Consider the following 71,708-nt stretch of genomic DNA (forward strand, 5'->3'; position numbering starts at 1 on the left):
AGTGTCACAACGAACATCAGGCTGCATTCGAATGACTGTGGGGTTCTGTCCATATGAAATTGTCATGGGCTTATGAGATGTCCAGGTCACACTCCAACAATTTTCTTCCACCACTAGAAGACACTTGACTTTCAAGGACTCTCCTTTCATCCTAAACTCCTTCACTCCTTGGTCAAGGCAGCCAGACCAAGATGAGGCTCTTGTCAATACATGTGTTCTTCCTGGGGAACTGATTTTACGTAAAGTGATTCCTGAGGGAGAACTGCCTTGAACCAAGGAAAGCCACAGTCTAACAACTTTCCTTAACCATCCCCACAGTCAGTTAGGTTTGCTGGAGAATCCTGGGGGTACACGCTCCTCATTGCAAGTTGGCCCCACATGCGAGCAAGACACTTGTGGATAGCATGTTCACAACCTCATCAAAGGTACCTGCCACACAGGGGGAGTTTGAGTCCTCTGCAAACACTTAGGTCAGTGGCACCCAGGTGCTACTTAGGATAATGAAAATAAACAGATTTCTCCATCTGAAGATGGCCTAGGGAGGAAAGTATTTACCCTGTGGCATCAGCAACAGGTTTATGTTTATGGATTCTGGAGGAACTGCATGAAACAGGCCAAATAATCTCAGGACTTGTGAGATGGACCTGGAAGCTACTGAGCTAACATTCACTGTTGGATTTTCAAGACTGTTGATTTAAGTTAAGTTTGTTTGCCATGCTGTGAGCAACAAACTACCAGCTATTAACTCTTCTAAGCATCAGACAAATGGCCTCCAACTGCCTGAAAATAGGAAGAAGAGTCTGTAGATTACAGTCACTGTGCCAGGGAGGGTCTATATTTTCTTAGATACAGAGTTGCCTTGTCCTACTCAACTCTTTATTGCTGGGAGTGAAGGTCTGTGAGTTATATATCCCAGACTCTCTTGCCAGTTGCCTCTTGTTACGTTCTCCAATGGGAGTTTGAAGGTGGGAAGAGGGCAGAAGTCATGATCCTCAGCCTTTGACATCATCTCTTGCAGTGGTTGTGGCAGCAGTGTGTATACACCCACAACAGCCCATCAACAGCAGTGTCTGTAGTGGTGTCTCAGGTATGGGCTCCTGGGTTCTTGCTCAGGCTGCTTGGTTCCAAAAACAGCAGCCTCAGCATCACCTGCAGTCATGGGATCAGTGCAACACCCTTTTGCTTTTTCTCTTCCAATTGTAGGGGTGGTAATGTCTTCTTGCAATTTTCAATCAATGGGCAGCCTTTGCATTTCCCTTTTTTTTCCTTCTCCAGACCTTTAAACACCTTTATTACCAATTCATGGATGAAATTCTCCCTGATTGAGAATAGGATGTTGTTTGCAAGGGGCGATGGGGTGGGGGAAGTGGGGAGATGCTGGTCAAAGGGTACAAACTACTGGTTATAAAGTGAATAATGTCTGGTGATCTAAGGCACAACATGGTGACTATAGCATATATACATTAAAATTGCTGAGATGGTAAATCTTAAATGTTCTCTGCACACTCACAAAGGTAATTATGTGAGGTGATAGAGATTTTAACTTACTGTATTGTTGTAATCGTTTCACAACATATACATGTATCAAATATTATGTTGTACATCTTAAACTTACACAATGTTATATGTCAATTATATCTCAATAAAGCTGAAATAAGTAAAGAGGAGAAAAGAAAAAAAAGAAAATTCTCTCTGTTCAATAAACCTGGAGTATTTTCTATTTCCTTTATTGGATACTAACTGATAAACACTGCAAAAGACTATTTATAGCTAAAACGATTATATGCATGAAAACGCATAGCTTGCAGAATTACAAAGGGAAGAGAGAAGCCCCATCATGGACAGGACTCTGGGTCACATTGACTGCTAGTTAGAGAAGAAGTTCAAGTGTCAACAAACTGTAAGGCTCCCATGTTTTACATTTTCTAAACAAATACTCTGACATCTTCAAATCGTGTGATCAACTGCATTACCAATACTTCAGAAATTTTGCTAATCTATGACTCATTTGATAATTGATACTACATAATATTTTGTGATGTTGTATCATTTTAGCCTCATCAGCTGACCTCATCCCTTGATATACCTAAAGAAAATCAATTGTATAATGTTTACTTCTGTCTTCTATGGTGAAACACCACATGTTGAGCAAAGGCAGAGGGAATTGGGGTGAAGTAACAGTCCAGTTCTGGTTATGTGTTTCTCCTCTCATCTTTTCCTATTTTCAGCTTAAATAATTATTCAAATCCTGCCCTAAACCTTCATTCCTCTTTTGCGCAAGAAGCTCCTCACTCTAAAGGAGTTTTCTCCAGCACGTGCTTGGACTTCAGTTTCCTCTGGATTTATTTCTCAGTAGATTTCATCGGGTCTGCTCTCTATCTATCAGAAAACCTTCAACAGTTCTAATCAAAGGTTGCCACTTTCCTTTTTCCACCATACTGTTGAGTTTACTGCTTTGTTGTTTGAACATCACACATCACTTTTGCTATTTGGGAGCATTTCAAAGGAAGAAGAACAGAGACTAAACTCGTGCTCAGTCTGTGTTCTTGATCCAATCTCAGGTGACAGATTTGATTTCCATTGTGGTCAGGTGCTTTGACTGACAGATAACCAGGATGATCATGGGTTGTAGTGGTGAATAGAATTTTTTTAAAGCTAATATAACTCCCTTTAAATCTCCTTTTGTTTCTGTACCAAGAAACTCTAATTTCCTATATTTGATGGTAGTGACAGAGATGATAATTCCACGGAAGGGAGTTGTAGCAACAGCAAGGAAATGGTTCCAGTATTGTTGAAAGGAGAACACAAGTGTAGATTTGCATATCCCAGTTTTGAATTTCTCTCTCCATAGGATACCACAGCTTGGGTGTCCTGATGCCCTACCAAGATTAACGGGGAAGAGGCAGGGGAACTCTGGCCCTATGGACTATGTCAGCTTGGGAGATTAATTTAATCTTTCTAAGTTTCATAAATGGAGACTACCCTTTCTTTACAAGAAAATCATAGAAATTAAATATCAGTATATATCTAAAACACTCAACCCTGTGCCTGCTTCCAATTATCACTTTAACAGGAACCATAAACCCAGTCTCATTCCTCTCCAAATAAGCTACTTTGAGTCATCTTCACTTCCTCTCTAGGTTCATCCTCTAAATCGTCCTCCCTTTTCCTTCCACACACCACCAATATGATCATTTGCCCCCACCCTATTACCCCCATCCTCAATAGTCAACCCTTAACTCTGCTACGTTTGAGTCTCATAATTTCATCACGAATGTTTCCCTCAGTTTCTCATCTTCTGCTCTGTGCATGTGAAACCTGAGGAGGCAATCATTAAATGCACCCGGCATGATCATGCAGAGCCGTATTTTGCCAAGAAGAGAAGAGCTTGTCAGTTGTTTTGAACTAGTACAAATCTGAGAAACTTTCATTTCATTTCAGTCATTGGCCATTGCATCCAGGAATGGAACTTAAAGACTCTGCCTAGTGGCCAATAGTATATTGCAAGTGTTCAGGGAGATTCCAGATTCTATGTGAAATGGTGCCACATGGGGGTTCAAACCTTCCAGTCGTACTCAGTTTAAGAAAATCTTACTGGACATTTCCTATTATATGCCAGTCCCATCGGTTGACCTGATTGTGCCACTCCTTGTTCTACGATAAATTTAAAAAGTCTAACATGTGAATGATTAGAATCCACAAAGGGAATAAGTGAAATAATGGGATAATAAATATTTGAGTAATAATCCCCGAGAAAATTCCAAAATTATGAAGGACGTCAAGTGCCAGGAAAAAAAAAAAATCCTACAAACTTCTACCTCTGCCTATGATGGTATAAGTTATATTAAGACCAACACTTCCTCCAAGAACAAGTAGAAAATCAGGATAAAATACGAAAATCAGATGTTTGAAAGTGTTGGTGAGCAAGTAAGGCAGTATGATCTCGGGAGGTCAAGAGTCTAGAAAAAGGAGAGCTACAGAGAAACGAACATAGCATTCTGTACCACTTTTCCCCTTCAAGCTTTTGGCAGTTCCCGGGAAGACATGGGAGAGGATGTTGAAAAGCCAAGCAACACGGGGTGAGGAAAACCACTTTGAAGGTAAGAGTAACATTGGTGATTTCCACTGAGTGGATTTACAGAATCAAACCATGTGGTGAGTTAAAACGTTTAGGGAGATTTACACTGAAACCTTATTAGTAAAATTGTGTTGGCTTCTGCTTGAAGATTCATTAATTCTATGCCCTTTCTGTATTTACTTGAGACCAGGTCTTAGAACAGATCATCTGCTTCCTCTGCAGCAGGGTGTAGTCAAGTTTTTTCAATTCCATATACCATTAATCATCAATCCTAATCAAAAAGTTGAGTAGGTCTTTTTTTTTTTTTTTTTAACCAGCTTGCCAGTGTGCTGTTCCTCCATTTTTCTCATTCGCTAAAGGTGAATACCTACCTACAAATTGAGTGGTCAAATGACCAAAAGGTTAGCATCTGGAAATGTGAATGGTAATATAGCACGTAAGATGGTAAATGTTGGCTGTAGCTAATTTTAGAACAGTGTACTATCCACTGATAAAGATGTCCCAGGGACAAGTCAACTTTTTAGTGTAGTAGAAATGCAGACCATTTTTTTGTCCAGGTTCTGGTTGTCACACTCTCAAACACCTGTTGGTTTTGCATCTAACCTCTAAGACATTGTTCCTATAATCAAGCTCTGAAGTGCACTGAAACATCATTCAGTGTTCCAACTAAAACTTAACATGTATTTTTTTGAAAGCCAAGAACAAGGAGCAACTGGAGGCTAAATACCTAAAAGAATCCATAGCATTCTCATAGTGTTGGTGGATAAATGGTTGAGTTCGGTTTCCTCAAAGGAGGAGAGGATCTGAAAAAGTCAACTCTCAGCTGAGACCCACACATTCCCAAGGCATTCTGAGCATCACAGCAAGTGCTATGGGAATACCTGTGTAGACTGTTTGAGATGTCCCAGGCCAATCTGAAGAAGAAAAACTGTAAATACCAGTTATATGCTCTGAAAGTATGAATTCATGCATTTTCCAAGCCCTCTGGGTCACTGACTAGGGCATTTGGTGCCCCAGTAATAACTGGCAGCATGGCGTACCTGCAGTGCACCTTACAATATTAAAGCAAGGTTTTTATGCTAAGACAGAATAAAACTGTTCAATAAAAAAAAAAAAAAAAAATGAATGGCCATGGCATTGGAGTGAAGAGAGAGACCAGCAATAACAAAGCCTGAAGCCCAGGAATCATTGTGGGAAAGCTGAGGTAGGGTTCCATCCTTGCAGTAATGGAGGATAGGTGCTTCCCTAAGGGCAAGGAAATTATTGTCTTGTTCTTAATTATCATGCACTATCTGTGCATCAGGTCACATGTAGAAATCTCAACTAACTGGTAGGTGTATCTCAGTAAATTCATTGTAAAAAAGTTCTTGGTAAATCTACTTTTGTCTGAAAGTGGGCTTGTCTGAGTAATCTGGAGATGACAATGGGTCAGAAGTGTACAAATCAATGGTTGCTGTTATATAAAAAAAAAATACCATCTAATTTGTGTTTAGTTCTGTGCTGGGAACCTTGAGAGCTGTCTATCTGGGAGGAATAGCAAGGAGAGAAAAAGCAAAGAAACTAACAATTCCCATGACCATGCACATGTGTTAGGAACTTCCCAATATATTTTTCCATTGACCCTCACAAGAAATAAGTATCAATGTGGGCAAAGGACTTGTCCAGATCATAGAGGATGGCAATGGCATGATCAGGATTCTGACCCAGACACGTCTGATTTCAATCCCAGAGTGAATTCCCCCAAGCTTGGCTGGTGAAGATTCTGGCCTCCTGACAACAGTGTCAAGCTTTTGGACATGAAGTGGAGAAGGAGGGACATGTTTCAGACTCAACCTGGCCAGGGGTTGGGGGTTAGGAGTAGAATGAGCATGTTCTGAGGCCCTGACATCCTAAAGACCAGACCCTCCTGGCGCTTTAACAGTGTTGTTTGATGTTTTGCTAGAACAGACATAGAGAACATAGAGACATAGAGATCTGAGCCTTCACCTAAGTCCTTACCTGGGTCCGAGCTTGGTAACTCCCAGTTGGAAAGAGAAATATACCTGGCCTCCTCTGAACCAGGGGAGGGGTTCAGAGAACCCAGTTTCCCAATCTCACAACCCCACTCTCCAGACTGAAAATATGAGAGGAAACAGATCCATCTGATTCCCCCTCCTATCCAACCTTCCCTAATTAAAGAGGAAGAAAACAGAACCTACCAGATGGACGCTAAATCTCTTGTTCTCATCTTATGAGAAGCCCTCCACAGCACCTGCAGCCAGAGCAGGGCACTTGTCAGGGTCTCATCAGGCAGAAAATGATTGAGGAACTTCAACATCAGGTTGGACGAGTCCAGAGCAAATGAGCTGGCGAAGGGCAGCAGGTGGCCACACCTTGTCCCTTCTGAAAAGAAATCTGAGAGTAGACTGAGCCAAAGATTAGCTAGAAGCACCCTCTCTACACACACACAGTCACCTTCATGCATTTAGTTGAGAGAGGAATCAGGGCTCTCTAGAGTTTAGATTTGGAAAAGCCGCTACAGACCATCTCATTCCACACCCTGGGTTAGCGGATGAGAAGTAGAGAAGAGACTTGCCAAGACCAAATGACCTCTTGGTCATAGAGGCTGGACTAGGAGGAGGATTCCTGGTTCCTGGTTCTATGCCCTTTCTACAACTACCTCCCATGGTGGGTGTTGTCCCAGAAGCCCTGAGCCAGGACACACTCTCTGCCTGTGTCCTCATCTCCCACCAGCCCCAGTGCACACCAGATCTCATGGTTCCCCATGAGCATGGCCCTGCCATGAGGCCTCTGCACTGCTGCAGCACAGACTCGCCCTGAGAAGGCGCCTGCAGTGGCATGGGTGGGCATGCATTCCATTCAGAGGAGGTGTGAGGAACAGGATTTACCAACAGAGCTGCCAGAAGCCAGCAGAGAAGCCAGCACCAGAGCCACAGTCACCTTCATCAGCAGGTGCATGGCAGATTCTCCAGGCTTCCTAGACCAGGTGAAATGGGACACTGAACTGGAAATGTAGACTCAGACTGAACTAAACTCTTGAAGCTTCCCTGGGGCTACTCCCGGAGGAGCAGACTAAGGGGCCATCCCTGAGAGGGGCTAGGTACCAAGTCCTGTTCCTGTTCCATGTGAGGAGCCTGAGTGTGTGTGTATGTGTTTATGTGTGTTTATGTGTGTGTGTGTATGTCTATGTCTACATGTGTGTCTGTGTCTAGGTTTGTGTCTATGTGTGGGTGTGTGTCTGTCTGTCTTATATGTCTGTGTGTGTAGCTCTGTGTCTGTCTGTCTAATGTGTCTCTCTATGTGTCTCTGTGTCTGTGGCTACATGTGTGTCTGTGTGTTTCTCTGTGTGTCTGAATATATGTCTGTGTTTTTCTGGGTGTGTGTGTGTACTCACATAGGAGAGGGGAGCTCTCAAGTGACACGCGAACAGGGTGTGGTTTAAGAAGATCAATAGGATGAGTGCCCTGCAGGCAGAGGGTGAAAACTGGGGGGGATTGGTCAGAGATGATAACAACAGCAACCCATGTGCTCACAGGCTGCTACACGCCATGGGTGCAGGATTTTGAGGTTTTTCTCAGGCTCAGCCCCAGACTCTGAGCTGACACCACTCCCCCCAGCAAATCAGACCCATCCTGAGCCAGGTCCCTCTCCCATACTGAAGCAGGAACATGGTATAGTTCATCAGAAGCTGAAGCCCGAAGGACCCAGAAAGCAGGAAATGGTGGAAAATAAATGCTAGGAAGAACACGCCTTCCAAGTCCTGACCGCCAAGAGTCTTGTGGTTCTGGGGAAGGTGGCCGGGGTCAGCTAGGGCAGCTCTGCTGAGGGTCCTCTGGGCTGATGGCTGTCCTCACGGGTGATTTCTTTGTGAGTGCTGGGCGCCCCACAGAGGCCTAAGAATTTTGGGTTCTTGGGCAAGCTTTTGCAGAGGTGGCCAAGCCCAAGCAGCTTCCTCAGTTCCCCATCCCTTGGACTCAAGAGGAGCTGACACAGATGCCGTCCTGCTTCTCTAAACAGACTTCCCCTGGGTTCTGTAACCCAGAGCACACAACCAGGACAGAGGGAGTTCATCGGCTCCATCTCTCCGTGTCTCTGCTGCTTTCTCGGCACTGGTTCATTCTCTCATGGTGTCCCCTGACCCTGGGAGATGCCTGCAGTGCCTGCTTCACCTGTGGCAGCTTTATGTCACACTGGAAAGACTTTTCCAGGAGCTGAAACAAAATGCCACAAATGAGTCCCATCGACTCTGACTGTCCCAACTATATCATGCGTAGTTCCAAGTGACAGTGTGATGCTCTGATCTGCCAGGCCTGGGCCAGGCGCCTCCGCCTCCACCCAGGAGCCAGTGTTGGAGCTAGTTCCAGGAGAACCATATGGGCCAAGAGTCAGGGATGCGCCAGGGGTTACGGATCCCCAGGGGCACGGGGTTAGTGAATGGTGTGACTTGTCTCAATGCAGCAGCATCTTTGGATGGCCTCTTGCCTGATGTCTCATCCCACTCTGATCCATTCTGTGCCTGTATTCTTTGATTCATCCAGGAGGTATACCTGAGAACTTTCCTTGGGCCAGCCCCAGTGGGGGTCCTGAGGATACAGAGATGAACAAACCAGACTTGATCTTCATCAAACCCATATACCTCCACCTAGCCTTCAGACCACCCATAAACCACAGATACCACGTGTGACCACATTGCTCACTCCCTCCAGCCCCTCAGCCAGTCCACCCTCCTCACTGCCCCCCATTTTATGCCCACACCACCTCTATGCCCTTGCTTATCCCACTCACCCATCCTAAATGCCTCATTTCTGCCACAGACACTCCTATCCCAGCAACCCTGCCAATATTGGCACATTATAGAGAGTAGGAGCCAGAGTTCAGATCCAGCCCATACAAGCTGTGTGACTTTGGCATGTTATTTAACTTTTCTGGGCCTCGGTTTTCTCACCTCTAAAACAGAGATTATGCCAGAATCTACCTGAGAGGAGTAACTGCGGTCATGTGGTGTATTATGGTCTGAATTGTGTCCCTCGAAAAAGAAATGTCAGAGTCCTAATCTCCAGTACCTCAGAATGCAACCTTATTTGGAGAGAACGTCTTTACAGAGGTTAAAGGTTAAAATGAGGCCATTAGGGGGCCCTAATCCCTATCCTTGCAGTCCTTATAAAAGAGGGAAAATTGAACACATACACACAGGGAAAATGTCATGGGCAGATGGCAGATGGAAGCAGAGATTGGAGTGCTGCAGCAGAAGCCAGGGAATGTCAAAGATTCTCAGCAAGCCATCAGAAGCCAAGAGAGAGGCTGGAGCAGATCCTTCCTCACAGCCTCGGAGGAACCAACCCTGCTGACACCTTGATTTCAGACTTCTGGCCTCCAGAACTGTGTGACAAGAAATTACCGTTGTTTAAGCCACCCAGTTAGGCGTACTTTGTTACAGCAGCCCCAGAAAATTAATACGTGTATCACAGCACAAGGTACATGCTGAGAAAGTGTGTGCTCAATAAACACCTGTGTTGTTATTAACATCAGAGAACCCAGAACTCACTGTGTCCAGGGCTGTGACATAATCAACATTTGCCCACAAATCCAACTCATGTGCGATTCAAAGTTCAAAGTCATGTTGATAATCCGTTGGAAATTGGAAGTTAAGCAAGCCTCAGAGTTGAAGCAAGAATTGCCCAGGAATTGCGGTTTGGAGAATTAAAGTAAGGGCAAGCTCATGGGTCAAAACTATTTCCTAAATAATACTAAGATGTGATTTACATTTTTCACTGCGTTGACAGTTGCACTGTGGTGCAAAAGCAATGATGGATATAACTACTGGTGCCTTCAATTCCAGGTTTCAACTAACCTTTAAGAAACTACTAGTCACATCTGAGTGAAGTACCAAAGAAGAATATCTACAATTGCCTGGAAAAGGCTATTAAAGTACTCCTCCTCGTTCCAGCTGAATATCTGTGTGCGTACAGATGTTCCCCATACATGTGATCAAAACAATGTATCGCAACAGATTGCAGAAGCAGATATAAGCCTCCAGCTGCTGTCATTAAGTCGTAAATTTAAAAGATTTGCAAAAATGTAAAGCAATGCCACCCTTCTCAATATTTATTGTTTTGGAAAATATATTATTTTTCGTGAAATTGTTTTTATGTTAACATGTCATGGTTAACTTGCTTTTCTAATGAATTAATAAGTAGATATTTAATTTCTAATGTGGTAAATATTGATAACTATAACCCACATAATGCTCTTTGGGGCTCACTGTAAATTTTAAGAAGATAGAGTCTTGAGACCAAAAGTTTGAGAATTACTGAGTTAGAATCCGACAACTCACCCTGAGGTCCTTGTCTTTCATATGGAGAAAGGGAAGCCCAGAGTGACACCAGTCCCTGTGTGCTGCCCACAACCTGGGGAATCCTGACACCAGTCCTGGGACCTTCACGTCAACGTTGCACAGGATGGTTCAGAGCCGTGAAACTAACTAGGACTGTCTGCCCAGACCCAAGGACCTCTCCACAAAGATCCATCTCCTGATACTTTGTCTCCTGCCCATCCATCTTCATTTTCCCTGCCTCTGCCACCAGCTCCTCCATCCAGAACAGCTGATAGCAACCCCTACCTGACTGCGAGCTCAATTCATGTCACACCCTGGGCTGGTCTCTCCCAAGGCAGGAAATCGACCTGCAGCCTCCATCCCCAACATCAGTTCAACCTTAAAACCTGACACTGTCGTGCGTGTGGTGCCTCCCGGTCTCCATCCCTAGTAGAGGGGAGTTCTGGGCACAGGTTGGTTGATGTTTCCAGGATCCTCAGGAAGTCTTTTTGCTGTAAGAACCTCAGGCTGATTCACAACACACACATCCTCATGTCAGGGACCCACCTGTGTTCCTCTAATTCTGTGCCCCTCACACGACTGCAGCATTTCAAAGAAACGGCTACATCCTGATGTCATCCCTCCCTTCCCAAGCTTTGTCTATTGCCAAGTCTGTGCTCCCGCTGTGAGCAGGCTGAGGCACCCCCAACCTATGTCAGGCCCCCCAGTTTTCTCTCTGCTGAGCATGATGTGAGGGGCTGTGTGGATTCAGTTTCCCCCAATGCAAAGGGAGAAGGATGAGACTTGCTGGGAAGTGGATGGGGATTGTTACCTTCGGCAGGTCCCCAGGACTGAGATGCTGGTACAGCCAGTGCCCTCAATAGGGCTGGGGAGCTTCCACCACCACCAGTCAGACATTAACAGGAAATAAAGGCTCTATTCTCAAATGTTTCCTGTGGTCTCTCAGACTGAATTCATGATGCCAGGGGAAGCCATATGTTTATACCAAGAAATAGTGAGACCAGAATCCCATCTTTGATGCCCTGGAGACAGAACCAAACCACACTTCTCTGTGCACAGGAGCTTGGTAAGTGTTTGTTGACTGCCAGAAATAACTTCAATATCCCTCAAGGGGATTATGTGATATTTACAGACCTTTCTTCGTACTTGATATACCTGTCAGGGTACTTGATTACACACAAGAGAAATCAACTCCAGCTAACATAGACCAAAATGAGATTAACTGGAGGGACAGAAGAGTGTCCAAGACATTATGATGATGTAAGGAACTGTTACAGTGCAATGCTAAAAGGCCAAATAACCAACTAGAAAATGAGGATCTGAGTAGCAAAGGATCTGAATAGACATTTCTCCAAAGACGATACACAAATGACAAAAAAACACATGAAAAGATGCTCAACATCATTAGTCATCAGGGAAATGCAAATCAAAACCACAAGGAGATTCTACCTCAAAAACACTAGGATAGCTATAACCAAAACTACAGAAAATATCAAGTTTTGGTAAAGATATGGAGAAATTGGAACCCTCATACATTGCCGGTGGGAATGTAAAATGGTGCAACCTCTTTGGAAAACAGTCTGGCAGCTCCTCATAAGGTTAAACATACAGTTACCATATGACCCAGCAATTCTACTCCTAGGTATTTACTCAAGAGAATTGAAAACACATGTCCACACAAAAACTTGTACACAAACGTGCATAGCAGCATTATTCACAATAGCCCCAAAGTGGAAACAACACAATTGTCCATCAACTGATGAACAGATTAAAAATATGCTATGTCCATACAGTGGTATATTATTCTTCCATTAAAGAAATGAAATACTGAAAAATGCTATGTCACAGATGAACCTTGAAAACATCATGCTAAGTGAAAAAAGTTGGACCCAAGAGGCCACATATTGTATGATTCCACTTATATGAAATGTCCAGAATAGGCAAATTCATACAGCCAGAAAGCAAATTAGTGGTTGCCAGAGCCTTAGGCGAGAGGGAAATGGAGAGTGACATCTTAATGGGTATGAGGTTTCTTTTCGGGGTGATGAAACTAGATAGTGGTGATGGTTGCACAACATTGTGAATGTACTAAAAGCCACTGAATTGCACAATTTAAATGGGTGAATTGAGTGGTATGTGATTTGTATCCCCAAAAAAAGCTGTTTAAAAAGAAAGAAAGAGGGAAATCACGAAGAGGAGGGAAGACTAGGTTTACAACATGCCAGAACAAGCGAGGCTGGGTGAAGCCAGGATCTAGCCATGAGAACCATCTTCTTAGGATGTGCCCCTGGTGCTGGCACCATCAGATGCTCATGGCAACACCACTGGAGTCCATGGACACTGGATTCCCATGTTCATGGGAATGGATTATTCATGTTCACTGGATTATTCATGCCATGGATAATCATGATTGTTCTGGAAGGTTCTTGTCATTCCCTTTTGAAAGTCTTGGACAAAAACACACCATTGGCAAACCTGGGCCACGTGCCACATGGACAAACGCTCTGTGCCAGAGAGCTGGAAAGGTTGACTCTGTCCCCTCTCAGCTTCCATAATGGGAGGAAGTGCACTGCCTCCCACCTGTCTTCAGATTCCCACCATATAAGGTCCAGATGTTGAGCAGACAAAAAGTGACAATTGTCCACTACGTGTGGAGAGCCCTTCTGAGAACCTGGAGGTGCCCAAACCCAGAAAGCCAGAGGCCTTGCTCCTCAGATCATCACAGTTACAGATCCATAAGCATTTAATGAGCAGATTCCCCAATGCCGACCTCTGTATGAAGCATGGTGACTCGGGATCTTACTTAATTCTCACTGTGAGGGCTCGATTCTTATCCCCATTCTACAGATCAAGCCCACTGAGGTTCCTTGAGGGGCAAAGAACCATTCCCATATCCTTCACCTAAGCAGGTTTAGCAGCCGTTCTTCCAGCTCACCATGCAGGTTGGAGCCCCTGTGTGAACACACATGCTGCTCCCCACCTCGCCTACCTGACGAACTCCCATGCATCCTTCAAGTCTCCACTCAAGTAGCTCCCAGAGTCTGCCTTGACAGGGTGGTAGGACTGGCCAGTCCCACCTTCGTATTCTCACTGAAACTTCTGGCAGGACGGTGCACCCTCTGTCACCCTGGAACTTGCCTTTGTGCTCCCCGTCCCCAGGACATCCCCAGGCTCCCAGCAGGAGCCCAGGGAGAGCTGTGTGTCAGGTGAGATCAGGGCAGGCAGGGCTGCCGGGGTATAAGCAGCAGGCACCAGAGACTCCCTGCTCTGGCCTTTAAACCCTGTCCACCGCCAGCTCAGCCGTGAAGGTAACCTTGGCTTTTCTGATGCTTGCACTGGGACTCTTCACCTCTGCTGAGTGTCCTCCAGTCAGATATCTCCCACAGCCAGAACATGGGTCAACTTTAACCTTTACAGCTCCATTTGACCTCTTGAACGAATTCTTGGGGCATCCTGATGAGGCCTGTCTCTGTTACACAAAAGGAATCCCCAATATTGATATAGAAGCTCATGGAAGACCAAATAGTAACCATGTGCCTGGGCTTTGGGGACAGAGACTGAACTGGAAGATGAGCACACCATCTATTCGCTGTGTGATTTTTGTCCCTAAGCCTCCGTTTCCTGCTCTGTAAAATGGAGACGACTGCCCTGCAGGGCTTTGAGAGGATGAATGTGGACAATGCCAGTGAAGTGTTCATCATAATGCCTGGTGCATCTTAAGTTTTTAGTAAACGGAGCTGCTAATGATATTATTCTTGATGATTTTTGTTACGCTTTATAATTAAAATATGCTTGCTTCTACAAACATCGGTGGTTCCCAAACTAGTATCCTCTGGGGATATTTTAAAGCTCCTATGCCCAGTTGCACCCCATACTGATGACATCAAAATGCCTGGGGTGCCCCTGGGCAACAGAGTTTGGGAACCTCTGGCATACAGCATCTGGCCTGGTGCTCCTATAAGGTTGGCAGGAAGGGTGTGCTCACGGCAACATAGCGGATGAGGAACTGGGGGATCAACAAGGGAAATGTCATCCTACAGTTTGATGGCCAGGATGAGGCAGGATGGGCCCTCTGAGCACTGGAACTTCCACACACAGTGGACACATTCCTGCATAGATGAGCTCTGCTCTGAGCCTCGGATCTGCATCAGGCTTCTGAACTTGGCCACCGTCCCCCGGCACAGGCTCTTTCCTCCCAGAGAGACTCCCACAGAGGAGAGAGGAGTGACCACCAGCCGCTTGATGTCAAAGGCACAGTGACAGTGGCCATCAGGAAAATATCTGTGACTTCTGTCCAGAAGGATAGAAGACCACACAAAAATCCTCAGATGTCTCAGTACAGGGATATGGTCCTAGAGAAATAGACTTATCTCACATAGCAACTGTCTCGTTAATGATTTTTGATATAGATGTAGATAAGAGACAGAGATAGGGACAGATACAGATATAGAAGTAGTAGATATATATATATCTTTATAGTTAAGGTACTATAAATTTACTTTTAAGTCTCATTTGAGTACAAGATAATCGTGAGTCCTGTGGAATAAAATGAAATTAAAAAAGACCCCTGAGAACAAGATGGACTCTGCGTGGCTAACCAGGACCTAAAAAGAAAATGGAGTCAAGCGGCCATGATGGGACCAGGATGCGATCACATACTCTGTTCTCCGAAAACCCACAGAACGCACTCTTAAGCTTTTGACTATGCCAAAGCTCCTGATTTTACAAAAGTCCCTAACAGCCACGTGTACCTAACCCATAAAGCTGTGACCTGCATCAACCAATCAGGACTAAGCAGGCTTGCATCCCTCATTGGCATAAGCAGACTTGAGGAGGGACCTGGACGGGAAATTTGTCTATGAAGACAGGCCCCCTTCCTTTGTTCTCCTGGAGGTACTTTGGGTTTGCTGCCAAGGCTGTGTCTCCCCAGTTCGCAAACTGTATAAGCACTAAAGCTTTCCTAACTAAATTCTTGTAGTCCAGAGATTTTTGGTGATAGCTACAAAAGGACTGAGAAATTGGTGAAGAAACTATGTGGAAATAACAACAACAGAAATGAGTACAATATACTTTTATTGCAATACATTTATGTAAAAATTGTATTTTTGCTTTCAAGGTGTCATGTATTACGTATAAAACTTCCTTTCATTATTCCATTGATATATTTTTCTATCTGTGAAAATAATTTGGGAATGTTGGGTTGTAACGAAATGCATCATTAAGTTTTCCTGTTAAAAGTAATGGAAATGGTTTTTCATGCAACAGCTTTTCACTTAGTGGGCAAGGTTTTTAGGAACAAATTAAAGTTGTCATGCAAGGCATTGTGTCAGGAAGATACCATTCTTTAGCAATTTTGAAAAATAAAGGAAAGCCCATGGAAGACAATGGAAGTCACCCAGATATAGTCAGTGTTAACTTGTCAGACTCATAACATCGAGTCTTTTCCCACCGACCCACACACAAGCATCTGTATACTGGTGTCTTGCTGCACAGGTGGGGTCATGCTGTGCATGCACTGTTTCCTTGACAAGGCCTGGTGGCCCTGTTGCCATCATGATGAATGAGCCTCTTTTCCTCCAGCCTGTGTGTGCAGAGCTGAAGGAGTATATCAAAGCTTTCAAAGAGGAGGCAGATGCCCTTCTGGCTGAGCGGAAAGTGGAGGTAGCCAACGTGGCAGTAAGCCCGTCGCTCTGTATCCCTCTGCTCTCCTTTCTCACAGCAACATCTTGAATCAGGGCTCAGGGCCGGGCAGGACAACCCCAGAGGGAAGTGGTCCAGAGAACCAAAGAGGAATATGTCAACTTCACTGCATATGGTCAACGCGCAGCTGGTGATCAGGTGTGAGAATCCAACCATTATGTTCTTCCCCTGATCAATGGAGATTCGAACAACCAAAGTTATAGGAGCCCCCAAAATGTCCCCTGGCTGCGTGGAGTCACTTAGAAAAAAGTAAAAGTAATATAAAACTGTGTTTGGCCTCGATAGACTTTACAGCTTCTTTTGCCACCCCCCGTCTCTGCCAAATCCCAGGACACCCATGCCGTGTATACCTGCTTGCCCCCGCCTCACCACTAGATCTCCCCTGGCCTACTAGAACCTGGAAAAAGGGAGGTGAGCCAAAGAAAGACGTGAGGCAAATGTGCAGTGGTAGTTACTGCACTGGCTCCCACTCCACACAGAGCCATGAAGAGACATAGTTTGCTCGGCAAGTGGGACTTCTCCAGATGGGTCTTGAGGAGAAACTATGCCTCAGAGTCCACAGTGGGACAGAGGAAAGTGCAGAATTCACCTGCCCAGCTCCCTCCTACCTCCAGTTTCCCATGAGTCAAAATTCACCCCAGGAAATCTTCAATTTATCACACTTCCTGTCTAGCTCCATCACTGATACCAGATACCATGCCCTGCAGCCAGGGAGAATTGGAAACTCTGGGTGAGCCACAGCAGCCTGGGGTGAGGGCATAATACCACCAGGGCAAAGACTGGATGGTCCCCAGTGATTCCAGAAAAGTCTGGGTACCTTCAGCCAACAAGAGGCAATGGAGGGAATCCTCTGACATTCCTGAAGTCTGGACAGGCATTGGAGCAGAGTTGACTTAGAGCAACGCCTTTGGAGTCACGGATTCCTACCTGATTGTATGCTCTATATGACCTTGGGCAGGTGACTAACTTTTTGAGTCTCACTTTCCATAAGCTTAAAACAAAGATGAAAACAATACCACCTCCCAACTAGGAAAGCAGATATGATTGAGGATCACAGCCACGGCAAACAGCTTGCACAATAAAAACACTGCAATTGCCTTCATGGTGAGGCTCCTCCCTGCTGGGGTCTCCTTCAGAGGTGGACGCTGTAGAGGTGGACCCAGCTAGGGCTGGGTGCTGCGGGAGGAAGAGGGTGGCACGGTGGCTGAGGAGAATAAGGGGCATTAGAGTAAGGAGAGGTTTGGGGACCACACAAGTTGTCCCTCCAGGGAATGTGGTGGTCACCTAGATCAAGCCAGGGCTACCAAAATGGCTATTAAGTGAGGTCCTTTTTAGCCCTTGAGGGGATCTCTGATGAAACGCTGACCAGATGAAGCTACCATCACTCTCTGAGCTTATAAATTCCCTGCATCAACTCAAATCTATCCATCTCTCCTGCATGCGTGTGGCCATAGTGCCCGCTCTCAATTAATTTAGTCCAGTGGGATTGCAAACACTCAAATAACATCAGGACAAGATCCCTGGGGCAGGAACCTTCTAAGCTGGCACGTTTCCCTGCCATTCCTGCAGTGCCGACTGCCCCCTCCCAGCCCTTTCTGCCGCTCCAGGCACCTCCATGAGGTTCCTGAGTTCAAGCAGTGACAGGAGCCTCAGAGGAGGTAATCCCGTACTTGTTCTGTCACAGAACCCCAGGGGCCAGCGTGATAGCAGGCCTCAGAGGGCGCTGCCTCTCTTAGTCTCAATCACAATTCAAAGACATAAATACACTCAAGTTCACCTGCTCTGATGCTCTGGGATGGATTCCCCACCCCCACCGATCCCTCCAGGCCAGAGGCAGAGATGGCAGGGACAAGAGACAGAGATTCAAAGAAATGCCATAGCACCCTTGGGTCATCGCCGCCTCTTCCTTGACAAGTAGCCCCAGAATGGTTACCCTGAAATTAATCTGATACAATCAACTTTCCTATATCTTAATAGCAGAGGAATGGGGAATATTTAAAGAGCAAAGTAATGTAGGCAGGTGTGTGTGTGTGTGTATGTGCACTCACGCACGCGCGCGTGTACGCAAAGATTCAAGTTTCACGGATTTAGGCAACTAAATCTGAATGAAAGTGTCAGCCTTCGTTGTCCACTTTTTCAGGCTTAATAAATTGCAATCAAGGCAAGCATGAAATGAAGGTGTGACTATTAAAGCAGTTTAAAAACTCCCCATTACAAGAAAATGAGTTCCCGTCCTCCTTCCAGCACGCTGGGGGGATTGCTTTGGTTGAGAAAGTTGGGATTTGTTTGGGGTTGGCCATGTAAATTATTTTGTACTTTGCTGGTTGGGGGCAAATGAGGTTGTATTCCTCACTAAGGAACACAAAGCTGGTGCCTCAGGCCTCGAGGAGCTGAGCTTCTGTGGTTCTAGGAGCTGCCATCCAGTCCTACAGATGCCCAAGGGAACCTCAGAGTTGAGCTCCAAGCGGCTCAGACAGGACAATGACCTCAGATCTGGGTAGAGTTTGCAAAGCTTTGTAATACAGGTGACAGCTGGCTTCCCTTCTCACATCTGCTCTTCCTTCTTTCCTAAACCTTCTGGAGGAACGCTTGCATCACGGAAGCCCAGAGGAGCAGAGGCTGCGTGGCTCTTCCCCAAGCAGAGCTTACCCAGCATTCACTGTTGCTCAGCAGACGAAACTGCAGCGGACGCCCACGGCTCCCGGCTCCCAGCTCGCTGCAGCACAAGCCCAGATGGAGCCAGAAAGCAGCTGTGCCTTAGTCTACCTGAGGGAGACTGGGAAAGTCTCCCAGGGCAGGTAACTAGCTGGGACCTGACAAGAGGAAGAGTGTCAGGTAGGCAAGGGCGTGGAGTTGGCATTGATGGATGGGTCCCACTGAAGCAAGAGAGCCTAGAGAAACCTGTTTCTTTCATCTTGACTCTGACCAGGTGGTGAAGATCATTCCCAGTTCTCTTCCTGGGAACACGGTAGGATAGGTTATCTGTTCCATCGTACTCTTGGCCGGTGGGAAAAGGAGGAAGATGCTGAATAACAGTGACTTTTAAAGAGCAAAACGTTTTAAATTTTGATTGACTTTTCCTTTTATATCAATCCAACTGAGTGACATTTTCTTTTATAGTTCATACTTTTTTGTGTCATGTGTAAGAAATCTGTGCCAAACACAGAGACACTAAGATTTTGTCCCACATTCTTCACAGGAGTTTTACATTTTTAGCTTTTACACTTAGGCCTATGATCCATCATGAATTAATCTGATATATGGTGTGAGGACGGATCAGAGATTTTTTAATATATCCAATTGTTCCAAGACGATTTATTGAAAAAATTATCCTTCCTTCACTGAATTGCCTTTCCACTTTTGTCAAAAACCTAGTGACTATATATATGTAGTCCTTTTCCAGACTCTATATAGTTCCACAGATCTATCTGTCTATCTTTACACCAATACCATACTATCCTGGCTTCTGTAGCTTTGTAATAAGGCTTGAAGTTGTGTAGCGTAGCCCCTCCAAATTTGTTCTTATTTTTCAAAGTTGTTTTGGCTATTGTAGGTCCTTTGCAGTTAAATTTTGAAAACAGATTTTTCATAAACTTCTACCAAAACAAGTCGTTTTGGACTTTGGTTGCAATTGCAATGTATCTACAGATCAATTTGGAGGAAATGGACATCTTAAGAATATTAGGTTTCCACTCCAAGAACACTGTACGTATCCCAATTAATTTCTCTCAGCAATGTTTTATAGGTTTCACTATACAGGTCCTTCACATCTTTTGTCAAATTTATTCCTAAGACTTTAACTATTTTGGACATTATTGTAAATTGCACTGTTTTTTGATTTCGATTTCTTTTTTTTTTTAATTTTTTTCAATTTGCATGTATTTAAAATTTTTTTTTTTAATTTTTTGTTTATTGCAGTAACATTGGTTTATAACATTGTATAAATTTCAGGTGTGCATCATTATACTTCTATTTCTGCATGGATTACATCATGTTCACCACCAAAATACTAATTACAACCCATCACCACACACACGTGCCGAATTATCCCTTTCACCCTCCTCCCTCCCCCCTTCCCCTCTGGTAACCACCAATCCACTCTCTGTCCCTATGTGTTTGTTTATTGTTGTTATTATCTACTACTTAATAAAGGAAATCATACGGTAATGATTTCGATTTCTGATTGTGCAAATGGTCCTGGAACAACTGGACATCTACCCATATGCCCCCAAAAACAAATAAGCAAAAAACATAAACCTCACACTTTAAAAAAAAGTCACTCAAAATAGATCATAAATATAAATGTAATATGTACAAAATTTAGAAGGAAATATAGGAGAAAAATCTTCAAGACCTGGGGCTAGACAAAGATTTCTTATACATGACACCAAAAACCATAATCCATAAAAGAAAAAAAATTGATATATTGCACTCTACCAAAATTCAAATTTTTGCTCTATGAAAAACACTCTTAAGTGAATGAAGAGGCAAGCCGCAGACTAGGAGAACACACTGCAAAGGACGTATCTGACAACAGATTTGTAGCCATCATACATAAAGATTCTTAAGCTCAACAGTAAGAAAACAAACAACCCAATTTAAAAATAAACAAAAGATTTGAACAGACACTTCACCAAAGATACACAGATGGCAAATGAGTACACACAAAGATGTTCACCATCACCAGCCATTAGGGAAACGAAACTTAAAATCATGAGGTTTCACTACACATCTATTAGAATGGCTAAAATTAGAAATGCCGACAATACCAAGTGCTGACAAAGATGCAGAGCAACGATACCTTTATGCTGAATAACAATTTTTTCTCACATTATATTAATATGCTTGCAAGAAGCAATATTTTGACATTGTGTCTTTAGGCAAAGACACCACTTGACTCAACAGTTTCTACTCAGAGAACATAACAGAATAATTTTGAATTGTGCACCATATTTGAATGAACTGTAAAATGTTTTTCTTTGCATAGGTGGAATTCTCTAGATTTCAGCCTATTGTGTGTGTTACTATTTCCCCATTTTTTAAAGCCCTCTTATATTTAGCCTTTATTTTATTCTAAAGCAGGGGTCAGCAAACCTTCTGTAAAGGGCCATAATAAGTATTTTCAGCGTGGTGGGCCATAAGGCCTCTGTTGCAACTACTCAGCTCTGCCCCCAGCAGAGCAGCCAGAGACAACAGGCATTTGTTGCTATTGGGTGGGTTCCAATAAAATTTGACAAAATACTGACTGCAGTTTGATTTGGTCCACAGGCCCTAGTTTGCCAACCCCTGTTCCAGGGGCTGGAGCAGCAGATAAGGAGCCAGCCATCGCACATTGGGACCACAGCTGGCAGCTAGTGGGCAGGACCAGGGCCAGCTTCCACTGGCACTAAGCATTTCATTAGCAGCTGCCTGGTTTTGATGGAGAAACATCTCGACTGCTTCAAGCACTGGCCCCAAGGCAGTTTCAAGAGACATCGCCTTTCTAATCAGACCTCCCACGTCAACACATCTCGTTCTCAAGTTCTTTCACGGTCTGTGCAGCAAGGGGGGAGCCTGAGGCACAGAGGGGCTGAGGGACTGTCTTAAGTGGCAGAGCTGTGCCAAGAGCCCAGGTCTCCTGACCTCAATCCCAGGTCTTTCACACTGAACAAGCGCCCCTTTACAAACAGGGAGCTCCCTAGAGAAAAGGAAGTATCTTCACCTGCCCCATCGTGAAAGGAACTGAAGTGCTTCTCAGGCATCAGAATCACCCACTGCATCAGATCTCTGGGGGTGGGTCTCAGGTGACCTTGGAGCACACCCAGGAGGAGGAACAGTGCCTTGGTCCTCCAGCCCATGCAGGGGCCCGAGACACATGGCTGCAGGGCCAGGGTCCGGAGCATCTGCTGAGGCCCCTAGTCTTCACGATACCCACAGCAGATTTGAAGGAATAGACTTTATTAATCTACCTCTCAAACACTAGAGGCTAAAATTCAGCTGAATTATAACCATCTATTTACAGAGTGCTGCCTGCGGGCCAGGCGGGGCTGGGCCTGGTTCTCCCACAAACCCCCACCAAACGCAGCCTCCGAACAGGCCTGGGCCACTTTCCACTGCAGCACACAGAGGACATTTATATACATGACCAAACCCTTGGCAATAGAAGACCAGGCAGGAGGGCACCAGACCAACAGAGAGACGGACAGACAGACACAGACGGGCTGAGACTGCCGAGAAGGCTGGTGGGCCAGCCTCAGTGCTTCTTCAGGCTGTAGGCCAGGCTGCTGGGGAGCCTGGTGCCCTGCAGGGGTGGCGAGTTCCAGACGGCAGAGCTTGTGCGCTTGTGGTAGCGGGGCTTGCTCTTCTTGAAGATGTCTTCCAAGTCCAGCGGGAGAATGGTTCCAAAGAGCTCGAGAAGGTTCGGGGGGTTGTAGTACTGGTGGATGATGGCCTGGCTGAGCTGGGTGCCTGCGGGGGAACACGGCGGGCGGGGTCACTGCCTTGGGGCTCTCCATGAGCCTCCCCAGACCCCACCCCACCCACAGAGCCCTTGTCACCCTCTCCACCCCAGCACGCCCCACCTCCTGCCACATCAGCTCCTCTCAGAGCCCTCCTCCTCCCAGCCCAGCACCAAACACTGACAATGCTCTTACTGCCCAGTGCTACTGCCATCCTCTGGCAGCCTAGCCTGAACGCAGGTCCTCAGGAGCTCACATGGGCCAGGCACTCGTCTGAGCCCTCGCTGCACGACCTCAACCACCCGGGAGGCAGGTCCTTTATTCTCCCCGTTTTATAAGTGCTGAGATTTGCCCAAAGGCACACACTAGTAACGGCAGAGCCGGGGTGTGAAGACAAGTCTAGCGCCAGAACTTAACTGATGAGGCCGGCCTCAATTGCTCGGTCAGCTGTTTATCTCCTCAGCCCACAGCCCCCACGGGGCAGGGTGCAGGCTGAGGGGGCCTCTGGGCTGAGGCTGTGGGTGGGGCACAGCCTGGCCGACGAGGCTGAGGAGGACCCTCAGGGATCAGGAGGCAGAACGTGCACCCAGCACTCACTCTGCACCAGGCGTTCCTACACTAACTCACTTCATCCTCAATGACCCTTCTCAGCTGGGTCCTATTATCACCCCATTTCACAGATGAGACAACAGAGAGAGTTTAAGTAAGCTGGCGAAGGTCAACCACAATTAAGGTGGCTTGCCGGCCATCTGGCTCCCTGGCCATGCTGACCTCTGCCTGCTGCCACCTCCTGAATGACTTGATGCAGGTAGTTAAGGAGACTAAGTCAGATTCCGGTTACTGTGGGCTTCAAACGAGGAGAAACTCACAAGAGCAAGTTGTCTTCTGTGGAGAGCTGAGCCCCTATGGGGTTCTGGGCCCTTCCCTCTGGGGAGTGAGCCTGCACCCCGCCCTGACCCCCGGCTCAGCAAACTCTGTGAGGCGCCCACTGTGTGCACTGGCCCCCGCTCCGGCAGGCTTTGCACCCAGGCCTTAGGCAGCACGGTCACGCTCACCCTGTTTAAATGCTGGGGCCCGTAGACCCCAGGGTCAAATCCTGCTCAAGAGCCCCCACCCAGGCCTCAGGGCTTTCCTGCCTTCCCCACTGGCTGGAACCCCCAGCTCCAGCTCTCCCAGCTGCCTGAACCCCATTACCACTCTTAGCTCTATTCCCACCCCAGGGTGTTTTGGGTCCAAGTCTCATCTGGCCTGTTGGGCGGGACTCCAAGGAGGGACCCAGAGCCTGAGCCGGAACACCCAGCACCACGCCTGCCCACGGCTAGCCACAATTGAATACGTTTGTTGAGAACAAAGGCGCCCAACCTCATAGACCTGGTCCTCAGATGAGCCCCCTGGCCACAGGGTGCCCATCCTTCCCTGGGCGCATCCAAGGCATGAAGCAGCCTTGTTGGGCCAGCGCGTCAAGCTGCCAACTCACAGGTACCACAGCCTCCCGACACCTGCAGCGGCTGGGCCACTCCCTCCGGGACCCAAGAAATCACAGGTGAGGACCCAGGTCTTCTGGGGGGCTCCGGGCCCTGCTCACCTCTGGCCCAGGTGGGAATGGGCTTCCGGGGATGAGCCTCATCATCAGTGGAGTCATCACTATTCAGATCCATCCCGTAGTTATCTGGGTTGATCTTGGGGGGCGCCCTGTGCCCTTGTGGAGTCATTTGATACGAGGTACAAGCTGGAGACTGGAAAACACAAACATGGCCGTCAGCTCCCCCTCCCCTGCGCTCCTCACCTCTTACCACTGAAGAGTGCGGGGGCTCTGGTCACCTCCCTCATTTCACGGGAAAAATAAAATAGTTCATGGGTCACTTTTTAATGTAAAAAGTCACACCACATACACGACTCTGTATCTTCCCTTCTCATGGTAAAGTATGCTGCAAACATTCCTCCAGGTCGGTGTGTCAGTGTCTCCTTTGAACAGCTCAAGGATTCTGGGTACTCCAAGATTGTAATTTAAACGTCCGTTATAGACGAACCCTCAGCTCACTTCCAAGCTTTCGACATCTTAATCTACGCTGCAGTGAAAACCCTTCCTCACCCTCACGCACCGCATAACCATGTTTCGGTCAACAGTGGACTGCGCATATGGCGGTGCTCTCATAAGATTAGTACCACAGCCTAGGTGTGTAGCAGGCTGTACCACCTAAGCACGTGTAAGTAAACTCTATGATGTTCACACAACAAAATCGCCTAACGACCATTTCTCAGAACACGTCCCGTCGTTAAGCAACACAAGACTGTCCTACACTCTGTCACAGCATTAAACTGGAAATAGTCCAAATGCTTGTCGACAGGGACTGGTTAAAGAACTTCTGGTACAAGTAACTGTACACAGCAGTCAAAAATAAGAGATCTACAAGTGCTGAGACACACAGATGTCTACCATATACTAAATGAAAGCAAAAAAAGGGAGAAAAATCCAAGCTGCCAAATGGTATGCGTTACAGGATATAAATGCTTGTATCCCACCAAAATGTGGAGGTGAGGCCTTCGGGCGGTGCTTAGGTCACGGGGGCAGAGCCCTCATGAATGGGACTAGTGCCCTCAGAAAAGAGACCCCAGGGAGCTCCCTCTCCCATTCCGACACATGAGGACACACTAATGTCTGTGAATCAGGAAGAGGGCTCTCGACAGACACTGAATCTGCCGGCGCCTTGACCTTGGACTTCCCAGACTCCAGACTGTGAGAAATATGTGTTGTTTAAGCCACCCAGTCTGTGGTAGTTTGTCATAGCAGCCCGAACAGATGAAGAAGACAGTCCGTATAGTCTGTGCCCACTTAAAACTGTGTGCGTGTGTGTGTATAAAATGGTCACATGTTTAAAAATACAGAACGATATACCTCAGATTTAGAGTTTTCCTCTGAGGGTAACTTTCTATTACTTTATGCTCTTTTATGAAGTTTAGGTTTGTTTTTTACAACAAATTCTACTTTTAGAATAAGACAGAATATACATACCAAAAATAGTAAAAACAATTGGACCAACTGAACCCTTCCTTTTCTTGTAATATATATGGTCCTATACACACACACACACACACACATACACATATATACACCCTGTGCCTCCAGCTACTGGGAGGAGAACAATCAGCGCTGGGGGGCCCTCTCCGCTCTGGTGCCCGGGTCTCACCTGCACGTCCACGGTCACGTTCAGGCTTTTGCTGGCCGCCGCCGCCGCCTCCTTGGCTTTCTTCTCCCGCTCCTCCTGCAGCCGCTGCTCAGCCAGGCGCTGCTGCTCCTCCTGGGACCCCGCAGCCAGCAGGGGCGTTAGAGACCCTGTGTGTACGCTCTCCCCGCCCCCACGCCAGCCCCACACATCAAGGCAGCTCCTGCTTGAAGCTCAGCTCAGACCCCGCGGGGGCCCCACATTCCTGCTGCCCTTTACCTTTTTCTTCTTCTCCTCCAGTTCCCTCTGCAGCCGCTCCTTCTGCAGCCGCAGGGCCTTCTCCCTCTCCTGCTGCTCCCTGAGGACCCAGAAAGAGCCTGTCAGGGCAGGAAGCCGAGCCCTGGCCTTGTTCCTATCCCTGCCAAGGAAGCCAGGCCCACCGGCACACACCGTAGAAGAGGGGAGGGCAGAACGGGCCCAGCAGCTAAGAGCCAAACCCTGCCCTTGTGCACGAAGGGCTGGGAGGGTGCACACCCGAGGGTGTAGGGAGCACTCAGCTCTGGCGTCCACCAAGCTGGGCCTCCTCTCTTTCACACAACTTAGGTCTCTGAGCCTCAGTCTGATCTGCAGTACAATGGGGACCACAACACATTTCCTCCAGAGTCACCGTGAGAACTAAATGAGATCATCTGAGTTACCTGCAATCGTCCTGACCCGCAGGGCAGACACTCAGCTCCAAGCCCGGCGTGAAGCAGGGGAGGGGCTGTTCACAGGCTCTGGAGCCACCTCCACTTACTAGTCTGTGACCGTGAACAAGTCATTTAACCTCTCTGAACCTGTTTCCCCTTGTGGGAAGTGGAGCTGCTGGTTCCTATCCCCCCAGGGCCTTCAAGTGAGGAGTAAACGAGCAAATGTATGTAAAGTGTGTAGCTCAGTACCCGCCAAAGCTGCCAACCATTACGACCATCACACCATCACCCTCGAAGCCCCTGGCACTGCCCCAGCACACACCCAATTCTCAAACCACATCAGCTGCCAGCTACCCACGCTCTGTCCCTCTCCTGGGCTCCTGTCTCTGACTCTGCCCACAGGACCAGGGACACCTTTGTGTCAATCAATAAGCACCAGGAGATGGCCCTGACGCAGCCCACCCTCTGGCTGTGACTCCCCACTTCTCCACCGGGCCCACAGCCACCACAAAGATGGACACGGGGAAAAGCGTTGCCTGCTGTTTCCCAGGAGCTGGAGGCCAGAGAGAGGCGGCTGGTGGGCCTGGGTTTGGGTATGCCCGCATGTGTACATACACACGGGCACAGTTCTCTATGTCTACACACAGGCACAGGATCCCACGTATCTCCCGGCCAACAGTGACTGCAGCTTCTCCTCCTTGGCATCCCCAGAACCCAGCACAACCAGTCCAAGTACACCCCAGATAGACGCTGGTGGAACCAAATGAGGAATTCTTGCCTATTGCACAGAGACCACTGCGTCTGAGAGCTGGAAGACCTCAGGGCTCATCCAGGAGGAAGACCTCACGGTTCCCAATGGGGGGCAGTGAGGAAATGTTGGTGGGGGGCAACCTGAGTCATCAACACCAGAGGAGGCACATCTAGTGGGCAGGGCCAAGGATGCTGCAGGCCCTGTGATGCACCACAGCGTATCACCCAGCACCAAGAACTCTCCTGCCCAAATGCCCACAGTGGTCCTGTGGAGAAATAGCGGCTCATCCTAGGCACCCCCCTCGTGTCAGCTGAGGAAAAAATGAACCAGAGGGGTCCCAACACCAGGTTGGAGGCAGAACCAAGATAAAATCCCGAGTGACTCCACGTAGCACTCCACTAATCTCCAGTAACCAAGGTGCCATATTCAGGTGGTGTGCCTGCTGCAGGCCTCTGGGTGTGGAGCCAAGAAAAGAGCCTGTCCTTTTACAAACCCCCAAGTGAAGGTGGGCGCTGCATCTACACTGGTGACGGCTACACCTGTCTCTCAGCCACACGCACAGCACAGGTGAGACAACAGCAGGATGCCCGGGGCCAACCAGGGGATGGGCCCACCAGCCTGGCCAGCCAGGGCTCCCTCACCGCTCGGCCTGGAGCCGCTCCTGCTCCCGCTGCCGCTCCTGCTCCCGCTGCTCCGCCAGCTGCCGCTCCTGCTCCCGCTGCTCTGCCAGCCTCTTGGCCTCGGCCAGCTTCCGCAGCCGCTCCTGCTCCTCCTCCTTCTTCTTCTGCAAAAGCTCTTGGTGCCGCCGCTCCTCCTCCTCCTGCAAACGCAGAGCAAGGACAGGGCCCTCAGGCCAGACCTGGGCTGGAGAGGCAGGAGGGGTCCGGGAGGGAGGGCGGAGAGGCTGGCCGGAGGGCCTGCTTCCACCCGGCAGCCCAGGCTCCTCTCGCATCCGAAAACGGCAGGGGCTGAGCCGAGGGACCTCCCCAAGTGAGGCTCCACAAGAATCACCATGACCAGGCCTAAAAGGCATCTTGTGACAATTCTTTTGCTGCAGCAGATTTAGAGGTTCTGGGTATAGACTCTGGAGCCAGACTCACTAGCTGTGTGACACTGGGCAAGTTGCTTAAGGTCCCTGGCCTCAGTTTCCTCATCGATAAAACGGGAACAAGGGTAATACCTACCCTTCATGAAGCTGCTGAGTTTACACACATAACACTCTTAGGACAGTGCCTGGCATGCAGTAAATACTCAATAAATTTTAGCCATTAGTATTATAACCCCCTTACTGACACATTTGTGTCCCTTACAAGTCATAAGACTGAGGATTCCCAGGAAGAGGTAGGCCCCTACTTTTACAGGCTGAACATTTAATTCTCACAACAACCCTATCAAGTAGATACCACGGCTACCTGAAGGAACCAAAGCACAGAGAAGTCAAGTAACCGGCCCAGGGTCACACAGCTAATAAATGGCAGAGCTGAGATTGGAAGTCTGCCTCCAGAATCCATGCACTTAATCCTCAAACTGCCGCCTCTACAGAAAACGGGCAGGTTACTATCACCATCCCCGTCTCCAAGGCATTCGTTGAACCTCCTCTGGGCTTGAAGGAACAAGATCCACCAGGATCAACCCAACAGAGAGGGGTGTGCCCAGCTGTCCTCAGGGGGCCGAGGCAGTGTCTGTCCTTCTCCTCCTCTTCCTTGATGCCCACCCGCCTCTGCCTACCTGCATTTGTACCTGTTGTAGCCACCTCAGCCTCCGCGCCTCCTCCTCCTGCTTCCTGCGCGCCTCCACCTCCTCCATCTTCTTGGCTGCTGCCTTTTTCTTGGCCTTCTCCTCAGCCAGCCGCTCCTCCTTGGCCTGCAGAGCCCACCCACATGTGCCCATTGAAGCAGCCCTTCTCAACTCCACCCAACTCTACAGAGTGGGGCCCAGAATTCTGCATGACAGGCACCCCGTGTCCCTGTGAACCCAGCTTCAGACCACCCAGGAGCATCAGACCACCCACTCGCAAAGGGCCACTGCTCAGTCCAGAGCAGAGACCACCCACCCTCCGCTTGACTCAGAACAGACTCCAGGGCCCATGGGACAGACAGGAGAGGGGTACAGAGCAGCAAACCCAGGACTTTCCGAGGGGTCCGGTCCTAACCCTTGGGCCACCAAGTCTGACACGCTGGGCCCCACCAGGGTACAGCCCACCCTGAAGCTTGGCCGCCCCCAGCCCAAGGCTCACACCTTCTCAGACTTCTCGTCGAACTGAGCAAACTTCTGTTCGATCTGCTTCTTCTTCTCCTCCTGCATCTGCTCCACGCGCTCCCGGGCCTGCAGCACCTTGCGCAGCCGCTCCTCACGCTTCCTGTGGGCACAGGGCAGTCATGGGAGCCCAGCCGAGGCCGGGGCAGGCCAGGCCGGGGGCCGGGAGCCAGGCCACTTACAGCTTCACCTCCTCCAGCCGCCGCCGCCTGTCCTCCTCAACCTTCTGCCTGCGGAGCTGCTCTGCCTCCTCCTTCCGCCGCAGGTTCTCCAGGCGCTGCCGCTCCTTCTCCTGGGCGAGGCGGGAGGGTGAGCGAGGGCAGCCCAGGGCTGGGCCAGGAACGTGGCTGGCCCAGGACAACCGCCCAGCCCCAAAGGCAGCCCCACGGCCCACAGCCCCCAGCCAGATGGGCAGCAGCATCAGACAGCTTCTGAGAGCCAGAGCTGCCCCCAAACACACCTCCATCCTCACTCAGATTGAGGCCTGGGACTTCAGCCCTTCTCCTGGGGGGACCCAAAGGCCTCCCAAGGGCCTGAGTCCCACGTGCACCTGACTCAGGCCTGCCAAGTCACAGGCAGCACAAAAATCAGGTCCAAAATTGGATGTACACTCTGATTATGACAATGTAAAAGTACATTTGAAAAGAAAATGAAGAATGAGATTGGGAAGAGACAGAAAGCTCTGAAAGCTATGCTTAATGTTCTATTTAAGGGGACAGTAGGTATACACGTGTTAATTTATTATTATGCTTTATAACTTTCATACTGTGTGTATACACACACACACTCTTTTGTGTATATCAACTATTCATAATAGTTGGAAAAAAATAAAAGAAAATGTTGCCGACTGCTGAGAGAGGTGACCACAGGCTGGCGAGACAGATTAGGGATGGTATTTTCTCCTTTATTTTCCAAACTTCCTGTGATACAGCTACCGAATCATTTTAAAAACAACTTTTTTTTAGTTGGTTGTGCAGATTAATGCTGGGACCCCCTCCTCCGCAGGCTCAGAAAGCCCCAGGGGCACGGCCATGGCAAGGGGCTCCCAGTGAAATAGACAGGGGCTCCAGACCACCTGGCCAAGGACGAGACTGCTGCTTTACCCCTGAACGGTCAGCGGATGAGGGTGCAGTCTGGGACCCAGACCAGAGGCCCCTCACCCACCACCCCACTCTGGCTCCCATCAGACTCCCACCTCTGAGCTCAGCCACCCATAGGCCCCCCTCCCTACTACTTACTGCCCATTTCTCCTTGGCCTCTGACCTTTCTATTCCCACCTAGAAATCCGGCCCCAGGGCAGTACAATCCTAACGACGGAGAGAAGGGAGCCGGTTATGGGTAACACGGAGTGACTGAGTAGTATGAAGAATGCTCCGAAGTCAGAGCAAATTGGGTTCAATGGTCTCCTCACTTTGTAGCTGAGGAAACTTAGGCCCAAAGGTTAGAAAACTAGTCCAAGGCCCCGAGGCCCCTGTGACCTACCTAAGCCCCCAATGTCCTAACAGAGGACTTTCTCACACCCACTAGATGCCCTGTACGAGGGTCTGGACTCCCCAAGCAGGAAAGGGCAACTTGCTAGACCTCTCGGTCATCCCCATGAGCCCTGCAAGGCTCTGATCAGTCCAGTTGGGGCACAGGGGTTCCCTGTAGGAGGAACAAGTCCAAGTCTGGTTCTCTGCTGTGGGCCCAGGTGCCTAGCAGGGGCCTGGCACAAAAACAGGCACGTAAAGCCACACAGCCTGCTTGCTGGCATACTGGAAGGCAGGCCATCCACCCAGAGACCAGTCTCCTTGCAGGAGAGGCAAGTTCAGGGTTCACCTGTCCAGCTGCTGGGAAGCCCCTTGACCTGCCAAGCCCCACAGCAGTGCTACTCAGGCCCTCGGCTAGATGCAGAAGCCCTCCTAGTAGGAGGCCCTTCAAAGCGCCAGTGGGAACTAAAGGAATGAAGGGGCGGCAGCCTTGCAACCCTGGAGACCCCAGGGAGCCAGGACCTGCGGGCTGAGCAGGTCCCAGCTCTCCGTGGCTCCTTGCACATGGCCAGTGGCCCAGCTCAGCTCTGAGGTATCTGAGAAGAGAACAGCTTCTGTGGCCTTCTTTCCAGAGGCCGCCATTGACAGTTCCACCACCACCCGGCAAGACCCGGCCTTCAACCACGGTTTCCCCCACTGCTCCGCCTGCTCAAGGCAGGAGCTCAGGTCTGTGACACAATAAATCTCAGTGGCTCTGGGGGTCAGAGGCGACTTGTCTGTTCTCTTTGCAGCCTCAGACCCTGAGGGGAGCCCGGTCGGTGCTGGGGAGCAGGGAGGGAGGTGGCTGTAGGGAACACCTCAAGCTGTGGCCCTGGTGACCAGCTGTAGGTCATAGCCTCTTTGCTTGGCTTCCTCCTGCCTCAGGGAGGCTCTGAGACTCGTCCTCCTAGGAGCAGAGTCAAGGGCAGAGAGGGCAGGCTCTGCAGAGGGAGGAGGCCCGGCTCCAGGACTTCTGGAAGCCTCCAGCCAGCCACTCAGCGCCCCTGGCTCACCTCCCACCTCCCATCTCTCTTAACACTCCTGCTGACGAGGTTAGTGCTTCTACAGGTGTCAGTTTTGCAGGGACAGGGCGACAGCAGGGAAGTGCTAGGTGGAGCTGGGTTACCGGGACAGGAAAAGGCTTTACTTACAACGAAGCTGCACTGTGGAAGAGAGAGACAAGGAAAAAGCCAAGAGTTAATGCCAGGCCAGGGGACGTCCAGGAAAGCAGGCCAGGCTCCCGGCTGTGCCTGAGTCTGCTCGGAGCCTGCACCCTCTCCTGCAGCACCACCATCTATGCTCAGCTCACCCAGCCCTCAACCCCAAAGAGTGAATGAATCCACATGCGTTCCTCACCTTAACCACTCAAACCACCGGGAGTGTGGGGAGGCACAGGCAGGGTGGTGGCCAGCTAGACCAACTCTGCAACCTCCCGGCCCAGGGCCCAAGACCCAGGGGTCACAGTGAGCCGGCAGAGCCTCTAGGCTGCAGTGTAGAGCCCAAGAGGTCAAGACAATCCCCAAATACCAAAGCAGCCCATGGTGGCAAAGGCTTGAGCTGGCCCTTAACCAATGCCAGGTCACACCCACCTCGGCCCAGACCACACTGCTCTCAGTAGCCTAGGGGACAGACTGGAGCCTTCAGTGACGCTGCCCCAGCTCTAGCAAAGCTCGGCGCGGGCTCCCTCACCTTAGGGTCCACGCGCAGGGGAGTGTTGCGCTTAATGAAGGATTTCATGACGCTGCTGCGGGAGGCTGAGGTTGGCGTCATGAGCATCTGGTTCCTCTGCACGGTGTGCAGGAAGGTCCGGAGGGGCCGCACCACCTGCAGAGGAGGACCAGGGTCAGGACTCAAGGATGGGGTAGGGGCACTGAAGGAGGGCAGGTGTCTGCTCACCTTGTTAGCTGGACAGGGAGGGGAAGGGGTCTTGCTCCTGGGGGGCTGCAGCTCCTCATCCTCCAGCTGCTGCTCTTCATCCAGCTCACTCACCGCCTGCTTGTAGCTGCGCTTCCTCCTGCCGAGGTGCAGGGGGCAGCAGTGTCTTGGGGCTGACCTGGTACCCTCCCGAGAGCCCCAGCCACACCCCATAAAAGGTGACCCCTGCCCACAAAACTGGGCCTAGTTCACAGGACCCCAGACTGGAAGAGGTGGGGTCTCCCTGACCAACCCTCCTCTGCCCAGTCAGAGGAAGGGAAGTGACGAGTCCAAGGTCACAAAGCCAGAAGGACACAGAAGGATGGGGTCTACGACCCAGTCGCCCACTCTCAGGGCAGGCTGGTCCCACCACATCAAGCTGCCTCTTTCATTAAGTCAGAGCACCAGGCCCCGTCCCTGCCAAGAGGCAACAGAGGCCCCTGACCACACACCCACACTCCCCAAACGAGGACTCAAGGTTCATGCATGCTCCTCTGGGCCCTCAGAACACCCCCTCCCAGATGCAAACCTGACACTCTGGGGTGGCTCCTTGGGGCCATCTGCTTGGTCAGTCTTGGCCTCTGTGAAGAGAGCAATTTCAGTGAGCTGCAGGGACGGCATGGAGGGGTCAGGGGAAGGTGCCCACCGGTAGCAGCCGTGGCCGGGGCAGGGCTCTCTTCCTGACAGTCCCAAGGATGGCCAGTGGCAGAAGCATCAGCCTTAGGACCGACTGGCCTTGACAAATCTGTGGACACTGAGAGCCCAGCATGCTATCCCCAGCCGGTAGACCCCTCACCCCCATGTAGACCCCTCACCCCCATTCCTGGCCTCTGTGACAAGAACAGCAGGACAATCCCATGGAGGTGGCCCCAATCATGTCCCGCCCACCTCTAACCCTGAGCACTGGAGGGTGCCTTTCAGGAACAGAAGTGTACAGAAGCTGCAAGCTCTAACAGACCCTGTGACTGGCTTTGAAATCCCACTCCTCCTGGCCCTTTCACCTGGGGCCGCCACGAGAGGAGGAGGGCAGGGGTCCTGTGCAGGGTCCACATGAGGGTGCGGGGTCAGTACATTTTGTTTCACTGCTAAGAGAAGCGCCAAGCTCTCCCAGGCCCTTTTACTCTCTACTCCAAAGGGTCCTTGCAGCCCCCCTGGAGGACTGTGGGGCTGGCATGGCCATTGTCCCTGACCCCATCATAAAGCTGGCAAAGCTGTGTTCAAGACCTCACAGCTACAGTGCTCTTCCCACCAGGGAGACGTGAGCCAGACCTTGGGACTCCCCAGCAGCCTGGGGGTGCCAGAGCCCACAGATCTCCCGCCCTCTTTAGACAGGGGACCCACAAAGGTGAGAAGTGAGCAGCGGCAGAGACAAAACAAGAGGCCAGGTGTTCATCCTCCAGTGCACAGTTCTTCCCAACACCCCCCAGAATGGGGCCAAGACCTGGATTTGGCACGTTCATGGCTAATGCCCCAATTCAGGCCTTCCCCCCGCCACCCCTCCCCACCACCACCACCCCCTCCGGCTTCCTGTACCAACCAGCCATGGCCACTCCCATGGCACTCAGCAGCAGCTCCAGCCCAGGGTGGGAGATGAAACCTGCAGACTCAAAGGAGATGCACGCACCCCTCGGTCTCATTTACCTTTGGCCTATCAGCTCAGAAGACGGGGCTTCCCTCTCCCCCAGAGACAGTCAGGCTGAGGCCTCCAAGGCTCCCACGGCCCTGGGTATCTGCATGCAGCAGGTCCGGAAGACTCACCTTGCTGCCTTTCAGAGGGCGTTTCCTGGCCACCAGCCACAGGCTGCGAGCCAGGCGTGCTAATGGCGATCTTGGTGGCACTGTGGGGCCGTGAGGGATTCCTGCCTTTCTCAGGGACCTGGGGAAAGAACCAAGGCTCTGGGGTCTGCACCTGGGACTCGCGGCACAGAGCACGAGCCCCGCCTCCTTCCCTAGCCTGCCCACCTTACCTCTGGCTCAGCCACCTCCACAGTCTCAGCCTTCTTGTTGGGCTCCTTCTGCTCAGGGCTGAAAGCAGAGCACGAGGTACTGTGGGACCTGCTCAGCCAGCCCGAGTCCTCCCCACAGGAGCCTCTCCCCAACCCCATGGGATGCCCTGGCCTGGGCCACAAACCCACAGCCCAAGGCAGGACAGGAGGACAACAGCCAGAACCAATGGCTCCCGGAGCATCTGCTGCCTGGGCAGACGAGGGATGTCAGCTTCTGAATTTGGCTTCACTCCCCCCATCAGGGCCTTGATTTGGGATGTGAGCCCTTTCCCAGCTCTGCCTCAACCCCTTGGGCCCTGCTGAGCCACATGTCTTTTGAGGCCCACTCTCCATCCACCGTGCAGCCAGCAAAGCCAGCAGGTCTACCCTGTGACCCCATCTCCCCATCCCAAGCACTGACCCTCTGCTCCAAAGCAGGAATGGGGCGCCAAGTTTTAGTAATGGCAGGACGTGGCCTCCAGGAAAAGAAGTGCTGGCCCAAAGCAGTGGGGGGTATGATCCAGAAGTCGGGGTACCCCCCAGTCCCCGTGCCACCCCCATTCTACCCCACCCCAATTTGAATGTGAGTCCTCATGCTAAACTAGCTCATCCACAGGCCTCTAAATTTCACAAGCTATGGAGCCCAAGCCCCACGGTAAGGCTTGGAGGGGTCAAGGTCAGGTCACAGCTGACCAGCGACACTGACAAGCGACGTGGAAGACTGATATCCCTGTTGCTCGCTGCCTGGTTAGACTGGAAAGGGGCAGGGGCAGCAGTGGGCAGTCCATGGGCAGTCCCCACGAGGAGGGAAGGCTCGGGCACAAGACATGCTTCACTCCTGGAGCTCACCTGACAGGGCCCCCAGTGGGCCCTGCCCAGCCCTGAAAGGTCCCCGTGCTCTGGGGCTGAACTCACCTGACTTTCTGGGGGACCTCAACACTCAGGAGTCTCTCCAGGTAACTGTGACCTGAGGGGAACACAGTAAGAAAAGACGCCCTCAGAACCCAGCCAAGCGCCACTGGCAGGGTCCCTACATCTCCTCCACAAGCAGATCCTCGCCACCCTCCCCTCACCAGACACAGACCCTCTCCACCTCACAGACCACTCCCCTCACAAGACACAGACCCCCTCCACCTCAGAGACCCCTCCCCTCACCAGACAGACCCTCTCCACCTCAGAGACCCTTCCCCTCACCAGACAGACCCTCTCCACCTCAGAGACCACTCCCCTCACCAGACAGACCCTCTCCACCTCAGAGACCCTTCCCCTCACCAGACAGACCCTCTCCACCTCAGAGACCCCTCCCCTCACCAGACACAGACCCCCTCCACCTCAGAGACCCCTCCCCTCACCAGACACAGACCCTCTCCACCTCACAGACCACTCCCCTCACAAGACACAGACCCCCTCCACCTCAGAGACCCCTCCCCTCACCAAACAGACCCTCTCCACCTCAGAGACCCTTCCCCTCACCAGACAGACCCTCTCCACCTCAGAGACCCTTCCCCTCACCAGACAGACCCTCTCCACCTCAGAGACCACTCCCCTCACCAGACAGACCCTCTCCACCTCAGAGACCCTTCCCCTCACCAGACAGACCCTCTCCACCTCAGAGACCCCTCCCCTCACCAGACACAGACCCCCTCCACCTCAGAGACCCCTCCCCTCACCAGACACAGACCCTCTCCACCTCACAGACCATTCCCCTCACAAGACACAGACCCCCTCCACCTCAGAGACCCCTCCCCTCACCAAACAGACCCTCTCCACCTCAGAGACCCTTCCCCTCACCAGACACAGACCCTCTCCACCTCAGAGACCCCTCCCCTCACCAGACACAGACCCCCTCCACCTCAGAGACCCCTCCCCTCACCAGACACAGACCCTCTCCACCTCACAGACCACTCCCCTCACAAGACACAGACCCCCTCCACCTCACAGACCACTCCCCTCACCAGACACAGACCCTCTCCACCTCACAGAACCCTCCCCTCACCAGACACAGACCCTCTCCACCTCAGAGACCCCTACCCTCACCAGACACAGACCCTCTCCACCTCACAGACCACTCCCCTCACCAGACACAGACCCCCTCCACCTCACAGACCACTCCCCTCACCAGACAGACCCTCTCCGCCTCAGAGACCCCTCCCTTCACCAGACACAGACCCTCTCCACCTCACAGACCACTCCCCTCACCAGACACAGACCCCCTCCACCTCAGAGACCCCTCCCCTCACCAGACACAGACCCTCTCCACCTCACAGACCACTCCCCTCACCAAACACAGACTTTCTCCACCTCAGACCCTTCCCCTCACCAAACACAGACCCTCTCCACCTCAGACCCTTCCCCTCACCAAACACAGACCCCCTCCACCTCAGACCCTTCCCCTCACCAGACACAGACCCTCTCTGCCTCAGAGACCCCTCTCCTCACCAGACAGAGACCCCCTCCACCTCAGAGACCCCTCCCCTCACCAGACACAGACCTTCTCCACCTCAGACACCCCTCCCCTCACCAGACACAGACCATCTCTGCCTCAGAGACCCCTCCCCTCAACCAGACAGAGACCCTCTCCACCTCAGACCCTTCCCCTCACCAGACACAGACCCTCTCCACCTCAGAGACCCCTCCTTTCACCATACACAGACCCTCTCCGCCTCAGAGACCACTTCCCTCACAACAAAGCTCCTGCTATGCCCTGTGCACTCACTCTCAGCACTCCCCCAACTCCTAGCATCCTCAATGGAGCTGTTGGCTTTACGTCTCCTGCTACCTCTAGCTGGCAACGTGCCCTTCTGTGGGCACACCTTGGCTCCTTCACTGAGCTGGGAGTATCTTGGGAAGAGGGACAATGTCCAACGCAGCTCCAGGCTCCCAACTCCCAGCATGGGGCCCGACACAAAGCAACTTATTCATTCAACAAATATTCATTGAGTGTCTACTAGGTACTGGCCCTGGAACCCAGTGGTGAGCACAACAGACAGAGCCACTATCCGGTCTAGACAATCGTCAAATAATCCTGTAAACGACAGGTGATATGGGCAATGCCAGAGAAAAGAGATTTTAAAAGCCTATAATGGTCGATCCAAGCTGGTCTGGAGGTTCAGACGTGAAGGATAAGACATTTACATCAAAGGGGGAGGGGTGGGAGGGAGAAGGATGTCCAGACCAGTGGTTTTCAAAGTGTTTTCTGGGACTCCCCAACTGGGTCAAGTCCCCAAGTCCCTTTCGGGGGATCCATGAGGTCCTAACTATTTTCACCATGATACTAAAACGTTATTTTCCCTTTTCACTTTGCTGAGATTTGCCTGACAGCACAAAAGCAATGGGAGTTGACACTGCTGGAGCCTGAGCACCAAAGGAGGCTGCAAACCAGACTGGATCCCACGCTCAGTACAGAAATGTCCAGTTTCACTTAAGAATGAAGGAGTCAGGGCCGGCCCCGTGGCTTAGTGGTTAAGTGCGCACGCTCCGCTACTGGCGGCCCGGGTTCGGATCCCGGGCGCGCACTGACGCACCGCTTCTCTGGCCATGCTGAGGCCGCGTCCCACATACAGCAACTAGAAGGATGTGCAACTATGACATACAACTATCTACTGGGGCTTTGGGGGAAAAAAAGAGGAGGATTAGCAACAGATGTTAGCTCAGGGCTAATCCTCAAAAGAAAAAACCTACTAATTGCATAAAATCTAAACTTGAGTACATGTCTTTCTAATATTCTGTGTGAGAAAGTGGGAAGCATGCAAAATGTCCTGCTGCCACACACCCACATCTCTGTGAAGGGAACTCAGTTTGAGTCCCCAGCTGAAGAGCTGCTTTTTCTCAGGGAACACTATTTTTAATTGAAAGCACAACTGACCAACTATGGTTATTGGGTCTTGGCAGACATTTTCTTAAAAATGAACAGAGGGAGTCTGTCACTTAAAATAAAGCAATGAACAGTATTTGTTGCCAATAATAAAAAATTGAGCCAAGAAAAGAGAGCCAAAAATAGAATTTTGGAAAACGTGTATCCACCACCATGAGCTTTATAGCATCCCAATATCTAAAGACTTTTCCGATGAGATCAGAAAATAAATGTGCTCCTTTTAAAAAATACGTAGTGAAGCACGTCAACATTTGGAAGATGTACATAACTCAGTGAAATACTGTTTTCCAAATGACCAATGCATGAGGTTATGAAATCACGCAGGGCTAAAAGATCCACTCAAAATGCAGCAGAGACCAATGTGGGATCAACAATACACTTTAGATTCCACACTGCAATGAGCCTTTAAGAAACTAGCACTTGTTGCACCAAGTATCCACAAATTATCTAAAAAAAAAAAAAATGAATATGCACAATTATCTGAAAAGACTTTTAAAGTATACCTCCCCTTTCCAACTACAACCTCTGTGAGACCAGATTTTCTTCATATATTTTAACCCAAACAGCACAATGCAACAGACTGAATGCAGAATCCAGCTGTCTTCTTCGAGGCCACACATGAAAGAGATCTGCAAAATGTAGAAAAATGCCCATCTCCTCACTAAATTTTTGTTCTGGAAAACAGTTATTTATCTATTAAAAAAAAAATCTAACATTAACAGGTAACAGCTTGTTATTTTTATATCAAAGTACTAAATATTTTTAATTTAATATTAAAATATTAAGAAATATTAACATAAAATATTAAATAATATTAAGATTTTTTAATTCCTCAGTTTGAATTTCTAATACAGTAATCAGTAGATAGAACCGTCATAATCAAAAGCTCTTTATGCCCTCAATAATTTTTTTTTTTTTTGAGGAAGATTAGCCCTGAGCTAACATCTGTTGCCAATCCTCCTCTTTTTGCTGAGGAAGATTGGCCCTGGGCTAACATCTGTGCCCATCTTCCTCTGCTTTATATGGGACGCCACCACAGCATGGCTTGATAAGCAGTGCATAGGTCTGGCCCTGGATCCAAACCTGGGAACCCCGGGCTACCAAAGCAGAGCGCATGAACTTAACCACTACGCCACCAGACCGGCCCCTATGCCCTCAAAAGTTTTAAGACTAGAAGCAGGTGCTGAGGCCCAAAGTTAGGGCCCAAAGAGGCCCTCGACCTCTGCTGGTCCAGGCAGAAGGCACAGCAGCTGCAAAGGCCATGAGGCAGGAGAGAGCAGGCTTTTGGGGAACAGAAAGAAGGCTGGCTGGCCTGCAGCATCCTCAGGCACGGGAGTGTGGCCAGAGGTAGGGTGAGAGGCAGCCAGCGGGAGGCCAGGCGGTGCCCACGAGTTAAGGGAAGCAGGGAAGATGAACAAGGAGCTAGAGCAGCAAACTGTGGGGCACAAAGAGAACCAGAAGCAGCAACCTTTCTGGGGTGCAGAAGCCAAGCCTGGGGGAGCGGGAGGGAGCAGCTACAGGGCCAGGCTGGCAGTTACAGGTGGTGCCTGCTCCCACTTGAGGGGGTCTGTGGCCAGAAGACATGGCTCCCCTCATCTCCCCACGCCTCCCATCCCAGCTCAGTGCTCGCTGAAGAGGGGCCGGAAGGGCAAGAAGACGCCCACGTGACCGCACAACGATTCCACCAGTGCAAAGACTCCTCTAGAACGTTAAGTGCCATCTGCAGGCCATTCGGGCCTCAGAAACAGTCTGGTGGTCTGAGGCCTGGCAGAGGGACGGAGGTGCTGTTCAACAGTGCAGAGGTGGCTGGGGAAGCCCAAGGAGGAGCCTGGCCTATACAGCAGGACCCTCCAGAAACCCTAAAGCGACCCCTGCCCAACCACTTCAGAGCCCACCTGCCCGTCAGCTCCTGCACCCACATTTCTCTGCCTAGGGGCTCTCTAGCCAACTGCGTACCAGGCCAGGAGTGCAGGGGACTGACGCCTCACCCAGTAGCCCGCACCCAGGGCTCCACTGGCTTCCAGAGGTTCCCCTGGCACCAGGCCCCCTTACCAGCAGTCTTCTTTTCCGTGACTCACTTCCTCACTCCCCTGCTGCAGGTGTTTCCTTCTCTCCAAAAGCAACAAGTTACATCAAATCCTTACCTCAAGGGTGCTTCTGGGAGAACCCAAACTAAGACCCCACCTCTGAGTTGCCTTCCCAGCCAAGCCCCAGAGCCTGGCGCCAAGACAGCCTCCAGGAAGCTCCTCTCTCCTCCCTGCTCTACACCCCTGCAGCATCCTTTAGGGTCAGCATGGCCACACCCACACAGAGCTTCAGGGACACAGGGGTTCTTGGGCCTTACCATTTGCTGTTTCATTATAGTTAAGATTGACTAAGCCTGTACCATATCCAAGCGCTAAGACAGGTTCTCTATCCGCATTCAAGGTAGGTGTTACCAGCATTTTACGGACGGGGAAACTGAGGTTCAGAGAAGAGTGTGCCCAAGGTCACACTGTGTGACTCCGGGGTTAACTCTTAACCGCCATGTTTGACTGTCCCCTTCCTTTCCCTCTTCCTTCCACCTGGAGAAGGAGGACGAGCCCTGGGCCTGGAGTCAGACAGGCTTGGGTCCAGTGTGCCAGTCAAATCAGACGCCACCATGCACAAGGAGGGGGCCGAGGGGGAGGAGCAACCGGAAGGGCTGAAGGGCTTCAGATCTGGATGTCTGACCCAAAAGCACAAGGGGGCTCAGGAGTCTCTCCCCTGCCCTCCCTCTAGGCTCCAGGCTCGCCTGCCCCCTTCGGCCCCTTCCCAGGACTTCAGGTCTGAGGAAATCTCCAAGGCAGGTCAGAACCATCTTGGCCCTCCTGAGAATCCAAAAATGGACAGTGTGCCAGACTGCAAGTCTGCACGTGCCCCAGACTGGGTGTCCCCGAGCCCCATGGCCTGGAGCAAGCCCTCCCTGCAGGTGGGGAAGAAACCTGGCAAGGTGAGGTGCCCTCACCTGCCTGACCAAACCCCATCCTGCAGCTTTCCACAGGGCCTCCTCAGCAAGTGGCCCACCATCCCAGAAAGGACGAAACAAGTGGGGCTCAAGCCTCAGCTTCCCAACTGACAGACTCAGTGGCCTCCGTAAGCCTCAGTTTCCCCCTCTATAAAGTGCAGAAATCCTAAGAGGCTAATGGTGTGGCTGCAAGGACCAAACGAGACAACCTTGTGTTTTATAAATCTCAAAGGGCCAGCCAGATGGCAACTGCTATTCTAATACACATTAATAGGAGCCGGCCTGGTGGCATAGTGGTTAAGTTCATGCGCTCCGCTTCCGCAGCCTGGGGTTCACGGGTTCGGATCCCTGGTGCAGACCTACACACCACTCATCAGCCATGCTGTGGTGGCGTCCCACATACAAAATAGAGGAAGACTGGCACAGATGTTAGCTCAGCGACAACATTCCTCTAGCAAAAAAAAAGGGGAAGATTCGCAACAGATGTTAGCTCAGGGCCAATCTTCCTCACCAAAAAATAAATAAATAAATAAATAAATAATAAAAAAGTAATACACATTAATATAAAACCTGGCCTGTTCTTTCCATCAATCCCACCTCCTTGCCATCCAGCAGCCTCCTACCTGGTCTCCCTGACACCTTCCCTTCCTTCCTCTTGACCATTTTTTACACTGTACCAGGAACCTTCCAACAACCATCAAGGGGCCACAAGCCCAAGCCCCTAGTGTGGCACATGAGCCCCAGAGACACCACCACTTTCTGTTTCATGTCTCAGGGTCTTTGTACAAGCTGTTCCCTCTGCCAGGGATACCTTTCTTCACATTCTTCCACCTGGCAAAAGCCCAGGCATCCTTCGAAACCGTCCCAGCTCAGATCCACCTCCTCCACACAGCCAGCCCTGACACTTAGAGCTGCCTGTTCCTCCTCTGTGGCTCGAAACACCTGCTCCCACTGGGACAGCGGTCCCCTGAGCTGGGATCAGATGACGATAAAAATAGCTAACATTACAGAGCCCTTCCTTCCTGGCAGGCACTGTTCTAAGCATTCTATGTGGGTTAACAAGGAAGACCCCACGACAACTCTCTGAGGTGACGCTATTATTACTGCAGCTGACAGATGAGGAACTGAGGCCCATGAAGAAGCTCCCATCACCTGCCCAAGGTCACAGGGTGGGTAAATGGCTGAGCTGGCACTCAAACCCAGTTATCTATTCCCTCCTGGAATGAGCCTGCTGCAATGAGAATTCACCTCTCTTTGCCTCAGTATCTCCAAACAGTTTTGCTAACTGGAGGCAGCCCACGAACGTGGTGAATCTAAGTGAGCCTCTGCAGGAGGAAACGGGAACACACTGGCCCTGGGGAAAAGGCCCAGGTTGGAGCTGCAGCATGGCCATTAACCACAGGGACACTGTGGCCAACCTCCCTGGACCTCAGTTTCCTCATCTGTAAAACAAGAGGGTTGGACTAGATCTGCGCTGTCCAGTATGGTAGCCACTAGCTACGTGTGGCTCTTTAAGTCTAAATTAAGGAAAACGTAATAAAACTAAAAATTCAGCTCCTCGATCACACCAGCCACATTGTGAGGGTTCAAGAACCACAGGTGACTAGCTAGTGGCTAAGTATAGGAAGGTACAGATATGGAACATTTACATCATCACAGAAAATTCTATGCACAGCTCCTTGCTAGATGGTTCCCCAGAGCCCCTCCCGCTGAGCCAGAGACCAAGGACCAGGCACCGCATCCCCGCACACTGCTGACCCCCAGACTCACAGATGATGCGGGCGGAGGCGGCCGGCTCTTCTGTGGCCTTCTTGGCAATCCTTCTGCTTGACCTGCGGACGGTGGTCTCCTGTTTGGACACCAGGGAGTACTTCTGGGCCAGCGAGACCTGGGCACCCGGGGCAGACGGGGCAATCAGGCTGCGTCGCACTGAGCGCGAGTCGGCACGGGAGCCCGTGGGCGTGGAGAAGTTATCCGGCAAGACGGGCGCCAGCACCCGCTCCCGCCACGGGGAGGCCGGCGAGCCCGGCGAGTCCTGCGGGCTTGGGGAGGCCCGCGCGATCCTGAGCTTGGAGGCGGACCGCCCCGCTCCGACCCCTCGGCCCTTGGGGTCCTGCGGTGTAGCCATCAGGGAGCTCACGGTGACAGACTCCAGTTTCCGGGCCTCGGACTTCTTGGGTGTTGACTCCTCGTCCGATATCACGGTGATGTGGGAGGCCGGAGCTGTGGCTGGGGCCGGGGTTGGGGACGGAGCCCGTGACTGAGCCTGGGCAGACTTGACCTGGCTGAGGTGCTGCTCGGCACTCCGGTGATCGCTGACGCCTATCTCCACCATGGGCACCAGCTGGCACTGGATGAGGCTATTTTTGGGCTTCTTGGCCAGTGTCGTGGGAGACTCAGGGGCGGGCGAAGGAGCAGCCGCGGTGGCTGCCATAGCTGCGGCCGCAGCACGGGTCACCCTCCGCAGGACGGAGCCGTTCTCCCCCACCACCGTAGCCAGCTTCTCCACCTTGTCCTTGCTGCGCAGGGGCCGGGAACCCAGCTGGCTGCTCCGAGACTTCCTTCGCGACAACCTGCTAGAGGCAGCAGAACAGAAGCTGAGATGACCCAGCAGGGCACGGGGGCACCCCAAAAGTCAGGCAGGGGGCACCAGTCTCCCCAGGAGCTTGAATGGAGTATGAAGAGAAGGGCTTGGAGGCAGAAGACTGGGGTCTAGTCCAGGCTCGTGCCCCTTAGCCATGAGACCCCAGGCCACTCCTCTCTGAGCCTCAGTCTCCCTACCTGTAAACTGGGGATAATGCCAGTCCTCACAGAACTGCTGAGCTTAAATTCATACAAACCTCCCATTGACTGAGGTCACCCTGTGCCAAGCATCCTGCCCGTGACTTTACTCATGCTGTCGCTTAATCCACAAGATGGCCCTGAGAGGCAGGGACCACTCTCCTCACCTTAGAGATGAGGAACCTCAGGCTCAGAGGTGGAAAAATTAACCCAAAGTCATACAGCTGCAACAGGGCAGAGCTGAGCTGTGCGCCCAGGACTGCCTGACCCATGACCCAGCCTCTTCCCCACCCCAGCCCCCCACCTACTCTGCAGCCCAGGGTCATTTCCATGGGCGTCATAATAAGCACAGCCACAGGGGCTTGGGAACAGACCCCCTGGTCCACACCTCTGGTCGCTCTCTCCCAAGCAGAAGGTAGGATTCTCCTTCTCCCACCTCTGGAAATCCTTCCCATCCTCCAAGGCCCAGATCTCACGTACTCACGCGCGCGCGCACACACACACACACACACACACACACACACACACACACACGCAAACTTTGGACTCCATGTTCTAGGGTCTTGCTTCATTTCCTCGCAACATTTCGCCCCTCAGCATGGCCCACTGCTACCCACTACCACTCCTGCAGGCCTCTGCTCGCAATTACCACTGCGAATAAAACTCTCCAGGTGGGCACCACGCCACCAGACCCCGCCTGCCTCCAGACTCCACGTACCCAGCTGGGGTAGCCTGTGGCCCCTCCTACCTTTTCCGGATAGGGTCTCTGTTTTCATCCTGAACATAAGAAATCCGTCTCTTCTTCCGTCGGTTCTTCTGAGAAGGTGTTTTGGGCATCAGTTCGGGCTCTTTGCTGAATTCTCTGTTTGGTACAAGGAGGGTGATGTTTGTGGCTACCCGGGAACCACGGGTCCCCTCCCCTACCTGGCCCAGCCCCCACCCGTTTCCTGGTAGTGACAGGTCAAGCTGGGGCGACCAGCATCAAGTGAGCTCTCCAAGGCCATGAGCAAATCCCCTGCCAGGCCATTGGGACGTCCTCCTGGGGACAAGGCAGGGGGAGCAAGGTTGCCAGGCAAGCCTCCACAGCCCCATCCTTTGAGGCCCAGCCCAACCTCTCCTTCCTCTCCCCATTATACTAAGTTGGGCCCCACGCGCACTGCACTCAGGAGGGACCCCTGGCAGCCTGTCTGTCTTGCCCGTCAGGTGGGGAAGTGGGCTGCTGTGTCCCCAAGGCCGTAGCAGCCAGGCAGCCCCCGGGGCTTTCAGCCAGCACACCCCTGCCCTCACCTGGTGAACATGCGCTCGGCCTCCTCCTGGATCTCGTGGAGCCACACCAAGTCCTTATTATCCACATTACAGACAAACTCCATGAGCTTCTGGTCACACAGCTCCAGCAGGTGAATGGGCCCTGGGGCTGTCGTCCCCATCGTGGCTCTGTCTGGCAGAAGTAGGGACAAGAGGCCTAAGGGCTCAGGGCTTGAAGCTGGAACCCTCTCCAGGGGAAGAGCCCGCCAGGCCACAGCACCCATCTCCCAATCACCACAAAACACCCAGTGCCTAAAGCAGGGCCCCCTCCCTGCTCAGAGCCACTCCCCAGAGATGCAGAATTAGAATGCCAATCCACGAGCCTTATTTTTGCAAAAAGAAGGACTCACCTTTCTACTCACACTCATCAAATGCCTTGCCCCTACCCACCTACCCATAGCACGCTGTTCCTATAAGTCCACGCTTCCCAGCCAATTCTGGTATCAACAGTCTTTTACAAATGGCCTTCCCTGCAACTTAAAATGACAGGGCATGGCCAACTGCCTTCTTGGATGAGGGAGAAACTTCAGCCACCACAGGACCCCTCTCTGCCTGCCCAAACACAAGGTGCTCTTACTCTCCTGCGCGCTCTCCTCTTACTACCTGTGGGTGAGCAAGGACTAAGACACAGTTACCCTGAGCTACACACGAGCTGACCCCAGGCATCAGGCCAAAGAACATGGGAGCCAACTGCCTCTTCAAGAGCCCAGTGAAAGAAGGGGTTTTGCTTTCCAAAGGAGTCAGTAAGAAAAGTAGGGGCCCAGGGGCTGGCCCAGTGGCGTAGTGGTTAAGTTTGCGCACTCCACTTCAGCAGCCCGGGGTTCACAGGATCCGATCCTGGGCATGGACCTACACACTGCTCATCAAGCCATGCTGTGGTGGCGTCCCATATATAAAATAGAGGAGGATGGGCACAGATGTTAGCTCAGGGCCAGTCTCTCTCACCAAAAAAAAAAAAAAAGTAGGGGTCCAGAGGCATGCTCCTCTCCAAGGGGTTCCCTCACCCTCTCCCTTGAGCTGAAATGCCCTAGAAATGGATGAGGGAGCATGAGGGGAGCAGATAAGCAATGTCTTGTTTTTAAGAAAACTTGTCGAGAAATATCAGGCAGGGGAAAATACAAAACCAGTTTTCTCTTAATTTCTCAAAAAACTAGCAGCTCAGGTATCCTCCTCAAGACTTGGTTATAATATCATCACCAAAGCCCCAGGCAAGGAAGAAGTGTTACATTAGTCATGCAGGGTAAATATAAGTAAATATCCAACTGCTGGGTGAATGAATGAAAGAATAAATGAACGGGTGACGGTCATTAGTCGTAATGACAGACTGCGTGTCTCATGCCATGGCAGTGACCCACCACTCAGATCTTCAAAACCCAGAACCATGCAAAGGTCAGGCTTCCCACCTAAGATGGAAGCTCCTAGAAGGAGGGGCTAAGTCACTGACCCCTTGACAGCTTATAGAGCTTAACAGGTCATGCTGCAGCCTCATGGGATTTCCTGGGGCCTGATTTCCAGGGCACACTAGCCTTTGTTCCTTGAACAAACTCTGCCCTCTGTCTGGAACCTTCTGTCTCCTATTTTGTACAGCTCACTCCTCATCACACAGATCTCAGCAACTCAGGGAGGCCCTGACCATCAGTCATGATCCCATCCATCGATTTCAATTCTCTGCATGGCACTTGGGTGACTGTGTATCTGTTTACTTACGCCTGTCTCTGCTCACTAAACTTTTGCTCCCAGAGGGCAAGCCCTTGTCTGTCTGGTTCGTAGCTGAAAGCTCAGAGCCCAGCACAAAAGGAATACTTGCTCAATGAATTAATCCACTTAGAAATAAACACCCTGCAGGTACTCCCTCCTCCCCGCCCCAACACACACACTCAGAGACACCACATGAGCTCACTCTATACAGGTTAGGGCACACCATACTCATCCAAAGCCACTGCTCCTAGATGCCAAGGGCAGCACTAATCGGGGTGGGGCCAAACAGATGGCAGAGGCTTCGGGCACAGACAGCTCTGCAGCCAGCCAGTCATGGGCTCCGCCTCTCCGCTGCCATCCCTCTGCTCCCCCCGGCCCCTCTGCCCCAGTGCTAAGCCCTAGCAAAGTGCAGGATCCCCGTTCGAGGCCAGTTATGAGAAAATTGTTTAAGGAAGCCAAAACCAAAACAGAGGTTTGCAGAGGAGCTACAGAAAGCAACAACTTGCCATCTTATTTTTTAAAGTATTAGTTCCAAATAGCAAAGTGGGCGAGAGCTTCCTTCACAAAGTGCAAAAAAAGTGTTTGAGCTTCTTCCATGGCAAAGTTTGTTTTTAGCAGACGTCAGCTTGGCTATTTAAAAAAGGTCACTGTACATTAGAACAGAGGTGACTCTGAGAAAGGAGGAATCAGGGTACTAAGAATCAGGCTCCTGGAAGGAACAGCAAAAATCTCATCTTCAGCCCGTATAAGAACCTGTGCACAAATCCAGAGCACTTAACATCCCATCAAGGGAGAAGGGAGCTCATCCTTCTCTCCCAATACTTCCCTCACACCACACACCAGACTACAGGGCCCCCACCCCCCGCCCGCCTCTGCAATGCCTGTTCCTTTGAGGGTGCAGGAAGTTGGGCACCCAACCCCACCTCAGTGAAGGACCATCATAACAGCTGCTCCCATTTACGAAGTCCTACTCCGTGCCCAGGTCAGGCATTATCTCATTTAATTCTCCCCACAACCTGAAGGATACCCATGTGCAGATGAGGAAACTGAGGCAAAGAGAAGTTAAGTCAAAGTCAGGTCACCCGGTATGTCGGGGGTGAGGCCTGAATTTAAACTGTGCCCCTAACCACAGCGAAGCCGCCTACTCGATTTCAGCCTCCGAAAGGCAGGCGCCAAGTTTTGGCTCTGGGCACCCCGCAGAGAAGGCCACGGTGGCTGGATGAAACTGAACAGCCAAACTGACAGCGAAACGTGGTTGGGGAGTGCACTGGCATAGGGGCACATAGGAGCAGTATTGGCCTCCGGAAATGGTCCGTTTAAAATGCCGCTCAGCCGAGGGGGAGGTGTTGAGCGAAGGTTAACTGTACAGAAATGCCCTCTGGCATAATTCGGTCCACGACCCGGTCGGTGTGCGCTTCCTACGCATCCAGGTCAACAAAGGGCTTCCTAGGCACACAAGGAGCTGGGCACCAGAGAAGGGGAGGGGACCGAACTATTCTCTCAGAACCTGGTGACCTAGATGGAGGGTGGGGGTAATCTCCGGCCCCGGGACTAAGGCAGGTCACCTCGCCACTTGGAAGAGGTGACCCGTCCATTTCCAGGCCACAAGGGGCGGCGGGGGACGGGGGTCATGCCCCCGGTCCGGAGTTGGCGGGAGGGGTAACAAATCTCTAAGCATCTCCCACCACCGCCGGCTGCCCGCGCGCACTTACTCTACTGCCCTGCGTCTCCTAAGTGCTGCTCCGATCCAAGTCCAGCGGCCTCCCTAGCACAGGCCCCGGCCCGCCCAGACCCTCGGCTCCCGGCGTCCAGGGCTCAGGCTCGGGGGAAGCAATGGGCGGTGCAGCGCGGGCGAAAACCTACGATTTTCAAAACTGAAGCTTCGACCAATCCCCGGCAAGTTTGTCTGGGCGGATGCAAAACTCTAAGCCAATCAGGTAAAAGGAAGTGCCAGTCAGGCCACCTATTGGCTACCTGGGTTGGCAGTCTGCGGGACTAAGAGGCGGGGAAAGGAAGCGTTGAAACTTTAACCTGCTCAGCTTCCGGGAGCTGCTGTTCGGATCCCGCGACCGATACAGGAAGTCGCCGGAGGTGGGGGATGCGCGCGCAGACGCTCGCACGCCGCAACTACAAGCCCCAGCGTGCACTGCGAAGGCTCTGGTCGGGTTTGGGAAGCGTTTTGGGGGCCTTGGTGGGGTCGGAGGTCTTATAACCGCAAGTCGTGCTCGTCCCGGGAGACTTGCCCATTGCAATTTCTTCTTCCAGCTTTCTGTTGCATACAGGATAACATCTTTCCCACGTCTGCCATTTTTGAGAAGTAAAACGCTCTGTAGATCGCGCCGGAGTTTTTATTTACGTAGAGCCCTCTGTCATCTCTTGGACGACAGCAACCTGTGTCCCATCTATACTGGCCCTGAGTGTACCCTTTGCAGCGGTGGTTCTCATTCGGGTGCGATTTTGCCGCACCATTTGGCAATGTATGAATACGTTTTAGGTTTCTTTTGGGGGAGGGCGGGGTGTTACTGGCATCTGGGTAGAGGCTAGCCATGCTGCTCAACACCCTATAGGGCACAGGACAGCCCCCAGGGCAAAGAATTATCCAGCCCAGCATGCCAGTATGGCCACTGTTGAGAAACTCTGCTTTAGACAGTCACTTTCCACTGTGAGTCAGGGCTGCCATCACTTGTAGAATAAGGCAGTTAAATCTCCGAGAGAGATTTGTACACCCATGCTCATTGCAGCGTTATTCACAATAGCCAAGAGGTGGAAACAACCTAAATGTCCATCAGTATGTGAGTGGACAAAGAAAATGTGGCATATACATACAATCAAATATCATTCAGCCTTTTAAAAGAAAGAAATCATGTCATCTGCTACAATATGGATGAACCTTCAGGATATTATGCTAAGTGAAATAAGCCAGTCACAAAAAGAGAAATACTGCATGGTTCTGCTTACATGAGGTCTCTAATGCAGTCAAACTCTTAGAAACAGGAAGTAGAGTAGTGGTTGTCAGGGGCTGGGGAGAGGAGGGAAAAGGGGAGTTGTTCAGCAGATACAGAGTTTCAGTTTTGCAAGATGAAAAAGTTCTAGAGGGGCTGGCCCCATGGCCTAGTGGTTAAGTTTGGCAGGCTCCACTTCAGTGGCTTGGGTTCAGTTCCCAGACCTACATGGCTCAGCAGCAGCCGTGCTGTGGCGGTGACCCAGATACAAAATAGAGGAAGACTGGGACAGATGTTAGCTCATGGCAAATCTTCCTCAGCAAAAAAAAAAAAAATGTTCTAGAGATCCATTGCACAAGGATGTGCTTACAGGTAACATACTGTAATGTACTTAAAAATGGTTAAGATGGTAAATTTTATGTTACGTGTTATGTTTTAACCACAATTTAAAAGAAAAAAAAGTTAAGCTGGATCATCTTTGCAGTTCCTCCGTTTCTGCGGCATTGCTTTATTCTGAACCTTCTACCCCTTGTGATGAAATGTACTCAGTTCTGGTCTAGTTCCACTGTCTCCTTTCTCAGGAGAACAATAGCTACACCCCCACCCAGATTCTTTTTTGGCTCTCATGTCTCTCTTACTTGAAGGACATCTCTGAAGGAGATGTCCTGTACTGCCACAGTTTCAACCCCTAAATCACGTTAAAGCGAAGTTAGGGGTGTGAACAGGAAAGGAAAGTGCTGAACGCAGGAGAGAAGTCTTGCTGTACTCTGCCCAGCTCTAGGGCCTGTGTCTACCCTGGAACACTGACCTAGTGGAGTTAAACCTAAGAAGAAACAACCAGGATAGGAAGAGCTGAACCTTATCTCCAAGCTACCACTTCCTGAACGCGCACTCTATGACAGTCCTCCTTCTGAGCGCTTTTCCATGCCTTATCTCCTCACAGCAAGCTATAAAGTTTTATCTCTATTTTAACTGATGAAAAGAGAGGACAAGTAACCTGTCAAGATACCATAGCTAAAGAACTAGAATCAAACCTCACATCTCGGGGCCAGCCCAGTAGCATAGTGGTTAAGTTCATACACTGTGCTTTGGTGGCACAAGGTTCGCAGGTTCAGATCCCAGGCACAGACATACACACCACTCATCAAGCCATGCTATGGTGACGTCCCACATACAAAATGGAGGAAGATTGGCACAGATGTTAGCTCGGGGCCAATCTTCCTCACCAAAAAAAAAAAAAAAAACCTCACGTGTCTGGAAGAGCTTGCCTTCTCCTTACAAAGAATAATTTAAGAGATGTGAGAAAAGAGATTTATTTAACTGCCTTCAAATAACAGAAAGCCTATCCCACAAAAAAATGAATTAATTAGACTTTCTCCTGGGTTTTACCCGAATTGTCAGCCCATATCTCCAACTCTGCATGTGTATAACAACAACTTCCCCTGCAAAATCAGCTGCCCCTCTTAATTCAATTTCAATAACTTTTGCATGCCCACTGTGTCCCAGACACTGTGCTGAGAACACAGCAGTGAGCCTACCACAGGTGACCCTGCCCTCATGGAGTTTACAGTCCATGTTGGGATATTGGAGATGGATTTCTGACAGTGAAATGGAGCAGAAGAAGTCACAGGTAGAGATTAGCATAAAGAAGCCTGTGATGGAATGTTCTGGAAAGCAGTGAGCCCTCCAGTGCCAGGCCCTTTGTAGACAAAAGTGAGGTCCGAAATGTGGATTCCCTGTGAGATTAGAAAACCCTCCTAACATCTGCCCAAGAGGAGAAACTGGGAGCTCTAGGTCTGTAGAGCAAAGAGAGATAAAGTCCAGAGTCCTACCGTAGACTTCAAATAGTTTTGTTCTAGCATCCAATAAGAAAATCTTAAAGCCTACGTACACATTTTTTAAATTGCCCTTTAAATTCTTTCCCTCATTTAAATGGTCGCAAAGGATGTAATTTTCAGCGTGTTGTAAATCGTGACATTCTGAAATAAAACTCTTTCATCACTCTTTTAAATGTGTTCAATACACTCAAAATCCCATAGCAATTTTGTGTGTGTGTGTGAGGAAGATCAGCCCTGAGCTAACATTCATGCCAATCCTCCGCTTTTTGCTGAGGAAGACTGGCCCTGAGCTAACATCAATTGTCAATCCTCCTCCTTTTTTTTTTTTTTCTCTTTTTCTCCCCAAAGCCCCAGTAGATAGTTGTACATCATAGTTGCACATCCTTCTAGTTGCTGTATGTGGACGGTGGCCTCAGCATGGCCTGACAAGTGGCGCGTAGGTGCGCGACCGGGATCTGAACCGGGGCCGCTGGTAGCGGAGTGCGCGCACTTAACTGCTAAGCCACAGGGGCCCCCCATAGCAATTTAGTATCCATCATGATCCATTTTTTTGTATATCTTTTTTCCCCATTTTTATTGAGGTATAATTGAGAAATAAAAATTGTATATATTTAAGGTGTACGACATGATGTTTTGATATACTTACACATTGTGAAATAATCGTCACAACCAAGCTAATTAACATATGCATCACATAGTTAACCATTTTCTTTCTTCTTTTCTTTCTTTCTTTCTTTCTTTCTTTCTTTCTTTCTTTCTTTCTTTCTTTCTTTCTTTCTTTCTTTCTTTCTTTCTTTCTTTCTTTCTTTCTTTCTTTCTTTCTGATGAGGACACTTAAGATCTACCCTCTTAGCAAATTTCAAGTATATAATACGGTATTGCTAACTATATTACATGGCTGTACATTAGATCTCCAGAACTTATGCATCTTGCATGACTGAAACTGTACAACTTGACCAACATCTCCCCCTTTCCCCCTCCACAGCCCCTGGAAACCACCATTCTACTCTCTACTTCTATGAGTTTGACTATTTAGATTCCATATATAAGTGAGATCATGCAATATTTGTCTTTCTGTGTCTTTCACTTAGTATAGTGTCCTCCAGGTTCATCCATGTTGTCACAAATGTCCAGATTTCCTTCTTTTATAAGGCTAAATAATATTCCATTCTGTATACATGCCACATTTTCTTTATCCATTCACCCATCAACAGACATTTAGGTTGTTTCCATATCTTGGCTATTGTGAATAATGCTAGAATGGACATGGGAGTGCAGATATCTCTGAAATAATAACTTCATTTCCTTTGGCTATAGACCCACAAACGGGATTGCTGGATCATAGTTAGACCTATTTTTAATTTTTTGAGGAATCTCCATACTGTTTTCAATAGTGGGTGTACCAATTTACATTCCCACCAACAGTGCATCAGGGTTCCCTTTTCTCCATATCCTCACCAGCACTTGTTATCCTTTGTGTTTTTTGTAATAGCCATTCTAAAGGTGCAACATGAGGTTTGGATTTGTATTTTCCTGATAATTAGTGATGTTGAGCATCTTTTCATATGCTTGTTGGCCATTTGTATATCTTCTTTGAAGAAATGTCTATTCAAGGCCTCGGCCCATTTTTTAATCAGGCTATTTTGTTGTTGTTCTTATTGAATTGTAGGAGTTCTTTATATAATTTGGATATTAACTCCTTATCAGATATATGGTTTGCAAATATTTTCTCTCATTATATAGGTTGCTTTTCATTCTGTTGATTGTTTTCTTTGCAGTGCAGAAGTTTTAAAGTTTGATGTAGTCCCATTTGTCTATTTTTGCTTCTGTTACCTGTGCTTTTAGTGTCATATCCAAGAAATCAATGCCAAGACCTATATCAAGGAGATTTTCCCCTGTTTTATTCTAGGAGCTTTACAGTTTCAGATCTTATATTTAAGTCTTTAATCCATTTTGAGTTAATTTTTATGAGTGGTGTAAAATAGGGGCCCAGTTTCATTCTTTCGCATGTGTCTGTCCGGTTTTCCCAACACCGTTTATTGAAGAGATTAGCCTTTCTCCATTGTGTATTTTTGGTGCCCTTGTCAAAGATTAGTTGACCATATATGTGTGTGGGTTTATTTCTGGATTCTCTATTCTGTTCCATTGGTCTGTATGTCTGTTTTTATGCCAGTACCGTACGTTTTGATTACTATGTCTCTGTAATATATTTTGAAATCAGTAAGTATGAGGCCTCCAGCTTTGTTCCTCTTGCTCAAGATTGCTTTGGGCTATTTGGTCTTTTGTGGTTCCACATGAATTTTAGGATTGTTTTTTCTATTTCTGAATGCCATTGGGATTTAGTAGGGATTGCATTGAATCTGTAGATCACTTTGGGTAAGATGGACATTTTAACAATATTAAGTTTCCAATCCATGAGCACAGGATGTCTTTCATTTGTTTGTGTCTTCTTTATTTCCTGTCATGAATGTTTTATAATTTTCAACGTACAAGTCTTTCACTTCTTGGTTAAGTTTATTCCAAAGTATTTTATTCTTTTTGTTGCTGTTGTGAATAGTATTGTTTTCTTAATTTGTTTTTCAGATAGTTCGTTGTTTGTGTACAGGAATGTGACTGATTTTTGTGTGGTGATTTTACATCCTGCAACTTTACTGAATTTGTTTATTGCTTCTAACAGTTTTTTGTTGTTGTTGTCCAGTCTCTAGGGTTTTCTACATATATGATCATGTCATTTGCAAACAGAGATGATTTTGCTTCTTCCTTTCTGATTTGGATGCCTTATGTTTCTTTTTCTTGTCTAATTGCTCTGGATAGGACTTCCAGTACCATGTTGAAAAGAAGTGGCAAAAGTGGACATCATTGCCTTATACTGAATCTTAGAGGGAAAGCTTTCAGTTTTTCCCCACTTATTATGATGTTAGGTGTGAGCTTTTCATATATTGCCTTCATTTTTTCTTTCAGTACTTTGAAAATATTATCCCACTCTCTCCTGGCCTGCAAAGTTTCTGCTGAGAAATCCACTGATAGCTTTATGGGGGTTCCCTTGTATGGGATGAGTCACTTTTCTCTTGCTGCTTTCAAAATTCATTTTTTATCCTTCACTTTTGACAATGTGATTATAATGTATCTTAGTGTAGTCTTCTTTGAGCTGATCCTATTGGGATTCTTTGAACTTCATGAATCTAGATGTCCATTCCCCTCCCAAGATTTGGGAAACTTTCAGGCATTATTTCTTTACATAAGCTTTCTGCACCTTTCTCTTATCTCCTTCTGTGATTCCTATAATGCATATATTGATTCTCTTTATGAAGTCCCATAAATACCATATGTTTTCTTCATTCTTTTCTTTCTTTTTTCTGCTCTGATTGATTAATTTCAAATGACTTGTCTTTGAGTTCACAGATTCTTTCTTCTGTTTGATTGAGTCTATTGTTGAAGCTCTTTATTGAATTTTTAATTTCATTCATTTTATTCTTTAGCTCCAGAATTTCTGTTTGGTTCATTTTTATGATTTCTCTCTCTCTTCTGAACTTCTCTTTTTGTTCATGTATTTATTTCCTGATTTTGTTGAGTTGTCTATTGGTAGTCTCTTACAGCTCACTGAGCTTCTTTAAAACAATTATTTTGAACTCTTTGTCAGGCAATTCATAGATCTCCATTTCTTTAGGGTTGGTTACTGGAGATTTATTGTGTACCTTTCGTGATGTCATGTTTCCTTGATTTTTCATGTTTATTATAGCCTTGTGTTGATCTCTGTGCATTTAAAGGAGCAGTCACCTCTTCCAGATTTTTTACACTGGCTGTGGTGGGGAAAAACCTTCACCTACAGGTAGATGTGAGGGTGCCAGCTGGATGGAGTGTGGCAGCTTCAGCTCTGGGGGTAGTGCAGTGGCAGCTATGGCTCTGAGGGAATGCAGTGACATGGATTCTGGAAAGCTCTATCAGCTGAGGTCAGCATCAGCAAAGACTACAGGGTCCTTTAGCAGCAAAGGCTGAGGGTGTCCTCAGGGGTGGTGAGGGCTGCCGAGGTCCTCAGTGACAAAGCCTGCTGAGGTTTCTTGCTTTCCTTTTCACCCATGGAGCACGTTGTGGCCCTGGGGATCTCTCTTGGCACTGAGCTGTGCCAGGCTGGGAGGTGGGGTAATGCAGGTAAAATGCTTTCTTCTCTTTTCTATGCAGCTATCCTCAGTTTCTGTGCTCTACTGGGTTGCTGCAGCTTCTTCGTTGTACTCTGGAGCTTTCCTGGAGCTATTTTCATCAATGGGTAGTTGTTAAATTGTTGTTTTTTTGGAGGGACAAGGGTTGGGGCCTCCTAGTCATCCATCTTGCTGACATCCTGTCTCCAGCCATATTCATCATGATCCATTTTAAAAATACATTAATGAGTTCTTCTTCTTTAACAATAAAGATAAACTTACATCATTCCTTTTTCTTATTGAACTCATATTTACATGGCACTTTGCCACATAATTTTATCTTAATGAAATATGCTTGAAATTTTAATTGATTGTCCTATCACAATTCTCTGAGACAAAAAATATATATATATAAATTGAACTTTTATTCCTTATGACCATAAAGCTCTATGTGCTAAAATTTTTATTCTGGACTGGGGCATCATTCCAATTATTATTTGTACATAATTGATCAAAACAACATAAACATAATTACATAGTTTGATAAATAATAAATATTTTTAAATGTTAAAAATATAAAACATTTTAAAATGTAAAAAATAAAAAACGTTGGAAATGAATCTCAATTATCTGAATGGGGCTTTTTAAAAAAATATATGTATCTGTATTTGGATTCATGATATATTAATGTATCCATTAATATTACTTATTGCTATAATGAAACGGGCTTCAGTGTAAAGTTTATTCCTATTTTTTCCCTTTTTGTTTTTAATGCCTGCAAACTCTTGATGACTTATTCACATAAATAAATGGAAATGGAGACTTGGTTATAGCACTATCACTCAATCTTTTGAACTCCTTTTGAGATATAAGCCAAAATGCCATGGAGATATATAAACCAAAATTATTCGTAATAACTTATCAGATGATAATGCCATCAAAATTTATGAATATTTGTGAGAAATTCTATGGAGAGAAATGGTGCAGACCTGGCCTTACTAAGGTGGAGATGCTGATGGAAAAACATCGGTAGGTGTTACCCAGAGCCTGGCATTATAGTCCACAGTTGAATTCTCAAGAACTTTCTAGAGAACACAAAAATAACTGAAATGGTTTTCTTTGATACCTCCAGTCAGCCTGCCCAAGAAGTGACCTCTCTGCTCTCTACCAGCTAATTGTTTACCCAAGTTCTTTGCAAACAAAATTCCCTGTTTCCAGGTTGTCTGCAGTATTTTTCCTCTTCCGTCTGCCCCCTCTCTTTATCAATCCTGTTTTTGCCTTTGTTTTTTCAATCAATCTACCAACTGGCTCATTCACATGTGAGTAAATAATTTGTGAGAAAAACAACTATACATTTCTGAGTTATTCTTTGAAAAAAGCAAATAATTGGAAATTAACTGAATAGTAAAAGGATATGTTACCCAATCATTAGTCATTCACTTTATCAATACCAACACTAATACTTCAAATTGTTTGACTGTCACCTTTAGAAAGTTTCCAAAAGGATTCAGGTCTGCCCCTCTTGGGTAGAAGAGAGAAAGACAATTGTAAAAGGTGGGGAGGGAGATGGAGAACTAGCTGATGGCAGATACATTCTTAAGCAGATCAAATTTAAGAAAAGTGCATACAGGACAAATCTAAGAGAATATGAAATTGACTCCCTTAAAACTCTCAGAAAGTCTTTTTTTTTTTTTTTACCCTCAGTGGGGGAGGTGTTCCCTGATTTGAAAAGCACTGGGCTACATGCAGCCTCCTCCCTACATGTAGGGCCTCTGGGGGAGATGCTGTAGTCAAAGATACAATGCTCTGAAGGACTGGCAAAAATCAAAATTTTTTCTCTGATTTCTGAGCAAAGAGCAGCTCTGGGCAAGCATGTAAGCCCAAACAAGATGGTAACATTAGAAATGTGTCCACCTCGACTTGGGCTTGGTTTAATTGTGGTGCCTGACTAGAGGATTTCAGGTTTCCAGGACCAGAAATAATAATTGGGTAATGTGTAACCAGGAACTCAGGAATGTGGGCTACATGGCCAGCTCCTTCTTTAAGTTAGAGGGTCATTGGTACAGCCTATGGACTTGGAGTATCTAATCAATGCCACAGGCAAGAATCAAGCCAGCGTCCCTATAGTATTATTATTACTGTTTTTTAAGAATAAACTGTGCATAAATTAGTGCAAGAAGGTGAAATATTTAAGGGAAATTGGCCTATTTCAGTAACATTTAGCCTCATAATCCTTTTATAAATTTATATATTTATAAAAGGATTTATAAATCCTTTTATATATATAATATATATAAATATATTATATATATTTATATAATATATATATTATTAATATATATATTATTATATTAATATAATATATTAATAATATATATTATATTAATATAATAATATATAATATATTATAATATAATATAATAATATATAATATAATAATAATTAATATATTATTATATTATATATATTAATATATATTAATAATATATATATTTGTATATAATATATATTAATAATATATATTAATATAATTATATATATTATATATATATAATTATATTATATATAAATAATATATATTAATAATATATATTTATATATAAATATATACATCCTTTTATAAATATATAAATTATAAAATACATAATTGACTAATTAATTTAGATTTGTATTTTTAAGCTGGAATCCTATGAAATTTATATACAGAATTGGAGTATTTAAGAGAACTTAAGATTCACCATTGGCCAAGACAGCCTTAACATTTCCCTCAGCTTGACCAAGCTTTAGGCTTCTTCCTGACTTTAGGTCCTAATCTCCTTTTTTTTTTTTATTTTATTTATTTATTTCTTCCCCCAAAGCCCCAGTAGATAGTTGTATGTCATAGCTGCACATCCTTCTAGTTGCTGTATGTGGGACGGCGGCCTCAGCATGGCCGGAGAAGCGGTGCGTCGGCGCGCACCCGGGATCCGAACCCTGGGCCGCCAGCAGCGGAGCGCGCACACTCAACCGCTAAGCCACGGGGTCGGCCCCTAATCTCCGTTTTCTTAGAATATTTTCTTTAGAAAACTTGGAGTTGTAAATTCTTTGAAATACATGTAAATTTTTGTAAAGCCTGTGGCCAGTTTCACAACCCAGGAATGTCTTTCTCAAGGGCCTGGGAGCCATCCCTTTGCAATGTAACCATCAAGAAAGAAAGCACCTCTATCTCCCAGACTCTGTGGAAGGGCAGATATCTAACTTCAGTGGGTGCCAATTAGCAAACACAGATGGCCTAATCACAGAGGAAAACCTTTGCAAACTCGGGAGTAACTCAGTGTGATACCCGCATCCCATTGATCAACCTCCCTCCTAACGTCACCCAGTGCTTTTCCACTAGCTCACCCCAGCACTCAAACCCTGTCCCCTGGTGTTTAGCAGAGTTGAGCTCAGGCTGTATTCTATTCTCTCTCCTCTTGCAGTAGCCTTAAATAAAGTCTTCCTTGCCTGTGTAACTTTTTGCAATGTTTGCTTTCACACCATATTTATAAACTTCACTTATTATATGTAGAATGATGGATTGAATCACATAAAATTGCCGATATTCAACTGTTTTTGACTTACAAAAAGGCAGTTTCATGTGGTTCAACCTAATACCTGGGATGGTTTGTTAGATGAGACTACTGGAGTCCTTAAGAAAAATTAAATGTGAAAAATTTTAAATGCAACCTAAGGGGCCCCCTGGTGGCACAAGGGGTTAAGTGTGCGCACTCCGCTTCAGCGGCCCAGAGTGTGCAGGTTCAGATCCCGGGTGCACACCTACACACCACTTGTCAGGCCATGCTGTGGCAGCGTCCCATATAAAGTGGAGGAAGATGGGCATGGATGTTAGCTCAGGGCCAATCTTCCTCAGCAAAAAAAAAAAAAAAGAGGATGATTGGCATCAGATGTTAGCTCAGGGCTGATCTTCCTCACAAACAAAATAAAATAAAATAAAATAAATGCAACCTAAAATATTTAAAGTTTAACTAAGTTTGTAAATGAGATCTTTTTGTCTTTTTTTGAGGAAGATCAGCCCTGAGCTAACATCTGATGCCAATCCTCCTCATTTTGCTGAGGAAGATTGGCCCTGGGCTAACATCCATGCCCATCTTCCTCTACTTTATAGGGGACACCGCCACAGCATGGCTTAACAAGCGGTGCATCAGTGCGCGCCCGGGATCTGAACCTGCGGACCCTCGGGCCGCCGAAGCGGAGTGCGCACACTTAACCGCTGCGCCACCGGGCCGGCCCCTGTAAATGAGATCTTAAAAGTAATTGTTAAAATTTGCTAGCTTCATACATGTAAAATGAACTTTAAGACCTTCAGGAAGATTCAGGGTTTTAACACCTAACATTAATAAACTGAATATTTTAAAAACACAGTCACTCCTGAATCGCCTTTTTGATGCACCAAGGCCACCCTCAAGGGCACCATGAAATTCTTAAGATGTATTGTACGGCAACTACCAGCAATCTTGTCACCCACCTGCATTACCTGGGCTAAACACTCTTCTTTAGCTTGCTTCCCTAATGTGATCCGTGGTCAAGTGCTACAGTTTGTCTTTGAACAGTAAAAGGAAAGTTTTCTGACTGGCCCTACCCACTCCTAATTGTGTCTATTACTCTTTCCCTCGGTGTTCAACTGTTGTACAGTATTGAAGTTGGGCTACAAGGGCTTAGGGGCACAACTACGTCCTTGCAATGGTGAACTGCTGTGCAGTCATAAAGTTGGGTTACAGAGGTTTGGAAAGGCATCCACATCCTTACAATAGGTTTCTCCATGCCACCCCAAGAAAGTCACTGAGTCAGTCATTGTGAATGAGCATGATTCCGGGAGAGAAAATGGAAATGCCTTCCTCTCTCTGAGTCTTTTTCTGTCTAGTTGCATACCTGAGTATTTCTTTTCCTGGCATAGATTTAGACCAGGAGTCGGCAAACTACAGTCACAGGCCAAATCTGGCCCACTGCATGGTTTCATATGGCCCATGAGCTCTGAATGGTTTTCTCATTTTTCAATTGTTGGAAAAAAAATCAAAAGAGGAATATTTTGTGACACATAAAAACTGTATGAAATTCTAAGTTGAGCATCCATAAATAAAGTGTTCTTGGAACACAGCCAACATGAGATAGGACTGTCTAGGGCTGCTTTTGAGTAGTTGCCATAGAGACCATTTGTGGGTTTTTTTTTTTTTGAGGAAGATTGGCCCTAAGCTAACATCTATTACCAATCTTCCTCCTTTTTTCCTTTTTTCTCCCCAAAGCCCCAGTAGATAGTTGTATGTCATAGTTGTACATCCTTCTAATTGCTCTATGTGGGATGCTGCCTCAGCACATCTTGATGAGTGGTGCGTAGGTCCGTGCTCAGGATCTGAACCAGCGAACCTTGGGCCACCGAAGTGGAGCACAGGAACTTAACCACTATGCCAACAGACTGGCCTCACGTTTGTGTCATTCTTATCCTTTGCACTGCTGCTTGGTGCACTGCAAGTCACAGTGATGAAGTTATAACTCAACATCATTTAGAGTGCCATGCATATAACTGTACCACATTTAAAAAAAAATCACCAATGCATACCCATCATGTCAAAACAAGAAAAGTGGGTTTAGAATGCTGTGCTTTTAAGGCACAGTGGAGTGTGGATTATTTTGTTATCCAATTAGATGGCAAAGTACTGTGTTTATTATGCAATGACACTAAGCTGGGCTAAAAGAATACAATATGCATCAGCATTATTTCAGACTAAGCATTCATCATAATATTCCTGATGATCAGAATGAATATTCCCAATGATCAGCAATGATCAGAAAAATTAGAACATTTAAAACATTGTGTCTAATCACAGCAGAATTTCTTCCCAAAAGTAAAAAATGAAAATTTGGCTGCAACAAAAGTAGGTTTCCTAGTGTCCCAGTTGTTAACCAAGCAAGGAAAACTGTTTGCCATGGGTGAGTTGATGAAATTGTTTGATTGCAGCAGCCAAAACAATATGTCCAGAGAAAATAAACTTGTTTAAAACGTTTAGCCTGTTGGGAAGGACAGTTGCTCAAAGAGTTGAGGATATTGGGAGCAATATCAGTAGTTTTGGTAGGCCAAAAAAGGGCCCCCAAAAAGATATATCCACATCAAATCCATCCACATCAAATCCTTGGTATCTGTGAAAGTGACCTTACTTGGAAAAAGGGTCTTTGCAGATCTAATTAAGTTAAGGGTCTTGAGATTCAATCATCCTGGATTATCTGAGTGGTTCCAAATCCAATGACACGTGTCTTATAAGAGATGCACAGAGGAGACACATACAGAAAGAAGAGAAGATGATGAGAAGATAGAAGCAGAGATTGGAGCGATGTGGCCACAAGCCAAGGAAGCCAGCAAACACCAGAAGCTGGAAGAGGCAAAGAATAGATTCTCTGTTAGAGAGAGTGTGGGCCTGCTAACACCTTGATTTTAGACTTCTGGCCTCCCGAACTATGAGAGATACATTTCTGTTGTTTTAAGCCACCAAGTTTGTGGTAATTTGTTATAGCAGCCCTAGGAAACTTATATAGTAGTCAATTAAAAAACAAGTCAAATGATTTTGAGTGGTTTTCCTTGGCTCTTGATGAATTGACAGATGTTACCGATACTGCTGGTTGTTGTTTATTTAAGAAGTCATTGCTGAGGCTGATGTGACTGAGGAGTTAGCCTCTATGAATAGTCTGCATGGACAACTAAAGGTAAGAATATTTTCAAAGAAGTTGAGGAAACACTAACTCAGTACGACCTAAAGTGGAATCTGCTAAGATGTGTTACAACTGATGGGGGCAAAAACACGTGTAGGGCAGAAAATGGGTTTACCGGACAAATTTACAAAGCTTGTGAAAATGTACAGCATTAAAAACCTACACTTATTTTCCTAAAAATATTTTAATCTATCACGTGTTATTGAACCTGTAGCGTCAACAGTTAACTTCATTCACTCTCATAACCTTAACCATCTTCAGGTCCATGGATTTTTTTTTTTTTTTGTGAGGAAGATCAGCCCTGAGCTAACATCCATGCTAGTCCTCCTCTTTTTGCTGAGGAAGACTGGCTCTGAGCTAACATCTATTGCCAATCCTCCTCCTTTTTTTTCCCCCAAAGCCCCAGTAGATAGTTGTATGTCATAGTTGCACATCCTTCTAGTTGCTGTATGTGGGACGCAGCCTCAGCATGGCCCCTGAGACCGGAGAAGCAGTGCGTCAGTGCGCGCCCAGGGTCCGAACCCAGGCCGCTAGTAGCGGAGCACAGGCACTTAACCGCTAAGCCACAGGCGGGCCCAGGTCCGTGGATTTTTGTCAGAAATAGAAGCTGAATATCTTGACTTGTTCTACGACACAGCAGTTGAATGGATTAGCCGTGGTAAAGATTTATGGTGATTTTGTGAGCTTAGGACTAAAACTGAAATTTTTCTGAATGAGAATTGCCCTCAACCCGTATCATAGAACAATGAATGACTTAAAAATTAGCTTCTGCTACAGACTTGATAACGTTTCTTAATGATTCCAACTTAACATTACGAGGCAAAACAGCACTTATATGCAAAATTTATAATGCAGTGAAGTCATTTTGATAACAATTAACATTGTTTGAGTCACAAGTTAAGGCAAGTTGTTTTATATGCTTCGTGTGCTGTCAAAAGTTAAATAAGAATCAAGATCTCCTTTCCCACACAAACGTGCAGCAGATATATTTTTCAAGCTCAAACTACAGTTCCAGCATGTTTTTTCAGACCTTGATGCAAATGCAAAAGAAATTTCCATTATTTCAAAATCCATTTAACTGTGCAATTCAAGAGCTTCCACCTAATGGTCAATTGGAAATGATTAATCTGCAATGTAAATGACCTGCTAAAAGGCAAATATCAAGAGAAGAATTTTATAAACGCCTTCTGGTGCTGAATATGATCAATTGGAATCATAAGCTCATGGGTTGATATCAGATTTGGCAGTACTCATCTGTGTGAAAAAACACTTCAAAAATGAAGTGGGGGGCCGGCCCCGTGGCTTAGCGGTTGAGCGCACGCGCTCCGCTATTGGCAGCCCAGGTTCGGATCCCTGGCGCCCACAGACGCACCTCTTGTCCCACCATGCTGAGGGGGCGTCCCACATACAGCAACTAGAGGGATGCGCAACTATGACGTACAACTATCTGCTGGGGCTTTGGGGAGAAAAGGGGAAAAAAAAGAGGAGGATTGGCAATAGATGTTAGCTCAGGGCTGATCTTCCTCACAAAAAAAAAATGAGGTGGGTAAAAATCTCACTGTAGATTTGCATCAACAGATGAACCTTGCAATCAATTTTAATGATAGGGAACACTAACTTCGAGCCACAATTAAGGGAAATGTTATCCTCCACACCCCACCCTCACCCCCCCAAATAGAAGTCCATTGTTATTAGTAGGCCTATACTAAAAAAACTTATACTCAATTATTACTATTGTATTTTGAATTTCTTCAATTAAAAGAAAATTGAAGATATTTCTTTCCTCTCTTGTTATGTAAGCACCTACATTAGATCCTAGATTTTGCCTCTCCGCCCACAAAGTCTTAACTATTTACAGAGGTTTGCTGATGTCTGCGCTAGAACAACGTTCTGGAACTAAACATGGGTGCCCCTTTAGGAACCTGCAACTCAGACCAAGGGACACATGACTGCGCCAAGGTCCTCCTGCACAGGGCAGCTGTCAGCTCCTCCCCCGCCCACAGGGTGGCTGTCAGCTCCTCCCTTGCTCTAGCTGCTCCCCACCGGCGTTCAAGACCGCCCCGCCCCGCCCGGCGCTGAGAGCGCATGCGCAAGCGAGTCTTTCGCGGGCACGTCTGCACAGGCGCAGACGGTCCGAGGCCGCTGATTGGGGTTGCGGGTGGGTGCTGTGCTGGAAAGTGCGTGTTCCAGGTAGTTTGTGCCAGAGGGATTGTACCCACTCGGCTGGACCTAGTGAGCTGGAGCTGTCGCTTTTGGAGTGTGTGGGCTCACCGGGCTCCCTGGGCTTCGGTTTGATGCTGTGTGGGGTGGATGGCCCTGGGGGCAGGTCCTGGCTTCTCGGACACTTCAGCTTATCCTGGATGAGGTTTTCTTTTTCTTTCTTTTTTTTTTTTTTTTTTAATTTTATCGTGAAATATAGCATATATCTAGAAAAGTGCGCTAAACAGACAGGTACAGCTTATTGGTTTATCAAAGTCATTCCTAAAAAACCACCTCCTATGTCAGGAAATAAAGCTTCACCAGCCTCCCAGAAGCCCCTCTTGCTCTCTCCCAATCACCACCTCCTCCAAAGTAACCGCCTTAAAAAAAAAAAAAAAAAAAAGCGTGGCAATCATTTTATTGCTTATATAGTTTTACCACCCAAGCATGCGTCACTCGACATTATAGTTTAGTTTGCCCTTTAAAAAAAATTATGTATTGTACAGTCTGCGCTTGTGTCTGGCATCTTTTTACTCAATGTTACATTTATGAGGTTGACCCATGCTGTTGTGCGTGGCTGTAGTTTCATTCTTGCTGCTGTATAATAGTCTAACATGAATATTTTGCAATTTTATTCATTCTACTGTTGATGGACATTTGGGATATGGCTTTTTTCCCAAAGTTTTGCTATTATGAATAACACTGCTATGAATCTTTTAATCCTCTCAACAGCTCTATAAAAAAAGCATTATCCGTTTTTAGGGGTGAGGGAAACCATCTCAGAAAGGTTAAGTTGTTTCCTCAAGACAATGACGCTAGTAAGTGGAGGAGTCAGATTCTAACTGCAGACTCTGCCTCCTGAGAAGGTTTCAGAATCTTTCCGTGTAGAAATCAGTAGAGAAGGGAGTGCCAAAGGTAGCAGGACCTTCTGTGGAGTACCTCTGATCAGCCATATGCCTGGGCTGGCCCTCTTTGTTTTTTATCAACTTTATTGAGATGTAATTATATATGACTATATTTTAAATGTACAGATCAGTGAATTTGGGCAAATGTGTGCACCTATGATCAAGATACAGCACATTTCTGTCCATCTCAGAAATTTTCTTCCTGCAGCTTTGCCACCAAACTTCCCACACCCCATACAAATGGAATCATGTAGAATGTACTATTTTGCGTCTCGCTTCTTTTGTTCTGTATTCTATTTTTGAGATTCGTCCATATTGTGGATCTCAGTAGTTGGTTCCTTTCTTTTATTGCTAAATAGTATTAAGTCGTGTAAATACACCACAATTTGTTTATTCATTCACCATTTGGATTGTTTCCAGTTTGGGGCTATTTGTGTGTGTGTGTGTGTGTGTGTGTGTGTGTGTGTGTGTGAGGAAGATTATCCCTGAGCTAACATCCAATGCCAATCCTCTTTTTGCCGAGGAAGATTGGCCCTGGGCTAACATCTGTGCCCATCTTCCTCTACTTTATACGGGACTCCACCACAGCATGGCTTGATAAGCAGCGTGTTGTCCACGCCCGGGATCGGAACCTGCAATCCCCGGGCCACCACAGTGGAGCGTGCAAACTTAACTGCTACGCCACCGGGCCTGCCCTGGGGCTATTTTGAATAATTTTGAATGAATCTATGAACATTCATAGACAAGTTTTTTGTGGATATATGTTTTCATTTCTGTTGGGCAAATATCTAGGGGTGGAATTGCTGAGGTATATAGCCAGTGTGTGTTTAACTTTATAAGATACTGTTGGACAGTTTTCCAAAGTGGTTTCACCGTTTTACACTTCCACAAGCAGTTCATGAAAGTTCCACTTCTTCGAGATCGTCCCTACTTCATAGAGCACACGAATCGATTTCTGCCCCTGCCCCAAAGACTCCAGTCACTTTGTCTGCCCATAGGTCTGAAATCCGCCTCCTTAGCTCACGGGGCTCCCGCTGGCTGCACCAAAGGGAGATAGAGAGTAAGTGATCATGGTGTTACTGCACCAGGTCCATTTTTGCCCACCACCCGGAAATCCAAACACCAAGACAACGAGATTGCAGCAGAGAGAGAGGGTTTAATAATCACAAGGCAGCCAAATGAGGAAACAGGAGAATGAATCTCAAATCCTCTTCCCTGAAAATAGGGACTCAGGGATATTTATGGGGTAGGAGGCAAGGTGGTCTGAAATGATTGGAGGTGAGGAGAGATAAGGTAATTGATGATCTGCGCAAGCATAGTCAGGCTTCATGCCTCTTCGTAGGATGCATGTTCACAGAATGGCGGCGTTAGCATGCCCTGAGGGTGCAGTTCCAAGCTCTTAACATCAAAAGGTTGCTCATCGGGCATATGTCTGCGTGAGCCCAGTTGATGTGTTGGTGGTCTCAACCAGCCTGAAGTGGACAAGGGGTTCCAATTCCTGAAAAAAATAGCTCTAACACCCATTACCATGGAGTCCTAGGCTCCAGAGAGATGTTATCTATAGGAACCTAGTGGGAGTCAGCATATTGCCTAGACAGTACAGTGAACAATGGGTAAATTTATCATGCAGATTTAAGTCCTAGCCTTCTGTTCTGATAAGTTTGTAGGTAAGGCCATCCCCCCCTTCTTCCTGGTACAGAGAAGAAGATACCTTTACGAATGGAGATTTCCTTTACAAATGTAAATGTCTCTTACAAAGGGTAACCAGAACTAAGAATGGGCTTAACAAGGATCCTCCAAGATACCCGGAGATGTCTACAGTGATGGCCTGTCCTGGGGGCAGGCCTTCCATCTCAAACTATTCGTCAGTTAGTGGGGGTGCGGGTCAAAGTGTCTTTCAGGCAAAGACATATTTTGAAGTGGCCAATTCAGATCCCCCATAGTTACTAGCTGCTTAATCATCAATGGCTAACTGTTTGCCAGTTTCTTTTGTGTGTGTGTGTGTAAGGAAGATCAGCCCTGAGCTAACATCCATGCCAATCCTCCTCTTTTTTGCCAAGGAAGACTAACCCTGAGCTAACATCCGTGGCCATCTTCCTCCACTTTATGTGGGCCACCACCACAGCATGGCCTGACAAGCGGTGCGTCAGTGAGCGCCCGGGATCCAAACCCAGGCCACCAGCAGTGGAGCGTGGGCACATAACTGCTACACCATGGGGCCGGCCCCTGTTTGCCAGTTTCAGTGGGACTCAACCCCAGGAGTTTCTCTTCTCTCAAGGATTACAGTCTGTGGTCTAATTACAGTCTTCCTGTGGTCTAATGCCTAAAAAGAGTTGCTGCTATTTTTTGGTCCAGTTTTGCTTTTATTTACAATAGGAGAGCTTATTCTGTACTAGTTACTCTATCATAGCTGGTACCTGAAGTCCTCCATGCTGTGTGTTTTTTTTTGGGGGGCTATGTGTTGAAGTCTCAAAGAATCACTCTTTTTTGTTGATGCCTTATGATAATAATGGCTGGGAAACTCATGTATATGAATTAAAAATGTGCAGAAGGAAGGTTATTAAAAGAGTGCCTGGTTTATCAACTTGCACTGAATAAAACTCACCAAACTAAAAGCCCTGTGTAAGTGTTATCTGTGCAGTCTCCTTCATAAGCAGGGCACCGAGCGAAATCATAATCAGAAGCTCTTTTTACTGAGGATTTAGTATGAAGAAGCACTGTCTTGGGTACCAGAATCAACCCAGATGTCATCAAGTGCGTTGTCTCTCTAAGGCACAGTGGAAGCCACGTGTAATCTGAAGGTCGTCCTGCTAATGGAATCAGCATGGCAGTTAGATGAATGGTTAATGGCAGCAAGCTATGACAGCCCAGCGCATCCAGCTTATAACAGGGAGAGTCTGGCCAGTGGGATCAGAAATACATGATGTCTGCCATACCTGCTGCATCCGTCTCCACCTAAGACAGAACCTTTCCTTTGGAACAAGAAATACTTGAAGTTTGGTGATTAAAACTCATTCTTCTCTGTACAGCCCTTGGACAGGAAGCATGTGTTGCTCTGACTTTTTTTTTTTTGCTTTGCTTGGATGACTCTGCATATCTCTGCTCCGATCCCTTATACATGATCTCAGAGTTGAGCTCACAGATGGCAATTCCATTTTCCTCATTTCAAGGTTTGTAGGGAGCATCTCTCTGTAGCTCCGAGTACTGAAGATGGTCGAGCACATTAATCCTTTGCTGCATTCCAAGCCTACATTTCTATTACAGAATATCTTGTCTGGCTCTGGGCTGTCCTACCTTTTTTGTGCCCTACAGGTACAGCACTCTTTTCTGCCCCTGGCTGAAGGAGACATCGAATAAGGAATTCCTACTCAGAATGAGTCGTTGGATTGTGTTCCTTCCATCTAATGATTCTGAGAGACTAAGTTCCTGTGTCCTTTTCACATTTTGAAATTGAAATGTGTCGGCTGCCTTGGAGAAAAGGCAACTTAATTTGGTTCTGCAAAATCAAAGTGTGTTTGACAACTGGAAGGTTTTTGACAGAGAAAGCACTGCAAAATCTGTATGTTTGCTATGGCTGCTGTAACAAAGTACTACAAACCAAGTGGCTTAAATGACAAAAATTTATTGTCACCGTTCTGGAGGCCAGAAGTCCGAGATCAAGGTGTCAGTAGGGTTGGTCCCTCCTGAGGGCTGTGAGGGAGAATCCGTTCCATGCTGCACTCCTAGCTTCTGGTGGTTTGCCGGCAATCTTGGCATACCCCAATCTCTGACTGCCTTCACATTCCATGGCGTTCTCCATGTGTGTTTGCCTTATAGGTCCCATGGCTGTGTCTGAGGCATCTTCCCATAGCCCAAGTTCCAGGGGGAGGCAAACTGACATGGGTTTGGTATCCTTCTTCCCCTGCCACGGGTAATGGTACTTCCCCAGCACTCAGGAAGTTTACAGAAACAGGTGGAGTCCATGCAGCCTGATGAAGTTATAATGCAGTGTAGTGAGATGGGCTCTGGACTTGAGTCAAAACCCGTAGGCCTCACTGTGTCACTCTGAGCATCAACAGCCCCATCTGCAAACTGAAGTGAAACAGGTTACTTCTTATGGTCCCTCCAGCTCTAAAGGCAAATTCTTGCAGCAGCTGGGAATCAAGTCTTAATCCCTGAATTTAGAGATGAGCCCCATGCTGTGTGTCCACTAGGAGGCATGGATTCACTGTCCCATGAACAGGATGCCTCACCTTACTGGATGTCAGTTTATGGAAAAAAAAAAAAAGAGAGAGAGAGAGGGTGGGATAAGAAATCTCTTTTTAGTTTTTCCCTCAATACCAAGCTACTTTAGATCAAGACTTATGTCAAGGCCATTTAGGGCAATAAGAAAAACTGAGTGTTTTGTGACTTTCTGCATTAGTGTGAATTTCCCCAGACTTGACCCCTTACCCATGAGGAAGCATCATTTTTTCCTAATATGTTAAACTCGGAGATCATTGACTTGTTAAGTCACAGAATTTCAGACCTAGAAGGGCTCTTTGCAGTTGAGGAAATGGACCAGAGTGGAGACTGGCTAGCTCAAGGTCACATGGCAAGTGAGTGGCAGGGCCAAGACTAGAAAACATCAAAGCCGGTTTCTCAGCTCTATAACGAGAGGTAATCTTTGAAGTTCCTTTAGGCCTAAGAGTCTGATGTTCTGGCCTTGCTTATCTAGCCAGTGATCTCTGATGCCCCATGATGGTTCTAACTACGTATTAAATTTTGTTTGGTAGGTTGACTTTTTTTTAATAGACTTTATTTTTTACAGCATTTTTAGGTTCACAGCAAAATTGAGCAGAAAGTACAGAGATTTCCCATATTCCCGCTACCCTCACAGATGCATAGCCCTCCCTGTTATCAACATCCCCCACCAGAGTGGTATAGTTATTACAATTGATGTACCTACATTGACACATCATCACCCAGAGTCTATAGCTTACATTAGGGTTCACTCTTGGTGTTGTACATTCTATGGATTTAGATAAATTTATAGTGATATGTATCTACCCTTATAGTATCGTATACAGTAGTAGTTTCACTGCCCTAAGAATCCTCTGGGCTTTGCTTATTCATCTCACCCTCCTCCCCAACCTCTGGCAACCAGTGTTATTTTTATTATCTCCAAAGTTTTGCCTCTTCCAGAGTATCATATAGTTGGAATCATACAGTATGTAGCCTTTTTAGCTTGGCGTCTTTCACTTAGTAATATGCGCTTAAGTTTCCTCCATGTCTTTTCATGGCTTGATAGCTCATATCTTTTTAGTGCTGAATAATATTCCATTGTCTAGGATGTACCTCAGTTTATCCATTCACCTACTGAAGGGCGTCTTGGTTGCTTCCAAGTAGGTTGGTTTTTTAAATGTGCAGAGATGGATTATTCAAAACCTCCCTCATCAGAATGAGACTCAATTAAATCTCCAATTAAATCCATTAAAACGGTGGTTCTCTGGACTTTTGGATTACACAAAG

General features: G+C 47.8%; 1 protein-coding gene across 7 annotated transcripts; it reads right to left on the reverse strand.

Moving 5' to 3' along the window:
• Positions 1-21,444: 21,444 nt before the first annotated feature.
• Positions 21,445-49,287, reverse strand: INCENP (inner centromere protein). 7 transcript variants are annotated; one of them, XM_058526683.1, is made up of 19 exons: positions 49,173-49,287; positions 45,745-45,891; positions 45,206-45,319; positions 43,447-44,252; positions 35,732-35,783; positions 34,799-34,856; positions 34,590-34,707; positions 33,361-33,412; positions 32,814-32,931; positions 32,607-32,741; positions 32,069-32,080; positions 29,592-29,701; positions 29,392-29,512; positions 28,882-29,016; positions 27,795-27,973; positions 25,993-26,071; positions 25,738-25,848; positions 24,135-24,285; positions 21,445-22,559 (listed from the first exon to the last, which is right to left on the reverse strand). In XM_058526683.1, exons 2-19 carry the CDS (start codon positions 45,882-45,884, stop codon positions 22,345-22,347), a joined length of 2,706 nt encoding a protein of 901 aa, XP_058382666.1. In that variant the 5' UTR covers positions 45,885-45,891; positions 49,173-49,287; the 3' UTR covers positions 21,445-22,344. The 7 variants fall into 7 exon arrangements, with proteins under 7 accessions (XP_058382666.1, XP_058382671.1, XP_058382668.1 ...); XM_058526688.1 differs by having other exon boundaries at positions 28,894-29,016; positions 43,447-44,249; positions 45,745-45,895; XM_058526685.1 differs by having other exon boundaries at positions 43,447-44,249; positions 45,745-45,895.
• Positions 49,288-71,708: the final 22,421 nt, after the last annotated feature.

This window comes from Diceros bicornis, chromosome 31, assembly GCF_020826845.1.
Source record: "Diceros bicornis minor isolate mBicDic1 chromosome 31, mDicBic1.mat.cur, whole genome shotgun sequence".
Classification (NCBI taxonomy): Eukaryota; Metazoa; Chordata; class Mammalia; order Perissodactyla; family Rhinocerotidae; genus Diceros; species Diceros bicornis.

Coding starts and splice junctions, on each gene's coding strand:
- INCENP (XM_058526683.1), bottom strand. CDS start 45,884: ATGGGGACGACAGCCCCAGGGCCCATTCACCTGCTGGAGCTGTGTGAC. Junction 35,784..43,446: donor CGCCTCCGCCCGCATCATCT/GTGAGTCTGGGG, acceptor TGTTCCCCTCAG/GTCACAGTTACCTGGAGAGA. Junction 25,849..25,992: donor TGGAGGAGAAGAAGAAAAAG/GTAAAGGGCAGC, acceptor GCGGGGTCCCAG/GAGGAGCAGCAGCGCCTGGC.